At 42.1% G+C, this 72,089-nt stretch overlaps 1 protein-coding gene across 5 annotated transcripts; it reads left to right on the top strand.

The window, feature by feature from the left end:
- The first annotated feature begins 23,970 nt into the window (after positions 1-23,970).
- LOC130599179 (core histone macro-H2A.1) lies at positions 23,971-59,106 on the top strand. Of its 5 annotated transcripts, none has more exons than XM_057409430.1 (8): positions 23,971-24,171; positions 35,333-35,439; positions 36,923-37,120; positions 39,639-39,746; positions 47,402-47,492; positions 51,348-51,437; positions 53,868-54,042; positions 58,358-59,106. In XM_057409430.1, the coding sequence occupies exons 1-8, from the start codon at positions 24,000-24,002 to the stop codon at positions 58,521-58,523; spliced, it is 1,107 nt and encodes a 368-aa protein (XP_057265413.1). In that variant the 5' UTR covers positions 23,971-23,999; the 3' UTR covers positions 58,524-59,106. The 5 variants fall into 5 exon arrangements, with proteins under 5 accessions (XP_057265413.1, XP_057265411.1, XP_057265412.1 ...); XM_057409428.1 differs by lacking the exon at positions 47,402-47,492 and adding an exon at positions 45,834-45,933; XM_057409429.1 differs by having other exon boundaries at positions 39,636-39,746.
- Positions 59,107-72,089: the final 12,983 nt, after the last annotated feature.

Raw genomic sequence — 72,089 nt, 5'->3', positions numbered from 1 at the left:
TGTCTCTGCAGGGCCCAACTCCTCGGGTCAACTAACTCCTTGGGGCTTTGCTCAAGTGAAGCCATAGAAAGACCTGTCAAACTCGAAGGGCAGCATTTCAAATCCACTTGGTCCCCATTACTCAAACCAAACCTTCACAATATGACAGGTCAAGATATGCTCTAGTGTTGAAGGGGAGAAGAGCTGCAGTAAAGAACATATTCTACAGACCACTTTCCATCCTATGACATGCCAATTTCCCAGGCAGAGCATGCTTTTCACTGATACATGTACACGTGGATGACCACATCCTGCAAACAGACTCTCTGAAATGAGTCATAGGTTGAACAAGGACTGCACCAGGAATAGCAAACACAGTCATATGAAATAATTAGCACTCTTTCTCAGGGGAGAAGATCTCTCTTCCCATCTTCAAGCTTTTCTATATATTCCTCCCTTTTAATTAGCTTGGGCAGGTTTTTAATTCCTAAGCTAGATTCTGTAGGTGGGATTTTCCAGCCTCCTGCCTGTTTATAGCAGCGGGATTGCCTCTGTAGTGATAGCATGGCTATTTAGAAATGTTTGCCACTCACTACTTTAACCAAATTTCAAAGCAGATCTGTGTTGCCCAGCAACAGAAAAAAGCTGCTGCTGTTTCCTGGACTGAAAATTAGGAGTGTAATCACCTCATGTCATCCTGTTCACTGATAATTAAGCAAATTATGTTCAAGGAAAAGCCTTACATTAAGGTTACAGCAGTGATTTTTTGCTTCCGCCGGCAGGATCAGACCTTGGCTCCTCCTCTGTGGTTTTGCTGAGGTTTTCATGCTTGATGAAACGTGTTTCTCCTAAGCCCTAGTCACCCAGGAGAGCCTCAGAGCTGTAACTCCAACTGGATCATGAGAGAGAGGGAGGAATCACACCCAGATCTCTTGAAATTCATCCCAGGGTCCTGCATACACCCACAGCTCCATGACACACCAGCAACGCCCCTTGAGGTCTGCCCTTCCCAATGGTCCTCTTGGCATTAATTCAAGTGGCTTCACTCTTACGTGGCACTGGATGCAGTGTACTCCAATGACAGTCTTGTTGATCCCAATGGAGCCTGGTCCTGTTGTGCAAAAGCTCTCCAGTGCTCTTCTCAGTGCCCAGGAGAGGAAGCCACGGGAATCCTGAACAGTTTAGAGTCTTCATAAAATGAGAGCAATTAATTTTAATCCCCACTAGATGGTGCAGGAAGTCAATAAACGTCAATCGTCCTCTGACACTGGACTTGTCTTTCAAGCCCTTCCATATTCCACTGCAAATACCTTGTCAGATGGTTTCTTTCACGAAGCCCTAAGCAGGGCTTGAATTGGAATCTGAACAGCACCTGAACTCCCTGCTGTGCACTAGAAAGAGTTTTGAAACAGCTTTCAGGCATATTGATGTGTGTTTGTACAGTACATTATTATTTTGAAGAAGAATAAAACCAATACTAACAATAATCCCCATAGAAGAATTACTTGTAAGACTTAACAGAAATCTAGTTCTGCTGACATTCAGAACTCCTCTATGAGATTTAATAAGCAGCTGCATCCTTCTTCTATAATAGGATGGTTTAATGTACCAAAAGACAAGATCTGTTGTCTTACAATTAGATTGCAAGCGATTTGAGAGTACAGACTGTACAGCTTCTAGTACAAATGGTCTAATTCATGGTTAAAGAAAGATCTCCAAGATGCTGGAACAATATATAAGGATTTACATAAAGATAATGAAATCCTCATGGATTTTATAATTATTGCTCTTGCAAGATTATAATAGCTTCATACCCCCACTCCAGTATTCTGAATCTCAGGCCATAAACCAGAGGGGTCTAGCAGGATCAATATGCAAGTTATTTAGACGAGTGTTTGATGCACATATGAGTCTCTGTAACACTGACACATGGCAGCATGTAGATCTAAAACCAACAACAAAACATGCACACGCTTGGGTAAGGATGAAAGAGAGAATGAGCATGGCAGATGTTAGCTGGATCGCATAATGCTTAGCTGGAAGGCACTCAGATACTCTCCGGTGATGAAGGTGGAATAACATCCTGTATAAATGAGTGCAATTTACCCAAGGAACTTGCAAGCAAATAATAAAAATACAGTCCCATAGCCATGAAATGAGCCCTCTGTCTTCAGTCCTAAATTTTGCCATGAGGCAGCGATCTCAGACATCCAAATCTATATGGGTCAGATGAGTTTCTGGCTCTGAACACAAATCAAATCCAAAGAGATAATGAGCCAAACAGAGACGTTAATTATTTTTTATGTTGTCATTTCTTTTGAGACATTTAATTAATGTCATAAAAGTCTATAATATACATTTTCAATAAGGAATTCCAAGTACCACAATCAAAGATCACATGACCTTCATTTCATTATGGAAAGTACCTGGATTCAATAAAAGGAGGACATGGCTTTATCCTAGACATAAATTTGGTTCAGGCAGCAATATTGAGAAAGGTTAAATGGTAAAGAAAACTAATCTCTTAAGGCAATATGAATCATAGGAAAAGAGGTTGTGGTAAAGTGATAATAAAAGTCACAGCTGTAATTTTCTTCTCACAGAACTGATGCCTACCAGGCAATGCACAGCACTGCTGGTGCCTCCATACCGTGATGGACTCATAAATGTGACCAACAGCAACCAAATCTGCAGCGTTTGTAGGTCACGCATAGGTAGGAATAGATGCAGTCTGCACCATATAAAGCATAGAATATCTCTTTAACATGGCTGGCTTACAAGCTTCAAAGTGACACCAGGTTAAAATACTATAGGCATGTTGTCTTAGAATCATAGAATGGTTTGGGTTAGAAGGGACATTCAAAGCTCACCCAGTCCAACCCCCTGCAGTGAGCAGGGTCACCTTCAAGCTAGACCAGGTTGTTCAGAATCACACCCAGCCTGGCCTTGAATGTCTCCGTGGGTGGTGCATCCACTACCTCTCTGGGCAGCCTGTGCCAGGATTTTACTATCCTCATTGTAAAAACTTTCTTCCTCACATCCACCCTGAATCTCCCCTCTTTAGTTTAAAACCATCACCCCTCGTCCTATTACAACAGGCCCTGCTAAAAAGTCTTTCCCCATCTTTCCCACAGACCCCTTTTAAGTACTGAAAGGCTACAATAAGGTCGCCCTGGAATCTTCTCTTCTCCATGCTTCTGGTGTCATCATTTTGGTGGAGCTGCGCCAGTATATGCCAAATAGACAACTCGGTGCCATAAATTCCAAGTAGTGTAATTGCTTGCTTATATTGTTGAAGCCAGTTTAGATTAATCAAAGACAGTTTAAAACTTGTCCTTTACTCTTCACTGTATATTTTCCCCACCATCAGCTTGAAAATAAGACCACACCAAAGTAAGTAGGTTTTATTGCCATTTGTACAACAGCTTTAGGCTTTGACATGTTCCAAATCTGGAATCCAACTGCAGAGATCCACCTCTTTGACAGCACGTCTGGCCAGTCGTTGGGATTCAGGACATTTACAGACATGTAGAGGAAACCTTCGCGTTGTTCTGCTTTGCATTTCAGTTGTTGCCATTGTTTATCATAAATCTTGGCATGTTTCACGTTTAACTTTTTTAATAGTCTCTGCGGGGGGTCAAATTTGATCTGAAGAAATACAACACGAAGTAATTCTTCTGCGAAAGCTCGGATGCTCTTCAGAGGCATCTAACTGCTGCGTATGAGTGCTTGGCACAGCAGCTCAGGCTTGCCACAAAAAGGTCTTTAATTGTTTGAAGTTGAAGGCACACTACTCTCTGCTGCAACTCGCTATTGCTACAGAACGTGATAAATGCCTCTAGGAAGGAATGAGCCGAAAAGGAAAAAGGAAAAACAATGTCTTTGTTCTCCAGATTTATTTTGCTTTATTTTAGTCTTCCGGAGTCCAAATTGGAAAAAGACAATAATGTGTAGCAAGGCTGTCAACCTGCAGTGAAAAAAGGGCCGTGCCTTGAAGCCATTGCTTCCTAAAGGGTGGAACTGCAATGTGTCTTCACAGATTCACAAAGGAGATGACTCTCTTATTAGGAAATGCAGCTTGGTTCCCCTTCTGGCATCAAAGAAAGACTTGCGTTAGACTATCATTCTGAATGACAGCACTGCTGAGAGGTTTACGACAAGAAGACTTGGATTAAATCTCCTTTAACAAATCAGTTTGTCCCTGTATTTTCCTGATATCTATATGAAAATCTTATTAAATCTCTCCTTTAAATTTGTTAAATTTGTTAAATCTCCTTTAACAAATCAGTTTGTCCCTGTATTTTCCTGATACCTATGTGAAAATCGTTGCTGCACATGCATTATCCTGCTATCAGCTGCCTAAAACCATGATGAGTGTCTCTGGGATGTCAAAGGCACTCACTTCGGCTCGTCTCTGAACCTCTTTGATGAAAACATTAGGTGCAGAGGCTGGAATTGAGTTGGCTCATAAGGAAAGGCTGGTACTTCCCAGAAACAAAAATCCCATCTCTGTTACTCACCAGCTGGATGTGGACAGCATCAGCTCATATTGCTAATAATTTTCATACATGGGCATCAACCAGACTATGAAATGGATGGAACTCAAAACCTCCACCAGTGAGGCCTCTTTGGATTTGGTGCTCATGCAGAAAAAGAGAATGAGCTGAGCAGTACTTAAACTGTTTTAAGCTCTTGAGCAAATCAGGGACCCCTGTCATGCTGGCTGCGCATGGGACATGACTTCCGTCACGCCACTCTCCCCCTCTCATACCCTTAAACTTGCAGAAAATACTGGACTTATTAGTAATTTCACCAACCCTCTTACTATATTTATTGCCAGAACTGCAGAAACTGTTCCAGCATCCCTTCATTCCCATTTTCCTGGCAGCTCTGCAGCTACATTCAGGATTTATTTCTTCTTGAAAGTACAGATCAAGTCCTAGACACACTCATAGTACATCACCTTCTTGGGCAGAGGCTGTCTTCCCATTCTGCTCCATCCCCTGTGAGTTTCTATATAATTTTTGAGACTGAATTTTTGTTTAATTGCATTAACTCTGCTTTTATCACAGTTAGCTTGTCTGACAACCAAAATACAGTCATTGGGGTTCTACATTTCACTGTTTTAATATAGTACCATGTCTCCTATATGCCTTCTGAAGGAATAGATAGAGCCTAGTTAATGCTGTGTGGATAAGGGGAGTTCAGGAGACAGGGAGAACGTGGTACTCTAGAATGTTTTACACAACCCAGAGCACTGACAAATAACAATATAAAGCAAAATAACCAGTACCTCATGCAATACACTGCAAGTGCTGCCTAACGAGATAATACACATCTTCAGGATGTATATCTGACAAGGGTCTTTATTTGATAAAATCATCAAACTCTCTTTTGATGAATCCTTTTGCAGCCTCAACAGCTTAAACCTGCTCATGCCAGCCGCGATGTTGTATCTGCTTCTCACGCTACCATCCTAAACAGTCAATGGCAATTCTTACACAGCGTGAACTGATCACAATCTCATCATTTTAACTTCAGCAGTTAGTCAGATAGAAAACCTGGGGGGTTCCCCTTACCTTTTCAACAACTGCTTTTCGTGGCTGTTGGGTGATTTCCTGGCTTTAAAGAAAGGAGCATTGCAAAGCAGAGCTGCGTTTGTATCACAGCAACCTCTAGCGCAGCCATCTGCAAAGGAGCTGCACTCACTCATGCTACGGTGACAGTGATAAACACTGCTCTCTGCAGTAGGAGGTGAACATTTCACAAACACACACTGAGCACAATAACCTAAAACAAGCAACAGCCTGTGGTACCGAGCTACCATAGCTCTCCTCCACACTTAAACCTATGTGATACATGAGCTCTTGCACAGAAAAAGGGGCCCTTTAACAAAAAAACATGACTTTCCTGGAAACCAAAGGTGATGATCTTCCATAACCCTCTCCCACAGCCAATTCCCCATTTTACATTCCTCTCCCTCCTCATTCCCTCTGACTGGCAGAAGCTGGCAAAGACGTGATAATAATAAAACACCCACTGTCTGCTTTGTCTTTGGGTTGAGGATCTCTGCAGAAAACAAAACCTGCTGCTGCTGAAGTAATTTTAAAAGCATCTGTTGTAATTTAGTGACTAATGAAGTGAAGGCCTGGTCTCTCCAGCCATTTGCCATCTTTTCAGCACACACAGAAAATGCCACTAGCCTCTTCTCTGGTGTTACCTCACCATCCCTTCTTTCATCTTCTGCAGCAAATCACCGTCCTTGACTTTGAATTCCTTCCCTCTTCTCTTTCTTTTAATGCCTGTTCATTTCTTTTGATGTCTGAAATAAAAATCAGTGTGCTGGAAATATTGCAGTTAATATGTGGGAATCCAAGCAGCACATTACGAGTGGGATCCCATCTGATTTCAGGGGCATCCCATTGACCTCATGCTCCACACTCTGGCAGCAAGATTTTGTTCAGAAGCAGAAGAAAAAGAATAGGAGAAAAGTTTATTTAATTAAAAAAAAAAAAAAGAAATAGCCTGATCTTGGCAGAATTTCCCACTTATAGTTTAGATGAGTTTTACAGTTTGCCAGTAGTTGCAGCCTTCATCCTTTGCACATTTTTCTTCCTTTATGTCTTCAACTCCTTTACATACTGGCAGGTTTAATAATGGTGGGACCGTAAGCACCAAAGTACGCAAGTATGCTGACATCAGGCATGAAGCATTGCACCAGGAGACTGGAAAGGCAGTTTATAGCACATCGTTTCAAGAGTGGAACACCATATATTTTCTTTGCTTTTTGTAGCTTTCCATAAGAATTCTTCGTGGAGTGAGCTGCTGATTCAGCATTGCACCACTGCGAACTATGAGAAAGTGATGATGTGAAAGTGAAACACTAGACCCAGGACTGGAACAGATCCTTAGATCTGTTGTGCTAGGGCAAAAGGCACATCATCCAGGCCTTTACATCACTGAGGTTTGCTGAGGTGGCAAGCAAAACGCTGCTAATGTTAGCAGCCAGCGAGATTGCAGGAACAATCCAGGGCTGGCTGGCTGAGACCACCCAGGCAGGGATGCCCTGCCTCCTGAAACGCTTCCCGGTGTTATTCATGCCAGCCTCCGTGGCCACAGCGGCTCTCCTTCTCCAGCATCAGCTGCCAACTTCCCTCTTTTTGGCACTTAATACAGAGGAAATTCTCCTTTTTGCCAGATGAAATTCACAGAACCGAGGGTATTTGCTAGTAAAATCTTGCTAGAGCTTTGTTCAGTGTTACTCGGGTCTGGTGCAGTTTGTCCATCTGGTCCCTAAGCTGCTGCATCCCTTATGGGTGCTGAGATGCTCATGTTATAGCTCCTGTTATTTCATTCTCTCTTCAAAGACATTCTGCTGAGCAGGTGCCTTCTGATCTGAGTTTACAAGTGTGTTTTCATCTGCAAGGACCTGAAAAGCATTTCAATGCCTCCAGACACGGGGGCATTTTTCAGCAGTATTTCTGCAGCCTGTATCATCTGCTTTGAGCATGCTTTTTGTGGTGCTTTGCATCAGTCCTTTGAGTGCTTTGTCACAGGTTTAGTATCACCAGTTCAGGAACAGACCTGGTTTTGACTAAAGCAGCAGTTTTCTATAGCCTCTACAACTGAAATTTCAGCCTGTGTATTTTTCTTCAGTGTTTTGCCTGTAATTCACATTGTCTCTGCAGCAGCTGGGTTGTGTCATCATGTGCTTTTAATGGCTGCCAATTCCCTTTCTTCTCCTGCATAGCTTAGAGGAAGGCAGGGTAACCTGGCAGGCTCTGATCTGCCCGTCTGGTTCCCTTTCCTCTTTGCACACTCCTGCCTGTTTTTGTGTGCAGTATGACTTTAGATTTTATAGGCTGCATCTCTGTGAGGTTCTGCAAGCCATTCCTATCAGAAAGGTGCAAAATTTCACCCTTCAAACCACCACAGAAGAGGGTAATGTTTTCTTCCCCCCCCCCCCCCCAAACTGTTACATACAGACTTCCCTGGATGTCAGCTGCTTACATCTCTATTAGCCAAAGCAAATCCCATCACTGTTTTATTTCACACCCTTATACACTTCTTACACTGATTTCTGGAGAACAGCAGGAACTACCTCCAGAACAGAATAACTTATCATAGCAGCATCTATAAATTAGGTCTTGCCTTTAAGCCAGAGCTCATAGTGTAAGATAAAGTGGTGCCAGACCGCACAGTTCATCTCTAAGAAGGAGGTATAAGCCTCGGAGCCTGGCTTCATTCCTGGACAGATGCCAGCCATAGCCATCTCCTGATCAGAACGGCCGGCCAGCTCTAGCTGCTCTTGTTTTGGCTGTTGTTCAGCACTAGATTCACAATAAAGCTTAGTGACAGATGCAATAAACCCTTCTCTCATCTACCTCCCACCGTTACCAATGCAGCATTATGATTTTTGTCAGATATTTCTTGACCCTCTCATCTCTTTCAATGCTTAATGGAGCTTCTAGTGATGCACTGTCATAAAATCCTGCCCTAATCCAATCCTAATCCTATTTTTTGACATCAAGGCACAAAATACAAAAGCCTAAATTGGGAATTGAGTTCATCTGAGTGCTCTTCTCCTGTCATGTGTGTTCAGGTACATATAAAATTGAAAGCTGACTTTTTAAAGCTTAATTTACACACAGTGACAATTATTTAGCACGGCTCATCACTCCAAAGGCAAAACGAGTGAGTTCATAAACTGTACATGCCACTTCGCTGTAGTGATGTGGCCTATATGTAAATGGTCTGCCAGCTGATGGAAGCTTTAATCACCCAATGCTCTTCCAGAGCTGTCAGTAAGAGGCATTTCCAGCAGCACAGTTCCAGCTAAACCTTAATCAAAAGCCCTGTTGTCTAAATGCAATTTAAACTCCACCTGCTGGCTGAGCTCCTTAATGGCATCACGGCTTCACACGCTGATGCGAAAGGTGCTTCAGATGCTCCCCTTTCAGTGGAAAGGGGCTTAAGAAAGAGCTCATTATTAGGCAAGACTTTCTAAAGCGATTAATGAACCATAGCTCTGTTTAACGGAAACACGTCTAAAATATCTGATTTGCAAAATCACCTTTAAAAATTATGGCCACAGCAGCCCAGAATATTCTGGAACACAAATGGGTCTAAGGAGAAGCAATAAATGTCCTCTCAGTTAAAAAAATAAGGGCTGTAATTCAGGAATAAGGCTTGAAATAGTGGTTTGAGTGACCAGATGTTGCTTTGTTTGCCAAATCCAGTTTCCAGAGAGATATTTCAAGTAATTGTATAATAATGGACTTCACTCATCGTACATACACATGCAGAACACGACACACGCACACAATAATGAGGGTGACGGGATTGGTGCAGAAAGTGGACATTTACTTTTGTAGGAATTCCTATTCCTATGTTTTTACAAAACCAGACATGGTAAGAGAATTAAGATTTTGCTTTCTCTTCTTTATTTTAGTACCTAAAAAGCATCGTCAGTGGGAAAACAATCTCTAGAGCAGTTTAAAAGCAGGAGGATTGCATTCAGGAGCAATGATGTGCACTAGTAAATGTTTCCATGTGTGATAAAGGTAATTTAGCATAAAACTACACATCTCTTATTTTCTCAAAGCTGGCCAGACCATAGAGAAATGGTATGATATTAATGAGAGAGAAACCTCTGAGAATTCAGTGCACAGCACAGAGGGAAATCAAAAATCAATTTAAGAGGCATATTCCCAAGCTATGGGGGTTTATTCACAATAATCAGTACATTCAGGAAGTCACCAAACAATGTTTTCCTCTCAAAATAGTACATGGGAAGATTCAGATTTTCATTTTGTTTCATATTCATATTTCCTATTCGTTTATTATGCAATAAGTAGTTTATGTGACCATATTTCTATCATATGAATTGTTTGGAAAGCGTTTACTACAACTAGCACCCAGAGAATACTATATGTTCCCTAATGCAATCTGTAGGACAGGTCAACTGATTCTTGGGACTAATTCTGCTTGCCTGGTTGATCCACAAGCTTCAGAATGACCCTCTAAGCACTTCCAAACAAATATCCTGGAATATTTCTCACTGATATTCAGCCCAGTGCTTTCCATAAGCCATTTTTAATGAGCAAAAATGTCATCAGATGAATTAGCAAGAAGCAAGTAGAAGGAAGTAAGATACCCCAAAAATAATTGTAGGGCTTTATGTAAATAAAGCAACAAGGACTATTTGCCCACAGAAAAAATATATATACATACACAGGCACCTGCCTATTGTTATCTCCAGACTTTTCCTTGGGTTCAGCACAGTGAATTTTCCTCCCTCTGTAATGGGTAAAATAATGTGGTTCCTTCTTCCAGGGGCTACGCAGAAGGGCTGGGTTGTCAAAGCACAGCAGGATGGACGTGTTTGTCCATACAGTTAGCAGCACACTCTCCAAAGCAGCACATGTAAGCACAGACATATTGCAAAACCCTTTAGGAAAGGTAAAACCCAGCAACAATCATTGGGTTTCTCCTTAACGCGTGTAAACTCTTTAAAGGCACAAGTTCTGAGTAGTCGTCAAGAAACAAAGACTTTAGTTAGAAATAGCTGAGTTCATATCCTCAGCATCGGCTCACTGTCAGCTCACAGAGCCGACCTCCAGCTCTGGAATTCGCAGGAGCCGTTGCCGGGGCTTGGCGCAGCGGACAGGTAGTCAGCACGGCAGGAGAGTGCCAGGAGCCTGGGGTGCAATTCAGGTGACTCCCGTAGAGGGAGATGTTGCTTTGCTTCTGCCTCGCTTTCCAGTTTTCCTCTGTCCGTGCCATGGGAAACACTTTGTGTGCTGCCGTCATCTCGTCGCACTGACGCTGCCCAACATGCAGGGGTTTAAGATGAGTAAAGCTTGCACTAGAACTTGTGATTCGTGTCTATTTGTCCTGACACAGAGCTTATCTTTAGAGTTCTACTCCACAAAGAGCTAAAGATGCACAGTAGTGACTTGTCAAGTGTAACTTGACAGCGTTACTAAATTTGCAATTCGTGACTGTTTCCTTAACCCATCCTTATTACATTTCCCAAAGAGGGACAGAGATAGAAACTGTTCTTACGAAGCAATTCCCAGCACCCCGCTGGTCCTTCAGCAAAGCCCAGGGTGACCATGTCACCTGGCAGTCCTTTTGACACACACACACGGGTGCAATTCATACTTCTGTGTCCAACACAAACATCCATCAACATCATTTCTTCCTGCTGTACCTCTCCCTCCACACAGAGAAAGTGCCTCAAAATAAAAGAAATAATGGTCTCTCTGACGGAATTTATGAAGTTCAGTTTAAACCGAGGACATCAGCCTCAGGTAAGCTTTTGTTTGCTATGACAGTTCATGATTTTTGTATCTGCTAAAGAAGTTTTGTTTAACTTAAAGAGTTGGGCTTGTCTCATGAGATGGATATGAAAGCCCCCAATTTCATTGCTGCCTGGTATTATGGTAGACTCTAATTCTCTTGACTCCTTCAAGAACTATATTCTATATAATGTCTGTTGTCCAGCATAGGAGGTTTTTTAATTAATATTCCTCAGAGAGGTGATCTGATTTTGCTTTTGAAGGCAAAGAAATGGGCCTGCTTTAAAAATAACCTCCTATTTGAAATGATGTATCATAGCACTCTCACGCTGAACAGCAGTTAGTAAAGTATGCCATAGCAACAGCCACATCTTAATAGCAGATCATCTCCTGGACATCTCCCTCTGTATTTCTGCAATTACCAAGTATGTCTGCTACCATCTGCAATTACATAAAATCCCTCTGGCAACTATAGCTATTGCTTACATGGAAAATTAATGTTGGGGAAGCAGTGGGATTTAATAACTAAATATAAGAAATGTGAGTTATTACTACATGACTATCCACCAAGCTTTTCACCAGCTACAAGGAGCCATTGAGCAGATCATCATGGGATGTAATTTTGAATCCTCTGACTTAGTAATATAAATCATAGCTCTTAGATTTAATACTTGCTTTGCACAATAACGCAGAACTTTCCCCAGCCACTCAACATTAAAAATGCAGACATGCAAGAGGCTGCTATGAATACCAGAAGAGAATGAGCTGCTTTGCTTAATGCGCAGCCCAGCATCAGGTTGTGCTCAGGGCAGAAGGTTGACTACAGGAGAAGAAAACATGTTCGCCTGTTCCCTGTGTGCTCCAGGGTACGTCAGTCTGATTTTAGAGCACACTTCTTCCCCATTGATGGAAAACAATCATTTACGTTTCCTGTCATTGTGTCGCACTGCTGTCGGGCTGCTGATTTTGTAACTCCAAACAGCATTTAGTTGTTATTTGAAAGAAGCAGGTGTTAGAGGTTAATATTATTCCTAGTCTATGATTAATTATGATTTTACAGACTTCAGTGTTATTTTCAGTCCCAGCCTCCGTTAGCCGTGCTTCAAAGCTGGGTTAAAAAGTACAGTTATCACAGTGGCTCTCCTTTTCTAGATTAAAAATGGGAAAAGTTTGCCTTCTTTTTTTAAAAGTGGCATTTTGTTTATTACATTTTCAAAGCAATTGATCATGTTTTTTGATAGGGATGTCAAATAGATTAAAATGTCCATAGTTGATACTTGTCTAGAAGAAAGCAACTACTAAAATGGCATAAATGTATTTGAAAAAGTTGGTTGGCACAAATTTACTTTTTGGAAAAAAAGAGGTAGCTGCCTACAAAAATTTGGAACAAAAGAAATAAATTGCTAACTTATCTCTGCCTCCCAGAGCAGGAAATGAATCTCAGACCTCCACTCTTCTGCCCTGGAAGTATTAATCTCACCACAACACGTTAGTACCAATTGGCCTTTCTCCTACAGAACAACAAGCCTGCAATTAGTATGGAGTCAACAGTGGCTTGAGAACACTGAGGCAGGTACAAATTATTGTTTTCCATGTTCAGAAGAGGAGGAATATCCTCCTAATTGTCATGACTTGGATGTCAAAGGAGAGAGTGACTATTTGAAAATGGAACTAATTCTGTTCAACCTGCAGTAGATAAAGGGTGAGTGTGAAGCAGCTGCTCACTTTGTCAAAGTCAGCTGTCAGCTTTGGAAGCGTGCTGGAAGCCAAACTGCAGATCTCCATTTGTCTAGATGATGAAGGTAAAAAGGGATCATTAAGATCAGTGTCTCTGACCCTGAACAAAGCAGGTATCAAAACACACCATGGTTCCACCATCAGTTTATGGTCAATCTCACCTCCAGAAGCTCCTGATCTTGATGGGCTAATTTGGAATAACAGGGAACCTGCATATCTTTATGGTGGCTAGAAACCAGAGAGAAGGGAAAGAAAAGACCTGTCCCATGCACATTTAAGTACTACAGTGCACAGTGTCTCAATACAGTTAACAACCATGGTGGATTACAGCAGTCTGCTGGAAGGCCAGTGTCAGCCCTCTGGAAATCACAGTTAATACTCCTCTGGGACAGTCTGTGGGTTGCATTAAGAGCATGATGAGCACTGGCTGGATTTGGGACAAGGTCACTGTGCCCATCTGACAGAGAATGCAAGAATGTCAATAGCATTATGCGCATTACAGGTACATATGTGTGAAGAACCTAGTTAACTGAAGCATGGATTAGTCAGACAGTCTGCAAAAAGAGAGGACACTAAGCAGCTGCAGGAGGCTCAGAGAGCCCCTTCAGAGAAGTAGGTCGTGCCTGAGGAATCTGTACTTTCTTTTGATCATGCGAAAGTGGAGGGAAAACAGCAGGGACCTGCTGGCTGAGCACACTACATCCTCCAGAGATACTTCAGCAAGCTGAAGTAACCTAGGAGAGGCATTCTTAATATCCAATAAACCCACAGTGACAAATAAACACCAGTGAGAAATGAGGAGATGCATTCAGAATTAAGACAGCTATCCTGAAGTGAAAACACTTATCTAAGTTTAAGAGGATTACCATCAGCCACAACTCTTCCCACACTGCTCTGCCCCCTCCCAAGTACTAATTCCTTCTCCACCACCTATGCTGCATAAACAAGTTAGGTGTTAATATTCTCAATCACTCAGAACTATCATCTGCAAATAGTCCTTTGAGACTGCTAAAATTGATTAGAGAGCCAGGATGTCAAAGTGAAGTAAGAATACCAGGATGTAAGAATAGGAACCATTCATATTAATCATAAAGACAAAGGAGTTCTGGAAAGGTACTTTTTATCATTCTATATATAAATAAATACATCACTAAACTGGCAAAGGGAATAAAATGTAAGCCAAGGTTTGATTTAGTGAGGTAGTTTATGGACTGCAGTTTCACAGACTTTTGTAGCATTGCTCCCTTCTAGACATTCGTGACACACTGTGTGCTTTCAAACTAGGTGCTCCTTGCAGACCCAGTAGATGTTCAGTATGATAAATGTGTGCTCTGGTAGGAGGTGAGCCAGTCACTGTTGACATCAAAATGACCAACAGTGATCTGCATGCTGGCATCCTATCCCATGGACAAATTGTCCAGGCCCTCTGCAAACTGAGGCAGCTCTCACTCCAGGAAGTCTCACCAAGTGTGTTTTGAAAGCTTTCTTCTAAATCACAAAATCCAGAGACTCCCCTTAAGAAGCGGACACAATGATGATAGCAGAAGAGCACAGAAACCGACCTTATCCTGGTTTCCCAGGTGACTCCTACCTGCCCTTGAAGGTCAGCTCCCTTTACCATGTAGCCTTGTATCATTACACAACATTGGGGGTTCTTTAAATTCCACATGGCCCTGTGCAGCTCATCATGTCAGCAGGGGTACCTGGGGTTTGTTGGGGCTTTTTGTTTTAAATAAAACTTGTGTGGGTGACAGCAAAACGGAGTGGGAAGAGCCAAGCACTGACGAACCAGCTCTGTTTGGCGCTCTGCACAGTGTGTAGGAAGGGCCACTGTGTGGGTAGCAGTACCAGCAAGGAAAAAGGAGCTTTGCTTCGCTGTGCTATGAACACGGAGGAGGAGGTGGGAGGGAGATGGTGTGTGTGGATGGGAACACCGGGAAAGCAGTGTGTCCTCAGCTGTGTAAGACAAGCCATGGCAGATGGTACTGTATCCGTAACCTTGGCTTAAGGGCAATCAGGGACTATAGGGTACTTTCCTTAGCAGGGAGGCTTTGTTAGGCAAAACTGCGTGCGTGAATAGTATTCAGGTTACAATTAGCATTGGGGAGCACAGTCAGGCCAAGGCTGCGCGGCACAGAACGGTAATCAGAGATGGCTCTGGCAACGGAGTTTAACTGTGTTATAAAAACAGGCCAAGCCCGGCCATTTCTATGGACGAGAACACTGTAATTATAACGCTTGAGCTTGGCTTGTGGAGTTGCACATTGCTTTTACAGGCTCCACACACGCAGCCTTGTGTGTACCGCGTCTTCTCACCCTTTACTTCACGTACCCTTTCTGAAGAGATGCTTCTCAGACCAGCCCCAGGGCAGTGAGGGTCACCCGGCTGGAGGAGCAGCAGCACCCCAGCACTCCCAGCTCCAGGACATCCGCATCACCCGTCTGGAAACTCCTCAGAAAGCTTCATCTGGGGCCTTTGTGAAATGGCAGCACTTTTGTACAGGGGAGAGCAGCCCGAGCGCGTTCGCCTCGCCCCAGCAGCAAACCATACAGTCACTCTGCTCTCCCCCCCGACCAAGAAGCTCCATTTCGGAAGGGATGCAGCATTAACCCCCGCTTTGTCCTCCCCGAGGAAGGTTTAGGAGCGAACACACACAATGGCCAGGCGCCGCTGTGGAGCCCTTCACGGAGGGACGAGGCTTACTCCACAGACAAGCAAGACTCCCACACGGCAGCCAGCCGCCGCGGGGGCTGGGGAGCCTTATCCGCCGGGCTGCGGGGAGCCGAGGAGGCATTGTGGCAAAGCGGGGGACCCCGCACCGCTGCCGGTACCGAGCCGAGGACCCCCCCTCACAAAGCGGGTCCGTGAGGGGAGGAGCCCCGCGAGGAGGAGGGCGCGCGTGGAGCGGCCGTTGGACGCGAGGGGGGGAGTGGGATGTGACGCGCGGGCGCGCAAGGCATTGTGGGAGCTTGGCCGCCAGCCCGTTGAGCCGTTCCCGTTGGCCCCGCAGGCGGAGCGGAGGCAGCGGTGGAGGCAGCGGGAGCGGGGCCGCCGCCGGCCCACGGGAGACATCTTTGCCGCCGGAGGCCGTGCTGTAAGTCACTGCCGCGGGAGGAGCGCCCGCGTTAGCCTTGGCTGTGTGGGGAAGGAGGAGGAGGTGGGGGTGCCGGGATGGGTTGTGAAGGAGGTGGGGTCCTGCTCCCCTTCCCCCCGCCTCAGTCCTTCCCTGAGGCAAACCGGGGCCCGCACCGTGCGCTCTGTCGGTTCCGCCGCTTCTCGTTGCGCCTCGGGTGAAGCCGGGAGATCCGCCCCGCTCCCCGCGAAATGGTGGCAGCGGGGTTCTGCCGGTGTGGAGTCCGCCGCGGGGCCGTGGTGGCGGGTGTGGAAGGAGCGCAGCGGGCTCCGGGCAGGGCTGGGGGTGCTGAGCCGCGGCCCCTCGCCTCTCGCCGCCTTTGCACGGGCGCGTCTTGAGTCTTTCCCACCGCGGGCCGTCGGGCAGGAGACCGTGATGGGGAGAGACCGCGAGTGAGAAGCAGCAGGACGTGTTTTCAGTGTGCTTCACTTTGGGATGAAGACGCTGTGGCGTGAAAGTTACCTGCCAGATGTGAATGACTTCGTGACAAAACAGCCAAATCCCGCTTATTAAAACCGCAAGCAAAGGCTTCAGAGATTGGTGGAAGTAAATATTCAGCTAGAAACAGGGTCTCTTATTTTTTTAAGACTGTCACTTCTTGTATAGCCCGCAATATGTCTGCCTGCAGGATCTGAGCAACCTATACGGACTGTCTGGGTGTGGGTGTTCCTCATAGGGGACTGCAAGTACTGCAGGGCGCAGGTGGATGCAGGTTCCTAAGGCTCTGCACAAGGCATAATGCAGGAGCGCCTGGATTTAGACCAGACACTGGTGTGTTTCTGCGTGTAAAAGACACGGAGGGGAACAAATTGTTCCTGTAACTTGTATCTTTCTATAATCCTTTTGTTTCCTCTGTAATCTTTAAAAGTAAGTTGCAGAAGGGGCATGAAGGCTGCTGAAGCCAGCTCGTATGTGAGTAGGGGTGATGTAAAGCTGAGGTTGCTTCGTTGTTGTTGATGGAAGGAGACCGGCTGTTGAAATATAGTTGGATGATGCTGGTTATTTATCTCTTGACCATACAAACGAACAACCATTTTTTTCCCCCAGGATTGTGTGTGGCTGTCACTTAGCAACAGGTCTGTAGGGAACTTTGCAGATCCTCTGCCTCCCCCTTTCTGAAGAGCAGAAGAAACAAATAAGCTCAGGAGCAAGAGAGCAATTAGTAAAACCAGAACCTGGGTTCTTAGGTATAGCCCAGAGTTACAAGATTTAATTGGGAACAAGAAAGTTACAGTTGCTTTGAAAAGTGTTTCTTACTGCAGTTGGTATGGGATACTTTGTATCTACTGGTCCATCGAAAACTACCCAATGTGTTTGGGGTTTTGGTGGAGTTTTTAAGTGTTCTGAAAGAACGGAATTACAAGTTGTTTACTTAGTAACGGTGCGTTATTTTGCTATGTATCATAACCTTTCACACTGAAATCATCTAGATCTTCTGACTTCCTAAAGAGTAACTTTGTTTTGCTGTGTGTAAAGCATACCCTTCTGATTACCAGTAAAGCCAAATGTTGACAGTGTAGATTAAGCCATAAGTGGTCTAAAAACTAGCAATAAGACTGGAATTTCGCTAATGACATTAACATAGAGTACAAGCTTAAACACTGCTTATTTTATAGATCAACATTAGCAAAAAAACAAGTCTACCACTGCAAACTTAGCCTTAAAAGAAATCAGCATGTTGAAATTTGTCCTTAGGAGCTGTTTTGTTCTGCAGGTAAAATCCCAGTGCACAGCAATGGTATTCCCTTGATAAGATAGGTGATTTAGTCACAGTCCGGAAGAATGGTCCAAATCTTGTGCTTTCAAAGAAGTTCACAAGTATTTTTGTACAAAATCCTTTTCATACATCCTTGATCCTGTCAACCAGGATCAAAGCCTGCTGTCTCTTCTGCATAAAAGGTAGTCCTGCCCCAGTGAGATTATGAAGTAGGGATAAAGGAACAGGAATGGGGAACTTATGCCCCAAGAGATAAAAAGAGGCTTCAGAGAGAGCCTCTCTTGGGAGGGGGAATATTGACCCAGTGGGCAGCACAGTGAGCATTAGGTTTTGTCAGTTCAGTGCTTCCTAGTGGTAAAATCAGAAGAGAAACATGTAGCGTTTGTGGAAAACTTGCTTGCTTCTTGGGGAAAGATGCTATAAACACATCAAGAAGCTCCAGTTTCTTACCCAGGCCCTTTCCGAAGAGAGGATGATATGATTCAGATCATGGTCCTTGCTCCAAAAGGAATGATGTTAGAATCATGCCATTAATGGTCTCCTCAGCAGATTGAATTTTTGCATTCCCTGCCTCAGCAGTATAGCATCTAAGTTTCACTCTGCATCTGGATTTTTCCTTGGGAAGCATGCACATGAATTCTTTATTGTATTTTGTTTTCTTCCAAAAATGTCGAGGGGCAAAGAAGTTTTCAAAACATTCTTTAAAACACTTTTTCTGAACATCAAATTCATGAATGGTCCAATCATTTAAGGTCCTGCATCAAATTTTATGCTTCCTACCTAGCAAACAAAATGCTGTAGTGTACAAGTGGGCTGGATTTCATGCAGTGCTCCCAGCAGTGGTCAGTGAAGACAATTGTATTTACATTTTCCTGACTATTGGTGGCAAGATGCCCAGCTAAAATGCTTGTCATACTCCCAGTACTGTTGTCAGTGGAGGTTTGCACCTTGAGGGGATATTTGTTTGGGGCTTCAGACCCATTGTGGAAGATGGGGACTTTTGCCAATTTAATGCAATTGTGCAGCAGTATTTTGTTTTGCACACAGATTTGGGGAAAACGTTGTTCTTTTCCCCATCATTTACATTATGCTATGGGAATTCTAGTTTGTAACAGAAAGTACAAGTATGCCTATTGGGCATTCCTATATGAGGAATGTTCTCTCAGTTTTCCAAGTGAAAATAAATCTACGTAAGGTGCTACCTTTTCAGGTGAGAAATTAACGTAATGCTGGAAGGGCTGTTTCACAACCAGTTTTGCTCCTCTGTCTGTTTCAAACCACAAAGAGTTACTGCTTTGATAAAACACTTAAGCTAGAATTTGAGATCCCATCAGATCAAATGATAAGGGAGTGATTAGCTCTTCATTTATTACCATCCTACCTATAAACCACAGTCACAGGCTGAGATGCTGTTGTGCTAGGCAGATGTTATTAGAGACCATTTAATACCAATTCCATAAGCAGTGCACTTTGTAAATATGCCAGACTAGCTTCTGATTAGCCAAGGACAGAGCAAGTTAGTTGTCAAAGCAAATTCAAATGCACCTTTTCCAAAAGTGTTTAGTGAGCAGCTCTTATTATTGAACATAAATAAAAGGAAGAGAGAATGGCAGCATTTACTTGTTAATCTTTTGAAACAGTGTAAAGAAAATAGCATTGCAGTTAATCTCTTGTGATATAAAAATGAACTTTCCATCACAGTTTTTGTCCTGGAAAGAAGAGAAGAATAATCACTATATCTTAGTAATTTTTGTACTATAGTAATGTTCTCCTGGATTTCACTACACTTACTGATGTGATGATGTAGATATAAATTAGATCATCTGTTTGCTGAGTGTGGATAATACACCAGTGTAAGCCCATGAGGCCAGGAGCAGCATTCATAGTAATTCGTTAAGTCATTAAGAACCACTACCTGAAAGCCATTAATAGCAGGAGGTTTATTACTGCTTCTTTGATGAAGGTGTCAGGTTGACTGAGCTAATGAAGTACTGGTATTTGGAAATCAGGTACCACTTTACCAGGATGTACAGACTGTACTTTGATAGGGTTTTAAACCTTTCAGAAAAACAGATGCCTGTGTGCATTTTAGGAAGATGGTATTTGAAAGTGTGATTTAGCAGAGTATCTATCTTCACACAGGAACAGCCAGCCAATCAGAGTTACTACAGAAAGAAAATGTTAATCCTGCAGCTTTCATCACTACACCTTAATATTACTTTGTTTCTTAGAAAATGCGTTTCTGGCTTGCAGAGATGTGGCTGCAGAGCAGCTTTGTAGCTTGAAACTTTGCTGTGAGCCAAATTAATATATCTTCAAATTCTCATTTCTGTGAAGCTCGCTGCAATCTTGACAGGGTTTTCCAGAGGCTATGACTCAGGTGTTCAATTCTGCAACTAGGGCAAGCTGTGCCCAAGCGTGACAGAGCCATTGAAGAGCACAGGGTTAAATTTGATTGAAAGTCGCAAGCTGACTCCTCAGTGATAACCCCTCCTTATCACAGTGATAATTTAGTGAACTGTCCCATTAAAACAAAATCATTTTAGTGTCAAATCTTTGAAGACTTTGCAATGTATTTGATAAAGTTTCTCAGAAATTCCATGGCAAGGGCAGGAAGGAAAGGACTGGTGCATTGACTGTCCCTGACAGTGATTTGTTTAATTTTTTTGTCCTAATTACCCTGCTCAAATCTTGTCTGAACCATGGCACGTGTGATAAGGTTCCCTTTGGTTGCCTCCTTCATCTGCTGGCTAGCAGTGACTCAGCACACAGCTCTGGTTCACTAACGTTGGCAGCATTCCAGAGTTTCTGGCGTTACAAAGATAAACCTTTTGAGAACATGTAAGGCACATGATTTTCTTTGGTTTTTGAACTCTTGCCATGCTCCTCACCTTGAACTTTAATACATTTTTTTGGTAACAGTTGCAAGTGAAATCTTTTCCCTTTCCCTTCTCTTCTGCTATGGAGAGCCAGGAGTAGAGAAGAGACTGGAAGATTGTTGGGTCATCCCTCAGCTCGAAGGTAGAACAGAAAGGTTCTCCAAAGTAATGATCTTGAATCCATAATTAAGCCCCAAAAGGGTCTTCCATGAAAGGCCCTCTGTTTCTCCCCCTTCTGAAGTACATGGTTGGCAAAATTAAAAGTGGTACTTAAAACTTAATCGGAATTTCCCTCCCTCCATCCCCAACATCTAGCAACACAATGATTGACTACATGTAGGAGTGGGATCCATGAGACAGGAAGCTCTGAAGCTCATCTTTATCACATTTTACAAATAAACTTTCAGCTAGAAAGCTCTTTAATGTACAGTGTAAGAGGATCAGGTTAATTGTCAAGATAGGTCCAGGGTTATCCTGAATATTAATGAGAGGAATGTGACCAGGAGTATAAAATAGAGAGGGAAATAAACCTCTAGAATTTGCAGAAGTGATAAATAAGCTTATTATGAAAGAAGAAAATATGCCATTTTATATATGGGGAGGTGTTAGATAGCTGCAGATGACAGAAGACTTGAAGGTACTGAGTAGAAATAGTATGTTAAAGGGAAGAACCTCTGGACATCAGGTGAAAGAGGTTGGAAATCAACAGCAAAGTGTTTTGCTCAAGGGTGATATAAGGGAGGTCAGTTTAGTGTGACTGATGATGACAGTATGTTAACAACAAACTTAGCATTGCTCTGGATAGGTGATATGTATCCGGAGACAGTGATATACAGTACCCATTTATCTCAGTGTGTGAAGGAACCACTTCCTTCTCTATGAATAGTCGTTTTCTTGGAACTAAAAATGAAGGGGCAGTGCTCTTTCATCTCTTCCTGTCTCCAGCTACAGCACAGCTGTGTGTGTCCCAATTGGATTTTTAGATTGGGTGAGTTGTACTTCCTCCAGCTCCCTCAAAGCCTCTTTGGCAGTAATTTGGTGTTGCTACATCATCCTTTGATCCAAATATTACAGCAGCTGGTGGCTAGATCACACTCTCCTAAAGGGGAAAAAAAACCCACAACATTAGGAAGTAGTAATTTACATGTACTCTTCCAGTTATTCTGACTATCCCATAAACTCATAAGCCACATGGTTCATAGAAGCTTCCTGCTTGCAGGTTTTATCTAGAAAAATCAGGGGTTTCATCGTTTGTGTATCAGTTCCAAAGCAAAGGAATTATGGGGGAAGCTAGAAGCACAGTATTTCTAATGCCTGCTTTCCCTCACTCAACATTTGTGAGGTTAGACATGCCTGATATTGATGGAAATGGAATATGAACTGTGAAAATAATTTCTGGCAGAAAGTCCATAGCCAACTCAAAACCACACCCAGCTTCGTGCTAACAAAGAACTAACTAGAGGAGAACACACTATTAAATGGAAGGGGTTTTGAAGCCAGTTGTGCTTTCCAGTTAGTTTCTCAAGGCAAGAAAATGGGCTTTTGTCCTCTTCATCATAGAATAATAGTTATTACAAAGCTGAGCTCACAGCAGAGCGAAGGAGAAGGAGCCCTTTTGATGGCTTCCCCCTTCTGCAGTTTCCTGTCTGTTTTCTGACATATTTCATAAATGTAGCGTGACTTTCATCTGAGCTACTAAGATGGGATTGTTTTCTTTACCTCTATCAAGCAGTAAACCCATTGCATTTATTTTAATTAATGCGCTATGCAAGTACAGACTCTTTCATAAGTGGAACATGGAAGCAGAAAGCAAAGTGATGTTTGATACATTTCTTTAGTTATCCTGAGTGGTCCTCGTTGACAGTTATGTAGTCTGAATGCTAGTGACTCACTGAGATGTAAAAGACTGGAGGACATGTCAGCACAGAACAGAAGTTGCAAAACTGAGAAGTGGGGTTGGTGAACCTGTTCTGCTTGCCCCATTGTGGATTCAGATGTATGGCAAATACAGTTAGGTTCATAAGGAGAGAATGCAGAATAAAACAGGAAACCAGAAAGGCAAAGCAGGCTTACAAGGGCTCCATTGTGGAGTCTGCAAACACACCTGCAGATTTGCATTTGTATTAGGTAGGATTTGTGCAGCAAGGAATGAACAAAGATGCACAGAGGTACGTGCATCACTGATACATGCCTCTGGTTTCCTTAGAGTTCAGCCTCAAGGGAGGGAAAGGTGGGGACTGTCTCCTTTCCTCTGAGTTAATTTCAAAACCTAGCACAATGCCTAAACCTTTAAAGATACTTTGAGAGTTTGTAAACCCTCCACCTCTTTGGATTTGTCAGCTTCTATTTACAGTCTGAGCAGAAATGAAGGAGAGAAAAAGAATATGCTTGACAGCTGTATCAGCAGTAGGACATCTCCACTGAGATGAACTGAGATACAGTTGTCAGATGTGCTGGGTGCTTAAACCACCGTTATGTTAAGGAAAGGTGGCAGATGGAAGTTCATCAGCTTCCTAGAGGGCATGTTGAAGCAGTATGGTCATTGATGTGGAGGTAGTTGGCTCAAATCTAAAGGGATTCATTTCAGATCTATCTAAAAATAGAACATTTAGTGTATAGGAAATGTGTTTTGCTATGCATAGGCTTTGTTCTATGAATTCATACGTGCTTGAAAAAGATCTAGTTTTTTGAGGAAGGTGAATCCATTTTATGCAAGCCTTAGTGGGTACAATTTTTCCTAGTTAGGAACATAGTTATTCATGAGCATAACAGTCCTACCACAGCTGTTCAAATGCCCAGGCAGGAGTTTTTCCCAGAGAGCAAAGGGTTGTGTCCTTGCAGAAAGCATTCTCCACTTTAATGCGGAAGCTCTATTCTGCATTAGGTAGTTATCACACTGTGCTGCATTAATGGTACTGGCTTCTGTTAGGAATTTCAGAAAAGTAATTCCAAAGCAAATTTATACGAAATAATTTCTCTGGCCTATATATTTACTGTATAAATTTATGCTGGGATTGCAATGGCAAATAACTTTCCACAGGATGTTTATTTTAGGTTCTTACATATACTCTAAAAAGGCAACTTGTCTGTATGTTTTAAGCACCCCAATGCATTGCCTACCCCAAAATACTGCTCTATCTAGAAATTCAATATGTGATATTATAGCATCAGTCCTTATTGATAACCTTTTATTTCTATTTTGTTTCCTTCCTAATATGTAGAGTGCTGTTCCAGAGCCAACACAGACAAAATGTCCAGCAGGGGTGGAAAGAAGAAGTCAACCAAGACTTCCCGTTCCGCAAAGGCTGGGGTCATATTCCCTGTTGGAAGAATGCTACGTTACATTAAGAAAGGCCATCCCAAGTACAGAATTGGTGTTGGTGCTCCAGTGTATATGGCTGCTGTACTGGAATATCTGACTGGTAGGTTTTGCTGAACAATGTGAAAGTAATAATACAAACTTAATTCTGCACAAGGAAAATGAGAAAGAGCCTCTGATTTATCGGTGACTAAGAAGTTGTAGCTGAAGTGCATGCTTGGTGATCACACATCTAAGCCAAAATCAGGGTATCCCCTACCCTTGCCTCAGCTTGGAGGGCTTTTGTGCATTCCAGCACTGCATCTGCTTTGACATGTAAACACTCTTCTTCCACATAGGCAGGCAGAGGGATTTGTTAATATCAGTGAATAAGGGCTGGGCTTACAGCATTGCAGTGCTTCCTGCTTCAACTTTGTGCCTGGTGGCTTTGCTTGGGTTACAATTGTCTGTTAAGCATATACATTCCTTTTACATAGAGAGTTTCTCAGTGTTTATTTACCCAGGGCTGAGGTTGCTTACAGTGTTGTTTAATGTTGAATTTACAGATTATTTTTGAGACTGCATATGCTGCTTCCAGTTTGTTTGCTTGAGTCCGTGTATAAATGCGCACTGTTGTTCTGTCCTGCATCAACACAGCTTATTTGCTTGCATGTGTAGTCCTTTTATGTTCCTCTCATCACATGAGAATGAGAACACCTTAAGTCATTATCTTCTCCTCACAGTACCTTCTTGGAGGAGAATAGAACTGCTATTTTTCCTCCGTTTAGAAAGGAGTTTCAGAGGAAGAAAATGCTTTGCCAAAGGCGTACACAACTAGACATGAAAGTAAAGATCTTTACATAACAGTTCTCTAAAAACAAAACTTAAAATATTGGATTTACCCCACAAACAACAATACAAAAGTATTCTTTTAATGGAAAACTAACCCCAACTGCAATAGCAGCAACATATGGGCTTTTTGCAATATTGGCTTGTTTAAAAAAAAATAAATTCCAAAAAATGGATAAGAATAAATCACCAGTTCAGTCACATTCACATGGCCAGATTGACTTCTAAGTGTATACCTGTAGGCTAGAGATCTAGCAAAAAGCACAAGTGGTAGGTGGATTATTGTTTGGATAGAGATGCTGTTAGCATGATGAAGGAAAAGCTTGAATTGGATCTAATTTCTCATAGCAGTGTTTCTTTTTCCAGTGCATCTGCTTACATCAGTGTTTTGATTGTAGCAGGTTCAAGTGTTTCAAGGGAGAGTAGTCTATGAGCTGTTACAGAGTCTCTGAGAAAGCAATGCAGTTTATTCTTTCTTTGACTTAAGCACATTGTAGCAAGATGTGGTTTAACTTTGCTGGAAGGAGCATTTTAAACTGACGTGACCCTACTCTTAAGACAATTTTAGTTACATCTTATGGATATTGACATTGAAGAACAAAGTAGTCTATTTTATTATTTCTTTTTTTTTGCTGTGAAGTTTCTTCTTCCCTTAAAGATGAAGATTGGTAATATTAGAGAATAATAGAGAAGCTGTTTTCTGTAAGGTGTTCATATCACATTATTGAATTTTCTTAGCCATCAGATACCTTTCTTATTTCCTTCACTTGTCCATGCTCACAGTTTTCTTTATTTGGGCCTTTTATTTCAAAGAATTCTTTTAAACTTCCTAGATGGCCTTAAAAAAATTAACATTTCCTTCAGCTTGGTTCCTGCTTACAGCAATAACAACTCAAATAAAACGCTTCTTAGGGTGAAGGGTGCTTTGAATGCTGCCCTTTTAAAGAAGTAGAACAATACAGGTGAGCTTCAGCCACTGCTAATGAGCAGCACATGGTATTGCTTAACTCTTTGATTTAAAGCGTTTACTAAGTTACTGGTGGCTTGGCCAGCTGAGAATAGGCTGGGAAATGAAGGTGTTTCTGTAACTGCTGGGCATCTTGGGAAACTGTCTGAGGAGGTTAACAAGAAGCTGAAACCACTTGCTTCCTTAAGATAAAGGGGGAAGGAAAGCTAAGGGGAAAGGTAGCTTTTGTTTGTCTGTTTTTGTTTTCTTCCTTTAAATATGTTTAAGCTGGTTTTGTTGGTTGGGTTTTTTGCCTCCTCTGAAGGCAAGGTAGGTAGGCTTAGTATTTTGTGTCTCAGGGTTTTCTTTCATTCTTGTACATAAATGCATCTCAAAAGCACAGATGCTCTTTTCTTTCCTGAGTTAGCAATAGCTCTATGGTTTATGACTGTTTCAGTCTGGTGGTTTTAGTTTTTTTTTTTCCCCTTTCTCTTTCTGTAAGTTTTTCACACACTATGTAGTGTAATTGTTTTTGCCTTTAATGCTCAGTATGTTTTCTGAACTTCGGGTCATTTATTTTTTCCAGTATAATTCAGAAACACTCCCTTGAAATGGGATGCTTGGAGCTTTTTTGTTTGTGTTCTTTCTTACCTCTTGTTAGTTATTACTTCACAAACTCAGAGAAATCCTGACTTCTCTCCAGGAGAGCTTTTAAAGGTGATCATGCCAGCACATGATCTGAGACTAAATCAAAGCATTTCAACCATTTCAAAGTAAAAGCAGGAACGTGACATAATAGGAAGGAGACCATGTGAAGTGGCATGCTAATAAATTGGCTACATCAAAAACCTGATCCTGTGCATTCAGGAAGGAGAGAAGAAACATAAAATATCAAAAACAGTTGTAGGAAAGAAGAACTTCAGAAAAGACCATGAGGGGAAATGGCAGGGATGTGACCTAATAGAAAGGAACCTACCAAGGTTTGAAAACAGTCTTGTGTGTGTGCAGAATACAGTACTGATTTTAATCCTTTAGAAGATGAAGTGCTAAATTTTGCTGCCTTTGCTAAAGCAAATTTAACTCTGTAAATCTGAAATTAGCCCATAATGTGCTCAGATCTGAAGTTTTGGTTTGGTTCAGTTTGGGATTTGAACTTCTATAATGCTTCCAGCTCCTCAGACTTGGAGTTCTGTTTGGGATCCATCTGTAGTTGTGACTTTATCCACTTGGTACTTCGACATGGTACACTGTTACCATGTGTATACAGCCACTCATTAGAAGTGAAAATATATGGTCTCTAATTCCCTGTAGTGCATGGGCCCATTTGTAATGTAAGCTCTTCTTCAGTCTATGGCAATGAAATGCTTTTTCAAACTACATTTATGCTGTTCTTACTTTTGTGTTTGCCTGTTCGTACACAGTACAGCTCCACTAGCAGGAGCACACACTGTTTTAGCACGTAGGAATTAGTCTGGTTGCTTTAGTTGCTGTGAACTAAAAAATATGTGTCTTTGCTGTGCTGAATTTCAGTTGCTTAGCTTCTGACAGCTTCATCTACAGGGGCTGGCTGCAGTGCATCTTCCCTGTGTTGTCTGTTATAGTAACTTCAAAAGTAATCATAATAAAACTACTGTGTTATTAGATGTACAATTTGTCTTCTGGCCTTCAGCTAATAAAGTCGTTTTCTTTATCTTCCATTTAAGTATACTTGACATAAAGAGGCTGCACAGCAAGTATTCTCCTCCTATTACTTATTCACTAAAGGTTCTTCTTCCTTACAAGTAATATTACGGTGTAATTTTCTCATCAACATACTCAGTGTATGCAGTTTGGTTTCTTAAGCATACCACCTGCTTATTCTTTCCTGCTTTTCATCTAAGGAAATAAAGTGTAATGTCCACTGTAAACAGGATGCAAATGTCTATTCATGGGTGAATGTGCAGAAGGTACCTTTGAATTTTACCAGTATTGAAGCAAGTGTATGTACTTCCTTTCTTTAGTCTGGAGGAACAGTGTGGATGCTGATGAGCTAGAATGCAAAGTTCTTATTTCTTTGCAGTAGCACTTCATGCAGTGCTGCCTGTCTTGCAGGGATTAATCAGCATATTTGATTACTTTCTGCTTCTACTGCAGAACTAATCTTAAGCATTATCACCTGCTTTAAGATTGTTTGGTGTTAGTAATTGCTTTTGTCTTCTTCTGTTATTGTGGCACTTGTTTACAATGGTTCATCTCTTATTTATCTTCCATAATGTGTACCGCAGAAAACTGCAATCCACTCCTTATTTGCTCTGCAAAGTAGTGCATCAGTACCAGTTTATGGGAAGAGAAAAATACTAGGTCAGTCCAGAGGATGGCCACAGACTTCACACAGATGGAGTTGTGTGGCTTGTATTTGTCAGAACTGGTGAGCCATATGTGTAATCAGGTATGTTTCTTTCAGATGTATAGTTTGCACAAGTTACAACCTAGTCCAAACTTTCTTACTAACTGAAAAAGATAGTCCTTTGCCCTTAAAAAAGAGAAATCTCTAGAGCATATTTAAAGGCAGCAAGAACCAGGCCTGCAAGTGATTTCTGCTCTCCCTGGCCCCCATCGTCTTCTCTCCACTGTAAATAATCTTCAATTGCCAAAGTGTCATAGCAGATGAGGAGAGGGAGAAGTTTATAAAACAGCAGGAGAACAGGAATACAGAAGAAATGAGACTTTGATTTATATTTGTCCTGTACACAGTGAAGGAAGGTAGGAGAAAATGTTAAATGTCTGTTTTCTCCATTAGATTTTTCTTTCTCAACTGAATTTTTATTGCCCGTTGTGTACTATTGATCCTGTGTTTTGTTCAAGTGTAAAACAAGCACCTTTTGAATGCCACAGGTAGAATTGCATCTGAGGCATTCTGGTACTTTCCTGAGTGTTTGTTTCCAGGCTTTGTGATGACACCAGAAACCCTTAATGGAGGTTCATGTGCTGAAGTTCAGTTCGTTGCGTTTTCATCTTGATTAATTTTCGATGTGGAAAACTTTAAGCCAGCTGCTGATAGTCTGCAAAATGAAAGTCCTTCCTCAATGCAGGATACTCACTTTCCGATGTGCAAACTGATCAACTTGAACTGCTTTTCACCTTTCGTGTTCTGCTTGCTGCTGAAAACTTTTCCAGGGTCACAGAGGAAAACAATGCTTTGCCCTGTTTGTCAAAGCAAATCTACTGCTGAACTTCTGCTTGGAAGCAGAAGGGAGCTTAGAGGTCCACAGCAAAAAAGCATTAGGTTAAAAGCAGGTTCAAGTTCCAGGCACTCTGAGACTGACATAAATAATGGTCCTTAGGGAGTAATGAAATTTAAGGAGATAATTAATTGACAGTATCTTGGTGATACTGTTGAAACATGCATTCACCACCAAGATACATTTCTTCTGTTTAAATGGAAGCACTAGTCCCTGTTATGGTGTTGTGCTACAAACTGTGTCCCAAAAGAGGTTTAAAATAAATTGGGGACTTGTAGGACTTGTGCCTTACTTGAGCAAGCATGAAACTACCTCCTCAGATCCTGTGTGGCTTTAATATGGATCACTACTGCACCTAAAATACAGCAGGGCTGTTGATGGCAATAACCTCACAAGCAGAGACCTTTTGAGAATGTCAGCATAGCAAAGCTCCTTTGTAACATTCCTCTTCTAGATAAGACTTGTGTCATGAGAAGTGAGATTGTCATGATTGCTGTGCTTGTAAAAAGTGCCTCTTTAGATACAAAGCTTTGCACTGTTAGCAGTTGAATGACCAACATTCTGAACTTACAAATGCATGAATTGATCAGCTTCAAATGAATATAAATGAAGTTTTCTCTCGCTAATATGCCCTGCCTTGGCTCCAGCCCTGTAAACACGTATGCGCCTGTTTTATCTTGCAGTTCCATAAACTTCAGCTAATATCCGACTTAAAAAAGCTAAGCCAATAGAGAATTGCTTACTTGATTAGTTGTCCTAGTGTATTCACCAAGCTACACAGATCAGGATAGATGAAAACCAATAAAAGACAAAGCATTTTCTCATAATAAAAGCCCCATCATTGTATACTGATATGTCAGTATAGATACTTAGTTCAGAGGGATAAATATGTATCAGAATTTGCATTAATAGTAAACCAGGAAATTAAAAGACTTAGGAAGTTAAATAATATTGGATCTCTTACCAAAAAAAATAAAACATGGATGGTATTAAAGTGTAGAAAAGAGCTGAAGTGTGAGGCGCATCAGAAGGCTCTAAGTGGAAGTGGCTTTTGTGGCCTGAACTTGAGTTTTATGTAAACAGCAGTCTGTCATCTGCCTCACAGAAATGCAAAGCTTACAATAACTTGGCACAGTTACAGGTTCTCCTCTACAGGGCCTAGTTTTGATAGAGCTCAGACACTAAAGACTTGGTTTGGGGTTTTTACTGTATCCAATGAGAATGATTGTCCTGTTGAGAGTTAAGGTTTCATCGAGGCTTGTTCAAAGCAGTAAAAGAATTGATTTTTCACTGCATCAGATTTCCATGACTTTGAACCAAGGCTGAGAACTGTTTTATTGGAATGTGTAAGAGGGAAAGTGTTGTTAAATGATTCTACTTTCACTCTTGCAACTGCAGATTCCAGGGGGAGTGGGTGGAATACACAGAGAGAAGAATGCAGGAAACTCTGAACAGTTGTGGTTGATTGGGGTTGATTGGGTTAAAACCTTCCGGAATCATGGAAAATAATTCTGAAGTCAATAAAATCCTGATGGAAGGATGATTAATTTAAAGTACAATAACCAGACTCCTTGTCATGTAGTTGGCTTTGTAGCGAATATGTATTTTCTCAGTGGAATTGTATCAACATCCATTTTTTTTTCATTTCTGGACATTGTTTTCAATTTGGTCCTGAGGAGAGGGAGGCTTCACATGCTTTTTAGAAACCCCTGACTTGTTCCTGTTGGAACTTGTGTGTTCAGGAATTGGCTTGGTGTCAGCACATCACCTGTTAGTTGTTAAGAGTTTACTTTCAAAGCTATGATTTCATCTCCCTGAAGAGAAGATGGACAGAAGGATTCAATGCAACAGCAGGGTTTTAGCCGGAGATGTAAACCAAAAACAGAACAAAAGCATTTTGGGGATGAACTCAGACCAGGTTCAGTTGAGTATTTACATTTATAAAGTGTTACAGCCTGGAATGCATGATAAGCTAAAGGCCTTGTCATTGAGGCTTTAAGGGAGTTATCTTCAGTAATGACCAGTAATATATTGTTTGAAAATGAGGATAAATGAACTAGAGTGGGAGAAGAATGCATTTGCCTTTGTTTCCATCCAGGTCTGTGGTTGCTACTGTGCCTGCTTTGTTTTGGTCTAATAGTAATCTGTTTCATTTTAACCTTGTATGGAGTTCTTGTTCCAAACTGCACCAAGTGTTATGAAATACCAAAGCAATGGTATTCAAGGCAGAGTCATACCACTGCAAAACAGGGAAGTGCAAATAGTGAGGTTGGGAGCTTGGGAGGATGTCCAAGACATGACCAGGGTCTCTGCAAGTAAAGAATGAGGAACTTGCCCTCAAAACTTGCTTCAGGATGAGGTTTCTGTGGAGGCTTTTGGTTGTGTTTGAGTAGGAAATGCCTTGAATAGCTTTTCCTGTGGTCTTATCTCAGGCTGAAGTACAAAGATTCACAACCTGGTTTAAAAACTTTAACTGAACTTTAAGAAACTCAGCACAAGAAAAGCAGTTCTAATTCAAGTGCAGAGACCAGGCTTAGAACAGCTTTCACTACCCATAGCCATCTGCCTAGTTCTGTATGTTACAGAGGGTTTTTTCAAGTGATACAAGAAGTGCCTTTAAGTTAAATTTTAAGAGAAAATTTCGTAACTTTTAAGCCTTTCTCTTCCCACTTTAGTCTTCCACTTAATGATGACTGAAAAGGAAAAGATTAATCATAGCTATGTCTTTTAAATCACGTTGATGTGTTCATCTTAGAGTCAGATTTCGAAAGCTACGCAAGAGCTGTCTATACATGAATATATCCCATGCTGGCATGGCATTCCTAATCAATTTTTTCCTTTCCTAATCATGTACTTCTCCCAGCTTTTTCACTGGATGGTTTCATACCTGCAGTTAAAGCTATACATGTTCTGCTTTTTTTTTGTTCAAATCATTGAAAAGCACGGGAAAAGTCACTTGTGGAAATATAAAGAGTATCTCTTCATATTGACCTAAGATTTTGGTATGTATTAAACTTAAAATATTGAGTAACTTTTATATTTTCCTCATTTAAAACAAAAATAGGGATTTTGATGTTCAATCCTTCTGTAAAGCGTGTCTCAGAGTTGCCTTTCGCCTGAGTGGTGGTGCTGTAATTATTCTCTAGGGGGGAAATGCCTTGAGTCAATATATGAAAGGAATGGAATAGACATTATGCAACTTCCATCCTTTTTGTGAGGCCTCATTTTTGTAAACTGTTCTTGTTTTGGTCTTCTGGCTGAATAAATACAGGCTGAGTCTGGCCGGGTAGATACAAGCTGAGTGAATCCTGATGTCATGGAAGCTCTTAAAACTTGCTTTTGCCTCAGCTCTCACAAGCAAAGCTTTTTCTCTTGATCCTGTTCAGTTGCAGGAGTTGATACTTTCGTGTTTGTTATTTTGCCACTGTTGGAAAGATTACCCTTAAGGAAATAGAACTCCTCAATGACTCAACCTTTGCACCTGGTAGAATGGCACTTCCAAAGATAGGTCTGACCTAAGAATCGAGATCCAATCTCAATTTTTAAATACCTTTTCCCACCTACTACTCTTTCCAGCTCCACACCTAAATCGAGAATGATTATTCTGGCAATTTGAATCGGCTCCCTTGCAGAGAGAGATTTGACTCTAATTTAAAAGTGGTTCAAAACATGGATGAGAAACCATTTAAATCTTCAGAATTCAAGGAGCGTAAGAATAAAGCTGGCTGCAAGCAAAATACAGGCAAGTAGTCCAGCCCCCATCCAGACCCAGAAAGTGTCCATTTCTAGCATCTGTAAGTGCTCGGATCTGTTGGGTTTGGATGAGGCTTGTCTCTGTCAATGCCAAATCAAAAATTGTTACCTATGTTGGCTTCAGCTCAAACACTTCCCCATCCTTTGCTTTTAAAGAGGGGAGAGCCCCCCTTGGACCAGCCTTGTGTGCACAGCTGAGTTCTGCTGGATCCCTCTGTGTACACAAGCAGTACTTTATTATTGGAGAGCCGAGGAGAAGGCCAGCAGAAAAATTCCACCCTCCATGCCCTCCTCCTGTCTCCCTCTCCCCAAGCTCCACTTTTGCAGTCCTCAACACCAGTGCAAAGGGTTCTGTTCCTGAAAGGGAAGTGGGGTACCTCAACTTCCCTAAAGGACCATTAGAAAACTGTAATTTCAAAATGAGTTTCCTGTCCAAGGAAGAGGGCTTAGCACTTACAAGAACAGTTCTCCACTGTACAAGGCAGACATTTCAGTTTTATGAGGAACAAATAAAACATTCCTCTGTGCTTTACAGGCATAACACTTTCTTAGGCTCTTTAGTTACAAAATGACCTGTCTGCATAGTTATGCTGATCACTCGCAGGGAATAACACGGCCCAACTGTTTTAGCAATGCCTGATGAAGAGAAGGAGTGGAGGTGGGGGAAGCAGAGGCAAACCCAAACCAAAAAGTAGTCTGCTGCTTGCAACAAATCCATCCCATGCTTTTTAGCCATTAATAATGTCTGAGGTACAAACAGAACAACTCCTGATGTAGAGAGGTGAAGATACAGAATCCTTCTGAGGTCAGTAGGGATGCACAGGATGTACTCAGCTTGTCCATTGGAAGGTGAATCAGGTCTTGTGTCACAAGTGGCTGTACGCAGTGCTGAATGCAAACTAAACCACGCATATGCAAGCTGTGGCTTCTGAGAGTATGTGAAAAGGATTATGCCAGCTTAATGCAGTTCTTTGGAGGTGTGGAAAGCATGGTCAGGTTGACCTTACCCTGCTAATCCTGCTTTAAAAAGAAATTAGAGCAATAGTCAGCATGAAATGTTGAGTTTGGGAGGGCTTGGACTTAATATTCTGTCTCATCCTGTAATAAAGTTAATTGTGCTCTTTGAAGAACATAAAACTAGTGAAAGCCTACCAAAATCCTTGATCAAGTTTAAGTGTAGAACCTCCAGAAGCAGCTGTCATAACTAGCTTATTATGGGACTTAGGATGAAAAGTAATTGGAGAATTATGTTAAACTTGGGCTAATGAGAAGCCATCGTCTGTGCTATATAGTATTACTTAAGATTTACTATGTGTTATGGTAAAGGTATGTGGTCATGTGGGCTTTGATTTTAGTCTTTTTCATTTCCAGTTAATGTCTTAATTCAGTTCTATTTGCCTCTACAGCAAGCTTATGGGAGAGTTTTCATGGTATAGTCAGTTGTTAAATGTAAAATCAATATCATAGCCTATTTTAATGTGAAATTTTATTATATTAGCATGTAATAGATGTAAAAAAGAAGGTTTGGGTTTTTTTTTGCTTCCTTTTTCTTCAAACGCCACCGGTTTGCAAGAGGAAATGCACCAAAAGCAATAGTGAAGCACAGTCTGTACAGGAGATGAAAGGTTGGGTATAATGGAGACAGCAGTGGCACATAATTGCAGTTAGATAAACATGTTATGTCACTTCTTGAACTGTTCCCCTGACTTTCTTGTAATAAATAGCATTCTTTGCCTAAGGCTTGTTGAGTAGAAGACAGATAGGAGGTAATGCTGCAGCCTTTTGCTTCATAGATCCTTGCAGGGGAACAAGTTAATCGTTCCTAATTCTAATAAAAGCCGTCATCTGCCCAGCTGTTAAATGTGTTTTGTCAGGACTGGAGATTTCTTCTAAGGGATAATTTACTAGCAGCAAACAAACATGATTCATCAATTACTTCTTCTGGACAGAAAGTTCTTCTCAGAGGAAAAAACAAAATCATTGTAGTGCAGCAGCAGAGTTTATATTTTTAGTGTCCCAACTTGGATGTGTGCTTGTATACTTCCATAGTGTTAAATGAGAAACTCGGAATAGCATCTTTCCCAGTGATAAAAGTAGAAGCAGTGCAAGCCAGAACTCATGTTTATGACGGGTTTGAGGTGAAAAAACCTATGGCATTTGTCCATCTAAAACTTTGTCACCTGGCAGGAGAGGGATCCTGGGGATGAGCACACAGTAGCCTTGAGAAGAACATTGTAAAGTCAAGAATTTAGGGGAGCTGCTTTAAAAGGACAAAAAAGTGAATACAGTTTAGACCACAGGACCTGAAGTGTGTATTGCATTCACCCTTCAGGGAGTAAACCTACAAAAAGAAAACTACACTTTTAGAAGTAGGTACCTACTGATGGTATTCTACAGCACGCAGGAATAACATGATGTAAATAAGATATCTATTTGCATGGTTGCTAATAAATAACACATTGATTTCTCTTGATGATCACAGTGTGATTAAAAAGGGGCTTGTTTTTTTTTCCCAGCGGAAATTCTGGAATTGGCTGGAAATGCAGCAAGGGACAACAAGAAGGGTCGAGTCACTCCTAGACACATCCTGTTGGCTGTAGCAAATGATGAAGAATTAAATCAGGTGAGAAAGAACTCCACCGTGTGAGGGCCAGGATCTCCTTTAGGGCTTTTTAAATTGTCTTTCCATATAGCTGACTTGTAACTCAAGATCTCTGGTTATTGAGTCACCCACCAGGAATCAGCTCCTTCCCTCACTAGCACACTGCCTGTGTAACTAACAGCAGCACTCAGCTTAATTACGCATTTCAGGACTCTTAAAATGTGCAGAATGCAATGGGGTTGTAATATGACATTTGCTTGCACTATTACAACCACTTATGTTAGAGTTGGACATTGTCATAAACTCTACAAAGACACAGAGAAGATCTTGTAGATGAGGTTTCCTGGGTTTTTTTGTTTTCCCCATTACGCAGCTTAGGGCTCGTTAAGACCTATCATGTTCCCATTGAAGTCCCTCACTGTGACCACAGAATTAAGAGCTCTGGAACTCTTGCAAGTCTGTGACCTTTGTAGATTTCAAGATGCTTTTAACTTGGCCACACAGAAAACTTGGACTTTGTTTTTATTACAGTGCTATGGTGTCAGCCAGAGGCACTGGCAAAGATTAAAGCACCTTTGTGTGAGGTGCTGTAAAAAGGTACTTTTTCCAAACCTTTATATCATGATGGGGAGAATAATATCCCCAAACCACCCTCCTTCTGGCTTTGTTGATAACACTTTCCACTCATCATCCCTTTGTAAGCCTGGAGCCTCACTGAGTTGTGGTTGGAGAGCAGTAAGCACAAATCAGAAGGTGGGAGTACCTGAGGGACTCTGTCACTATTTGTATTTTCCTGGATTGTGAATTAGTCCCCGTTAGATGTATAAGAAATAGGTTAAAATGCTTTTAAATACAGAACATGATCTATTTCACCTCTGCTTTCAAAGGCTTGAATGAGCTGTACACTTTTGATACTATTTTCTTCAACTACATAAAGATTTTTTTGAAGAAAGATTTCCAGGTATAGAGATTTGTACAAATGTGACCCTATAGCTGAGGCTTCTTTTTCTAAGGAAAAAAATAAAAATAGTCTGTTTTCAAAATGCACTTTTAAGAAAATTCATCAGTTGGAACACACATTGGGTTCTCCACAGTGTGGTACCCATTGAAGTCCTGTATGATGGACTTTGGGATCCCATCTCTTTCTCAGAAGCTGCCCTCACGTCTGTGCCTGGGGCTGTCCTATTTTCTCATAGCTGGATAACAGTTTTCATTTCATGGCTTCACAGAAACAGACCTTGTGTGAGCCCAAGAGGCACTGATAGTTACAGGCATGTGTGCAAGAAGAATACATAATCCTTTTGTAGTTAAAATCTGATATGGGATCAGGTTCATTTTGTACATTTCATGTTCCTTCTTTAAGGACAATGTGTTGAGAAACATGCAAGAACCAGTTAAATCTCAAGGGAACATACAGTGTTTGCAGTAAATGCCATTTGCTATTTATTGGTGAGTAAATGCTGGAATTTGTCCCCTACAACTTGCTCTTATATTTTCTCATTAGCTATTGAAAGGGGTCACCATAGCCAGTGGTGGAGTGTTACCCAATATTCACCCAGAGCTGCTGGCAAAGAAGCGGGGGTCAAAAGGAAAACTGGAAGCCATCATCACACCACCTCCAGCAAAGAAGGCAAAGTCTCCATCACAGAAAAAAACTGTATCAAAGAAAACGGGCGGCAAGAAAGGGGCAAGGAAATCCAAGGTAGAGTAATCTGTTCATTTTAAACCCAAACAAGCTTACTAGTAGTAGCTGCAGGGAGTAGCATGGTCTGTTCCATGTGTTGATAGTAGTGATGACAGTACAGTGTAAGCAAATCCTGAAGGGAGTTCTGCCCTCTCCGTAGCAGAGCTGGAACCCTGACAGCCATCAGAAGTGGCATAGGTCTGCAGGACAGAGTGCAGACAAGCTGTAAATACACTGTATGAAACAGTCTTTAGGTGGGCACAGGCTGAAGCCACCAGGAAACAGAAGAAGGGTTTGGGGAGGGTAAGTCATGCCTTACTCATGACCAAAAAGATCATATGAAGTGACTACAGGGGCAGGTCTGCTGTGACTGTGCAAGTGCCTGCATTGGGCTGGGCAGAGTGCACTGGCTTGGACTTTGTTCAGGTATTGCTATGGGCCTGCAAAAAAACAAAGAATCTGGGGTTGGGGTGGTTTTTGAACAGGTAAAGTCAAACTAAAGCAGCGTTTTGCAATTTTAAATGATGAATGAAAACAACAGCCTAAGTCACTTGTAACAATGCCCTCAGCCGTTAGCATGTCAGAGTCCTGTTTTCAAGTTTTGTGGTTTTCTGTTGCTTATTGGGTTTTTTAATGCATTTTGGTTTGGTCTAGTTTAGCGTAAGGTTCCTCATAGCTGATTTGATGAAATCCAAGGAGCGAGAAATACCCCTGAAGTAGGATGCAATACTGCTACCATCAGATAGCTGCATCAAAGAAACTGTATTGTTGGCTATACAGGATGTCTTTGGCTGAGCTGAAGTCCCACAAATGTCCTTCTCTGCTGTTAGTATTAGAGCTGAGACTAATCCATGTTTATTTGGGGGGGGTATTTCCTAGTAAACAATGTAAGTCATTCAAAATGAAATATGGAGGTGAGGGCAAGAAGAAGAGGAGCAAAATACGATTTTTCTTATGACAAAAGACACCTAAGAATAACATCTTATTTTTAAGCTGAGGAGAACATTCCTTCATTCCTTTTTCTTTGTTTGTAGGAATAGGGAATCTTTCTAATGTCTGTGTGTGACAAAGGATCTTTAGTTTGTTTTGCAAAGCAACTACTGCCAAGGCATAGGTTATGAAAATGGGAGGAAAAGTACACGATTTTCATATGAAATGAACAGTGCATGTGAAAAGTTGCTTCCAGGTCAAACAGAACCATGTGTCTCTGTTACTAATTACTTGGTCACTCAAATGATTGTTTCACTCTTGTTTTGAACTGTTGAATTTAGTTTTCTCTCTTAGAACACGGACTAGCTGACATTTCAAGTGCAGTGCTTCTAATAACCATGCACTAATAAGTTCCCTAAATCTGGAATTTTTTTCCCCTTACTTGATTACAAAAGCAGGAAGTCTGTTATAGGGTTCTGTTTTTCTTCCACACAATAAACTGTATTGTCTGCTTACTATATTGGTATTTGGCTAACAGTAAACTCCTGGGGAACTGAAATAGGGCCCATGAAAATCTAATTTCCAAAACATTTGTGTAAAGCAAAGCATGGTTACAGCTTCTAAAGCACCAATACCTTTGCATCAAAGTCATTTTAGTTGCTCAGCCACTGATTTAGTTTATATACTTTGGAAAGGGCCAATAGGAGAACAAAAAGGAGCTTAATATTCCAGGTGTGCTTTTTAGCTTCAGCACAGGTACTGCTGAGGCACCAAGTATTTATATGAAATCATAAGTAGTAATTTTAATTGAAAATATGAAATTATTTTTGGCACAAACTGACTTTATAACCACAGCAGTCAACTCACTATCTCCATGAAACATCCCTTTCAAAATGTTCCTAATTCTCGTTTCTATTCAGTAAATCATTTCATTCCTGAAACCTGTTATTTTACCTCAGGAATACAGTTGAAAAAAGGAATGGTGGCGGAGGAGAACACCTTCTCCACCTACAGCTTTACTGGAGAGAATGGAAGGTGACAGTATTAAACAAGACAGAGAAAATGATTCAGTTCATTTCCTACTGCTAGGCAGGTAGAAAGTAGATGTGTTCTTTTAACCCTGCCACTAAGGGCGGCCAGATTACAAAGCAGTATTTCTGAAACAGAACTTTGTGACACCTGGGAGCTCCTCTCTTTACAGAGAGAGAGAGAATTTGCACTCTGGCAAGTCAGGTTTTACCTTAAAATGAATGTCTATTCATACATATGACCAAATACATTATCTTTTTCCATATAAACCATTAAGAATCTGTTAAAAGTTTCAGGTTGTTTGTTTTCTTATTTAAGACAACTGTCTTCTGAAGTGTGCACTGTGGTAGGCAAGAAAAGACTAATGTGGATATATGGACACTGAGGTCGCTTTTGCTATTGATTCCTTCAGCTGTAATCAGTCACTTCAGTTAGACTAAAGGATAAAATCCAAATGCTGGTGTTTGTACTGGTACTTTATTGCCCATGAGCATTTATGGCATGTCATATATCGTAGTGTTATCAAACTGTTTTTCTCAGCCTTGAGTTAACTAATTAACTATATTTTTGGAAGAAGAAGCAGGGAGAAGTGAGCAAATCAGCCAGTGCTGACAGCACAACAGAGGGAACTCCTGCAGATGGTTTCACAGTCCTGTCCACCAAAAGTCTGTTTCTTGGCCAGAAGGTATGCTCTGTATTATTCTAAATGAATACCTATTTCTCAGTGCCGCTTAGGGAATACCCCTTTGCACCCCTCCCTGTTCCCCAAACCACCTAGGTACAATGGACATTTCCCCACTGAGCACTTGAGGAGATGTACGTTAATTTTTTGAACAAAGCAATTCTCTGAAACAACTTTTAAAACACTTAAAAAATATACAAGAGAGTCTTCAGATGGCTTCATATATACTCCAAGAGAAGGCAAGCCTGTGTGCTTGTATCTCTTACCTTATTCATAACAGCAGAATTGTTCCAGCTAACCTTCTGCCAAAGCTAATCCTAAAAATGAACTGTCTTTTTTCCAATGGGCAGCCCACTTCATTGCTGATGGAAATGATTTCCAGGTTTTTATCAAAACCTCTTTTAAACATTGGTTCATAATAGTGGTTTTGTGTTTTGTTCTGCTTTGTTATTTACAAAAGTTAATGCTGTGTAATAATGAATGATGCTTTTTATGAAAAGCTAGACATCAACAATCCTTTCTTCCCTGTGAATATGCTTTGGGACATGGGGTGGTCTAATAGAAATACCTGCTTAAAGAGAGGATCCAGTTAAAGAGACAATTCATTAAATTAATTTGGTCTTTTGTCTTGAAATCTGCCTTTAGTTTGTGATAGAAAATTTTGTGAAGTAAAACTGCATCTTTCTTCTATCATTCAGTAATCAGCTCATTGTGTTGCAAGTCATAAACGATGAGCCATTGTCCATTGTGGAATGCATCTCCTCTGACTCATTTTTATTTCATGCTGAGGTTGTTCTCCATTTACCCTTCCACAGTTTGTTTGCTCAGTTTAACATGCATGAGAGTACTGTTATTTTTTGCAAGAGTTTTGATTTTTCCACAATGAATTTTACAGCTAGAGCCGAATTGCTGCTTTGGTAGGGGGTGGTTTTTTGACTACCGCTAAGGGGCTGGTTTTGAACATACTTTGACTAAATCAGAACCCCAAACTTGTAAAACCCATTAGTGTTTCAAGAAAGCAAGTAGCGTCAGAGTCTTGGATCTGGTTTTGAACAGCTTTTAGTTACCATAGGAATCCTGTAGTAATGCCTAGTGTTGTGTTCCAGCAAGAGTGACCCATCAAATCGGTGTGGCTTTGCTGTCAGCCACAGTGGAAGTCAGGAGCGCTGGGACTGCTTTAAGCTATGATGAGCAAAGCCAGTGCCTATTGTAGAACTCTCCAGTGAGTACCTTGCACTGGGAAGTGGACTTTTTGCCTTTCTCCTTCACTTGGAGGGCAGCCCCCTATTAAAAATCAATGGTATGACATGTCCATCCCTGTACTCGTTTGCTGTCAGCCCTGCATGTGAGAGTGGGACAGGTTTTATTTGTAACAAAAATTAAACCCCCTCCATTAGGAGCAAACACTCTAAATGCAATGGATTGTTTTCTGAGGGATAGAGCATGCATAGGTGCTGTGGAGATGAGCGTAGCACATTTGTCTAGCACAGATTATAGTTCGCTTCTGGTTCCCTAGCAGAAACTGTCTTCAGAGGCAGTGAATGGTTAGCATACAAATCTAAAGATAGGCTATGTCTAACAAATATAAGAATTTTCTGTATTCTGAGTTAAAAATGAAATTCTTGCCTTGCTTGAGCTGCTAAATAATGCATTCATGTCTCTGTTCCGATTTTTATCCCCAAAATAGCATGTTGAGACCAACCTAAATTCTTTTAAGACTGAAAATGTGAAAAGCTTAAAATACAAAAACCCCCTTACACTGTAGTGATCAAAGAGATTTTATTTAGCATTAAAATAACCAAAAAAACCCCATGCTGGCCTATTCCCAGGAATATTTTCAGACCATTCCCCAGAAATTGATTTCAAAACATGCCTTTTCAAAACTACCCAGAAAAACTTTGATTTTCTTGTGATAAAAAAGACAAAGATGAAACTGTCAGTCATGGAACTGGGGAGAGTTGAATGCTCCTAAACATGAGGTGTGTTTTGCATGGGCCAGGAGATCCTGAGTGTGACAGGATATCTGCTGCTATTTGCAGGTTTAGCAGCCTGCTAATGTAGTTGTTAGTGAACTGACACATGGCAGTCCCAAGTAAGTGCCCTTTGTTTGGCAAATCTACAAATTAAATGTAACAATTCTCTATAAAAACTCAAGTGGCTTCTAATCAGGTAAATGCTTCTGCTTAGTCATTTCTACATGCAATTGCTGTTTAAAAAGGTACTATTTGGTTCTTAAACTAGTTGTCTAAATTTAAGTCTGCTTAACAGCAGAAAATCACATTTGTTAGGGTTGTTTTAAATGAATGCCACAAGGTATTCATCAACATAATGAACTAAGAATTTTGTCAGTAGTGACCGCAGACAGAGTTGCAGTTTGATTCCTTAGATGTGTGTGTGTTGCTTGTTTGGAAAGCATGAGGGCAGAAGAGGAGGACCTTCCTTCTGTTCAGCAGAGCCTGCACTCCTTTAAACGGCATTTTGAGGGAAGGAGAAATACACTGGTTTCTTGGGTAGGGAGGATAGTGGGTTCATGTTCAGCTGGAGGCCTGGAAACCATGACTCTGTCTTCTGGTTTTGGCCAAGTCAGAGGTACTGTAAATCATCTCCTCTCCCGCTGTTGCCTTCCACATTTGTGTAATGGAGACACACTTGGAGATACTCTTCACAGTGATGGTAGGAAAGCTTAGTCTGATAAAACACTTTGAGCTTTTCCATTTGAAAAGCAAACCCACTCATATTAGTCATAGTTATTTGATTTTTCTCGAGTTTGTACATACAGTTTTTCGTGTTCTGTGTGTTCTTAATAAAGTGCAGTGCAAACACAGAAACCTGAGACTGAAAAACCCAGCCGGACAAATAATCTGTACCTTTTGGACCTCGTGTGACGTCTTTGGACACCTTTACGGCATGTCTCTTTGGTCTGCAAAACCACTACCTGCTAGATCAGGAAATGATGGACTTAAATGCAGAGAAGGGAGAAAGTAATCCTTAGGATCACGTCATTCAGAAGTGTTTAATGGGAAAAATCTTGGCTCCAAGCTTGCAGAAGGGAAGGGTTTTATTTGCAAGAGTAGTTCTTCATGCTTCTAATATCTGCAGATTTAATTACTGAAAACACAAATGAGAATGCTGCAAACCTGGGTATTACGCAGTTTTTAGAATGTAGTTACTGCATTAAATCTTGACATGAAATCATTAAATCTTGCTGACATTCAGCTAGAAACTCTTAGAGGTCGGGAAAGGGCAACAAACCCTTCAGCTACACCTTTAGAAGTATATTAGTGCCACACTAAGCGTTAAAATCTAGCTAATAGGTAAATGATTGCACATCTACAAGTGATGTCCCAATGGAAACATGATGTTCTGTGCATCAACTAGCTTGTTTTTCCTGAGACAATTACAGAGTAGAGGCAGAGTTGTAAGGCCTCAAGCCTGAGCATTAGGGTTTGGAATTTCCAAGCTCCTCAGCTTGTTGACTTCAACAGGCGTCTTCAGTTTTCTGTATGAAACTCATACCAGAAACACTCCCCAGACTTTGAAGGTAATTTTGTCTGAAATAAGAAATGGAAGGCTTGCCCCAGAGAATACACATGGATGTGCCAAGTACCACCTGCATTTTATCTAACATTAGATTTAAATGCTACCTAAAGTTACATCCACTCTTTGCTGCACATGTATGTGCAAGTCATGCCTATTTATATGGTTTTAAGTGGCTCTTTAGGGATCACTTCGGTCTTAATGCATGCTTCATACTATTGGGTAGTAAAATTGAGCAACAACCCACTGGAGGATTTAATTCTATAGGAAAACTTCTGGGGTGTTTTGTTTTGGACAATTGCTAACACTGCATTGAGCAGTGAATGCAAAGTTTAGCTGCCCACAGAGGCTGTCAGGGATGGGCATCTTTTAAAGCATTTTGATGTTACTGTTAAACTGAAACTTTAGTTACCATCTAGTTACTATGTAAATCCCATATATGAGGCGCAGAGGTAGGGTAGAGATCTGAAACCAAAATACTCTGCAGCCAGTATTCTGGAGCATAAACTTGTAGAACACAGGAATCAGAGCATCACCTAAATGAACAAAATATGCTTAGGAACATATTAAAATCCCCACAAACCAGTCTTTTGGTGTGTGCATGTGTTTTGTCATTGGGTTTTTTTTTCTTTTTGTGATTTCAAAATTCACCTTTTTTTTTTTTAACATTTTGTTTTGATTTGATTTGACTTTATTTTTTAAACAGCAGTTGCTTGTAGTCAAACTCAAGACTCAAACTCCAGTATGAATAAGTCACCATGTGTGAAATATTAAAGGATTCTGAGCTATTTGGAAAGCAAGTCTGCTTAGATTTTATTACAAATTCCTCAGCAGACCCATACTTAAAGCAGAGCTGAATTACATTCATTTTTAGCCAAAATAACCCTATTTTGAGGGACCGTAGTTTAGTCAAGCACCATCTGCAAATTACATGAAATTGCAGGCTTTTAAGAAGAGAAAGAAGGTCAATTCATATAATCACATGAATGAAATGGAAACAATTTATTCATAAAACTTAAATACATGGATGTTGGCCTCCTTAAATGACCCATTCACTTGTACTGGTTTCATGAATTAGTTCATATTCCCTATTAATAAGCTAAGGGACACAAGGAGGAGATTTGAAGAGTTCATTTTTATAGAGCATGGAATACACACCAAGAGACAAAATTATTATTGATGAGATAAATTGCTGTGCCTGAATGTTATGCTTCAGAGGTTGAACCTGGTGGGTTTGGAATTGGATGGAGAACCTGGCTTTAGCTACAGTTGGCTTCAAGGCTTGCATAAATGAATGAGAACTTTCTCTACTATCAGTAGGAAGCAAGCTGTGCTGTCACTTTAGACCTCTACCTACTTCCAAATAAGCATTCTTACTAGAAGGACATGGCAGGATCAGTTTGTTACCATTGCTGGTCTGACTTTTTCACTGACTTCTTATTTTATAGAATATTTTGTTAAGTCTTGCTCAGAATGTGTTGTTAGAAGTTGAAATCTGCACTTCCTCATATTTCATTAATTCTTTTTATTCTTTTAAGAACAGGTAGTACAGATGTGAGGTATCATAGAATGGTTTGGGTGGAAGGGACCTCAAAACTCATCCAGTTCCAACCCCCTGCCACAGGCAGGGACAGCTTCCACTAGAGCAGCTTGCTCCAAGCCCCTGTGTCCAACCTGGCCTTGAACACTGCCAGGGATGGGGCAGCCACAGCTGCTCTGGGCAAACTGTGCCAGTGCCTCAGTGCCCTCACAGGGAAGAATATTTTCCTAATACATTATCTGTGCTGACTTTCTCAATTTACTGTGTGCCCATGAGAAATCCTTCCAATTTTGTAGCAGTTCAGACAGAAATTGAAAGGCATGCTTGAAATACATGGTGTTAGTGGGAGAAGCTCATGAGCATTAATGGATGGGGGCAAAATCTCTATTTTCGTAACTGACAAAAAGAAATAAACCAAATAAAACCTAGCAGCAGTAAGCACATAATAGTGCCTCCTTATGGGACATCCCCAGCCCTTCCCAAAGGCTGCAGAGCAGTGCAAATGAAAACTGAAATGCAATACAGAATGTGTTGACCACTCATAAGGGAACACGTCCCCTTGTTAGGCTGGAGGGATTGCTGGAGACACATGTGCTTTCTCAAGTTTACTGGCTTAAAGGAGGAGGAGCAGCATCTTTTATCCAAGTTTCAGTGCCCGAGGGTCATGGCACATTCCTGTAATTGGTACTTAAAGAAATGGTCAGGGTGTCCTTCATCTATACTTAGAGGAGAAACAGATACCCTCTTATAACAATCCCAGATAGTGGTCAGCATAAAGCCAAACCAGACCTTGTTAGTAGGTACCTTTATGTCCCCCCCTAGTGTGAACAATGTTTGAGTCTTGTGTTTGAATTTTATTTGGGTAATAACCCTCCTTTATGACCTGCCTTTTATTTTGCATATTTGTTTGCAGTGATGCTATCTCCATCTGTGTTGCAAAGCTCACTTTTCTGCAGCTTCTCTGTGATTTCCCAGCTGTCCTGTTATTTCCCACCTCATGCTTTTCTTTTCAGCTGAACCTTATTCACAGTGAAATCAGTAATTTAGCCGGCTTCGAGGTGGAGGCCATTATCAATCCTACCAATGCTGACATTGACCTTAAAGATGACCTAGGTAAATGGGGCATGGGTTGACACAACTAATGGTCACATGAAAATTATGGAACTCAGAATTTATTCTCTAGGGCTTCCTATATTTAAAAAGAGCAGAAATTCAAATCCTGCAGGTTCTGTTTTGTTGAAGAACTACATTCAAATTCCTTTTTCACCAAATCTGATTACTCACAGCAATTGCTAGTCTTGATTTCTGTTAAAGCAAAACTCATAAATTCTTTTCCATAATGATCATATGTGACTGTTAGCTATCTTGGGGGGTTTCTTATTTGGATACTTTGAGGACTAAAATACTTCTTTGTCAGGTTGTTTTCAAAATAAGCAGTTTCTCCATTCTCACTGCAATCTGGGTTTTTTTCTGATACTCAGAGTAGGCATAAATATTTCTAAAGAGGATTGATTAAATAATTAACTATTCCCAAATCTTTCCTACCTCAATTTCATGTTTAATTCAGTCAAATAGTTTTATTTCCATTACACTTCAATTACTCCTTGGCACTTTCATTCAGCTGAAAACAAATACTGATATTATACCAACACTGAACTTGTAGATACTATTGTAGATGATGTATCGCTTCTAAAGCTTCTGTCTTATTCTATATTGAAAAATAAGTAAATCCTCCTTCAACAGAAGTCTGTTCTTCAGCAAAAGTTAAAGAAAGATTAACTGCCATGCATGAAGTACTGTGTTCCTCTCTTATTTGAGTACACCTGCTGCTGTCTTGGTTTTAAACTTCCTTAATGGAATATACCCCATAATTCTTCTACTACTGTATTTCCTATGGGAATGTGCGCAGTAATTTAACAAGGAAAAGATTTAAATCAGCCTTTCCCAGAAATATGTACATTTTTACAAGTGTCTCAGCCATTCAACACATAACTAGAAAATGTGTCTTAACCTTTAAAATATAAGAACAATCGTTTCTATTTTTTAAAGCCCATTCAGTCCAACCCTGTCTGCAGGTACAGTTTCCTCCATCTGAAGGAGGCTGTCCTTTATAGAAACAAAGCAATGCATCCTATCCATATGAAGCTTAGCGCCTGTCAGCTTATTGATGCTGACAAAATGGAGAAACTAGTTATTTTGTTTGGCTTGATGATCCTGAATTTCTTTTTTTAAACAGATTCCATATTTTAGTGTCATGATCTGTGGGGAACTGGTTGTTCTAGGTTACTGCCAAGTGAAATGGGGTATTAGCTGATTTTAAAGCTTTGGAAATGATCTCATGTGATTGCTCTGACTTGTCATTTTAACATTTATTTGATCATGTCATACTCAATATTCCTCCTCCTGTTCCCTACACCCCTTTCTCTACACACACCTGCACACACAACTCAGCATACTCCTTTGGCGCAAGGTTTGGAGATGTAAAGGTAGGAAAATATGGACGTTGGTACATGTGTAAATGTAGAGCCTGTGCTGGGTCTCTGTCCAACGTGGTTGATATACATCTGTTTACCTGTTGTAGTTGCAAGTTGTACAGGCTGACATTGCCACGATCGACAGTGATGCTGTCGTTCACCCGACAAACTCTGACTTCTACACCGGTGGTGAAGTAGGTAATGGCAAGTTCAGTGCTGCGGAGTTTGTATGTGTGTGCATGGTCAATCAGCAGCCACAAGCTTGTTGTAGCTATGCAGATTTGCATTCATTTCTCACTTCCAGCAGTCCTGACTGATATGAAAAGAAATGAAGAATTACAAAGTCAGTAGGCATTTTTGGGTTTTATCACCAAATCAGGCTTTTCAGAAGTAACAATAGATTGTACCGCCAAAATTTGAAGTGCAGGAACAGTCTGTTCAGTGCAGGCATGTGACCAAGGAAAATGAATTACCGCATTGTTTGTTTGACATGTTAAGTGCCTGTTTTGAATGTGGTTTGAGTCTTGATCTGTAGACTTCTAACCAGTTCCAGTACACCCTCTCCATGCCAAGTTTCAGATGTTCACATCTGACATGCTGGATCTAACCCATCCATATATTCTGAACTCTTAAGGTTAGTTTTCTTGTGTTTTATGGACTGATTATATCCATAGCCCAGTCAACAGTCCTCACACACACAAGCACGCAGGTAGTGATGCTACATATGTTTTTCAGGCAGTCAGTCCCATAAGCTACACCGATGAGAGAAGGCATGATAGAAAACATGACATCTCAATTCAGTATCTCCAGTGTCCCCGAGTAACTCCTCCCTTAGTAACACCCCGCTCTATGTACGGTATTTGGAAGGACTTTCTAAAAGGGTAGCAGTAATTTAACTGAACTGCCTTGGTAATTTGAGAAGGCAAATCAGCATTTGGGCTGAATGTGGAATTACTGGTAAAGGTGATGACCCACCATGCTTAAGCTGCCAGGCTCTGCTCTACATCTCACCTTAACCTTATCATCGCTATGCGAATGGTCTGCTTCCACGCCTGCAGCCCTGTTCCGGTGCCTGGTTAGAGGGACACATGTCCTGCTGCAGAGCTGGCATGGCCCACAACTCCTGCTTTTTCCAAAGGGGCTACTTTCCAAGTAACATGTAGACTAATGTAGCTCTGTATGGCCTGTTGGGCAGGAACAGCTGTGACTTGGCTGGCTAAACATCATGCAAAGACATTGAAATAAGTGTCATAACACTTTGTATCTGAAGCATTCACTGCTAAAGTCTAGAACTGTCTAAAGTTCTAACTTTCTAAAGTCAGACCCATTTAGCTCATGTGCCTCCTACTCTTTGACAAAGAAATGCTTTGCTACCCTACAGAGAAAATTGTCTCTCGAAGCTGTACTGCTCATTCCTTAGCGTAGGTTCCTGTTACCTCTGACTGCTGTAAGAAAGAATAGAAGTGCACAAATGCTTAGCTTCCAATGATTAACTTTTCCCCATCTAAATTTTTTTTTTAATTATTTTTAAGTTCTGTTGGTTTTTTTTCCCTAACAATTTAAATGTACCGGGGTTTTATCCTGAGAATTTTAGAGCCTAAATTTCTGCTAACACTGTTTTCAACACTGATACCAATGCCTGCTTGGAAAGCATGAGATAATGATCTTATTCTCATGGGAGTGACACATATTTATGCCTGTGAGCAAATAAGCTACTAACCTTGAAGCTGTGAAGCAAGACTTCCATCAAGAAACTTGCTAATGTAGTGGAAAATGCTTAACTACAGTCTGTCCTTTCCCAGATGAAGCTAATTTACAACCTAGTTCTGAAATATAATTTCAGTATAAACCCTTGCTATTAATCAGAAAGAGAACATAATTGAGGAGTAAATGCAGAAAACCTTACTGAGTCATACCAAACGCTGCTTTTGCTCTTCTGTAGACCAGCTCTGCAAGCAGAGAGCTCAGTGAAATAGACTGACAGTGTTGCTCATTGCTTTTAATTATGAATTAATTCCCAGTAGAAGGGAAAAAGCTGATCCTTCTGGATTGAATTAAACCAAACTAGGCTAAATTCCATTAAATGTACAACAGCTTTGCAATGGCAAAGAAATGACCTACTTAATAGATCTTTTCTGTTCCTGGGTTCTGTGCAAGGCTTAATTATGTTTCCCCTTGAAACAAGAGAAATTAAGGATTATGCATGTCATGGGGTTTTGGACTGATCTGAGTTCATGGACTTAAGGGGAATATAACTGGAATATAAGCAAATATAAATAGGAATGGTATGGAAATACATACAACAGGGATATAACTAGAATGGAAGACTGCTGCTTTCCCTCCCCATCCCCTCTCTGTCAGAGTGATTGTGTAAGATTGCTGCATCAGGCTGGTTCAGCAAAGGTCTTCGTGCTGCCTGGCACGTCCCTGCCTTGGAAGGGCAGCACATATCCAGGCACCTCCGTGCTGATGTGGATCTGTTTCCTTAGCACTCTCCTAAGACACTTTGCTGCTACAGAAAGAGCAGTTACTGCCTTTCCCAAGAGATTTGTGAGATCCGAGCTGCACAGGGATGGGTAACTTGGAGTTTCAGAAACTTCTTAGGATTATGAATAAGGTTAGACTGAAGTATTTCTATAAGAAAGCTTAAATGAGCACAAAAAGAAAATCACACTCTGACCTCCACAGTCTGACCTCACAATCCAGCTTTTGGCAAGCACCCAGTATGAAATGGCTATGAAAAAAGGCAAAAGGAAAGAAGGACAGACACTTTATAATCGTCCTCAGCTTTTGTACCTCAAAAAGCAAGAACTTCCCAATAGCAAAATAGAGGCAGGGCCGCAGGGTCAGTTTTTGAATGCATTGTCTCCAATATTTAATCTCCAGTTTGGAAGAAATTTAGCAATGGTGTCAAAACAAAAGCATCTTTCAGTCCTCTTAGTACTTAGAGCTATAACCCTATTTAGGAAACGGACTCTTGGAGGAAGGGCTCTGCTTCCTTGAGCATATAGTATGTGCACTTCCATCAGAAAATGCATTTGTTTTCTTTCTTTATCAATGAAAGTAAGGGGTTTCACAAAATGAATGTCTAGCTCTTTATAGATCCTAGCTCTGAATTGATGGAAATCAGTTTTCAAAGTAATAAATCAGAGACTTCATGAAACATCACTGCTTTTTGTGTTATCTACCTCTATAATTAATATGCACAGTACAAAATTATGTGGGATGCTTATGTAGTTAGGAAAATGCTTTCTTTTTTATACATTAATATTTACAACTAGAGCTGCAAAATAAGATCTAAACCATTTAGTGATGGACTGCCTTTGTAAACAGCATACATTTTGGTTGCCCCGAAACACTGCACAGCTCTTCTCCTCCCAGAATGGCGTTGTCCAGCTCCTTAGCTGTAGTTAGAGAAGTTCATGGGAGGAATATGTTCCTTAGAGATTCTCCTTATTTCTGAGGCTCTTCCTCTTGGTTAAAGGTGGCTCAACAAGCTGGGCAGTTACCAAGTAAAGCAGCCCGCTGCACTCACGAGACTGTTTCATTCCTGGTGCCACCTGTTGGGGTCAGGGACCAAGAACAGGTGAGTTTCAAATTCTTATTGTGGCAAATGGCTCTTTAAAGCAATTTGTAAGAGAGAGGGGAAAATGAATCTTAGGGGAAGGAATTATGAACCTTCGACCACTCTTGAGCTAGCACATCCTGCTCGAACATTGCACCCTAACAGATGCTCGTGGTAAGGAAGGAGGTAGGGATGTCATGTCAGCTGTTTTGACATTGAAATCGGAGAATGTTAGCAAGGGATAAACCAATGTGAGGTTTTTTGGGTTGTTAGGGTTGTCTCTTTTGGTTTTACTTTCTGTTCTTGTTGTTGTTGTTTTTAATGAGTAGCTAATTCTCAAGTCCCAAAAGGTTTAGATCTTACTTTGCAGTCCCCAAAAAAAAATGTTTGGGTAGAAAACTCTAGAGGAATGTCATAAAATAATGATGAGTCACATGTTTGCTGTGGAAACTGGGATCAGATGAGTAAAATAACCATTCTCTGTTCAGGGAGCACTTTGGAAAAGAAAGGCGGCAAGGAGTTTGTGGAAGCTGTCATTGAGCTTCGCAAAAAGAACGGGCCATTGGACATAGCTGGAGGTGAGGATCTGCACTCGGGAGCATGCAGCCAAAACACACAGGCACTGGCTTCACTGTCTGCAGCATTCAGACAGCAGAGCTCCTACTAGTGCCCTAATACAATGCTTGGGATCCTACTGTCTGCATGCAGCTTTTATGGCTTACATGATACTTCTGTTCTCCAAAGTTAATGTACACATGTTGCATCGTAAGTCACCATTACCAGGAAAGTGGTGTGATACTCCTAGTAAGAGCAATCTCTTAACAGGTATACACATACACAGTGAGCACTGATTATTAAGAAAAGCAGTTCATGAGACTCTTATTTTTCAGAAGAGTTGAGTCCAACTCTGTTAAACATCTGCTTTGCTGAAATGCTGCCCACTTTCACTGAACTTCAGCACATGCTTAAAGTTCAGCATCTGCTTGGGCACTTGGTTTAGTCAGTGCCAAAATCATCACTATAAAAGCTTATGACTTTTTGATGCCTAGTTATCAAAATTTATGTAATATCTGAGAAAAATCTACTATATGCGTAATAAAGTGTGGTAATGGCGAGATATAATTTTACACCATCTGTGAAATTGCTGATACATGTTGTTCATATAGGAGGCTGATTCTGCCATCTGTGTTTATGCTATAAAAATAAATACAGTGTGCGCAGTTTTGTAAACGAATTCTAACTAAAGCTGAAGGGGAGATGTAAGGCTTCAGCTCTGACAGGAAAAATTACAACTGTTTACTTCTGGTGCTTAATACATCGAGTTGGGGTTATTTTTCCCCTGGCTTATTAAAATTTTTAATACATTTTGCTTGGAATTCTTGTCCTGCAGAAGTTTGTAGAATCAGTTATTTATGTTTTTCTTCTGTACAGCATTCCTTATCAGCCCAGATCCAGCTGCTTACAAATAGGTTGCAAGTTGGAGAGGAAAGTTCCCCCAGATGTGAGAGCTGCTTGGCAATCTTACCCCATGGGGAGCTCTACACTGCACCGTGAGAAACTGGGTGGCAGGGACTTGTAGGGGGACTAGAGAAGAGTTGATACACGTCAGTTTCTCAGTCATATGGATACCCAGTTTTCAGACTTCTCAATTATATAGATATCCCTTTAATCTACCAATAATCAGGATCCTTAGCGGGAATGTAACTGTACCCAGCACAGAATGCTTGCATGCTTGTCTCTTTCTACAGCAGAAGCATAACTTCCCCTTTCAGAGCATTTGAATTTGCATTTGTATTAAGGGACAACTGCTCTTGGTAATGAACAGTTCAACAGCATCCTAATGAGTTAATTAATGACAACCCCAGAAAACAGTCCCTGAGAAATAGTGAAGTTGGTGATGTGTGTGAGTACAGTGTTTTATTATCGCAGGATGAAGTTATTATCCACATTTCACATCTGACTAGAGATGCATCAGCTGCTTTTAATAGATTTTTTTTTTCCTGGGATTTATGATGTATTCTGAATCTGCCAACATTTTAGTTGCACATTATGACAAATTAACATTGCCTAACAGTGAGGCTGTTCAACATGTTGGGGATCTGCAAACCCATCAGAACAGAAATGCTCATGCTTCCATTGTCCTTAAGAACACAGTCTTCTGATTCACCTCCAGTCAGAATGCCATATGACAAAGTCTATTTTCTCTTTCCTGCAGCAGCTATAGGATAGTATCCATATGTGATGACTGTGCTCCAAGAGGTTTTTTCTACTACACTTAAATAACAAAATGCCTCATAAACATTCCAGAGTGGAGTGGAGGATTTCTGCTCTCTAAGCACCTTTACAAACCTTTTTATTTTTTATTATTTTTTTAAATTACTGGCATTTTTACTCTTGTTTTTGAAGGCATAAACTGCCATTTTATCCCTACGCTTTTGTGGCTTGTATAATTATATCCCAAAGTGTGTTAGGAGCCTGACTCTTTGTGAAGGTTCAGTTTATGCTCTTGTGAGTAGTGTGGTTTCTTTTTACATACAACCTAAACAAATTGTATTTAGCTGAAGGTCTCACAATCTCTTATGTGACTGTCCAGCACCCTGATTGATACTTACTGTAGCTCTGCAATAAACTGAACCAAAGCAAGATCATCCCTTGAACAGGTTTAGCTTCTAAAACATTCCTGCCTTTCTCCTTCCAAGTTGCACAGGTTTGCACAAACCCCAATTTAAATGTTTCCTTTGATGTCAGCCATGAATTCTTGCTCTCTTGAAAATAAGCTCGATTATAGCTATGATTTATAAATTACCACAGCAAAGTGCAGCTGGAAATGGAAAATACAAAGTCTCTGTAATCATGTTGTTATATTTTAAGGCTGTGTGATTTGTAATCTAAAACATTCACTGGGGCTAAAGGAATGTCTGTCAGTTGTTTGCGATTTTAATCACATTTGCACTCTTTTAATCCTAAGGAGAGGAAAGTAATTATGTTTCACTTTCGGTTTTTACTAGCTGTTGTCAGTGCTGGCCATGGATTGCCTGCAAAATTTGTGATCCACTGTAATAGCCCAGGCTGGGGCTCAGACAAATGCGAGGAGCTGCTGGAAAAGACGGTGAAGAACTGCTTGGCTCTGGCTGATGAAAAGAAGCTGAAATCAATTGCGTTTCCTTCAATTGGCAGTGGCAGGTAAGGCTGTTACACAAACCCAGTGCCAAATAGGTCACGTTTTCTAAGTGCCATCTCATATGTTGCAGTCCCTTCTCGTGTACGAACCCATTGGTACAATGCTGACTTTATTCTTTGTTTAAATCCATTCCCTAAATGAAATGCTTCTTCTGGGTTGGTTCAAGCTGTGTGTGGAGCCTGCAGTATGAACGCTAGTTCAGGCAGGTCTCATAGTAATCCCTGCAGAATCTTAAAGCATGCAAATAGGTTGAATAGCATAAAATAAACTTCTAAAGAAGATACTAAAAGAGAGATATTTTTTTTTCAGACAAATAGTTCATATAAACTGGGATGTAGAGGAGGACATGAAGGGGTCCGTTTTGCCTAGTTTTAGTGCATTATTAAACTTACTGCAATGTATGTCCTAGGATAGCCAGAAGATGTGACTTAGTGTTCATTTATGCAGCAAACCTGAAATGCCTTGATTCTCAAGACGTGGTCTTTGAAAGCCAAAGTTTAAAGTTAAGGTCCTCTAGCTTTGTACAAGATGCTCAGTGCCTGTGGAGTATGGGCTATGATGTTAATCTGAGGCTCTTGGGTTTGGGGTGGGGAGGGAACACTTGGACCTTAATGATGGTTCTGTGTGAGGCCAACTCTAGGCTGAACAGCATGGTTGTGTATTTAACCCTGCACAACTGCCCCCTTTGAATTTGCCATGAAAGAAGTTGGCTGAGGTACAGGAAGAATATTCTTCCCATTGCTCTGTGTTGCAGCCCTGGATTAATTCCTGCCTGTTCTGTGGGTTAGAACAGAAAGCGATATTTGAGCTTTTGGGTGAATGGCAATAAAGAGGTAGAAGTTTCATATAATAAATAAGGATAATGAATTTAAACAACTTGTGTGAGTCAAAGCTCCAAATAAGGTTAATTTGCATGAGAGTCTTTTTAAGAGGATAACAGGAGCAAACCTTGTGCAACAGTAGAGGAGTATAGCAAAGGGTTTGTACTAACCTGTTGAATTAGCTGTGAGGCTCATGGGCTAGTCACTACAAAGAGAAGCTTTGAATTGCTTTTGGGAGAAACTCTATTCCTCCACAGCCTGTAGAGCAACTATGGAATTGGTTATCTAAAAGCAAGACTATGTGTATCTTCCCTGTCTTTCCTGGAGAGCTCCCAGGGAAGAATCATTCCCAACCCTCACTGTGAAGTAGTTGATTGGTATTGGAAGATGATAAAACCCCAAACAATCATTAGATTCACATTCTGTTATGAAACCTGATTACTGACAGGCAAGATCTGAGGCGAAGTCCTCCACTTGGCATGTGCACATCATTCTCACTCAAGCCAGTTGAAGTGGTGCTTTTAAACGATGGAGAGGAATCAAAAGGCCTTGAGAAATAGATGAGGTTGTGTATTTTCTTTTTCCTCTTAATTAGAGATACTTAAGCATAAATTAAATTTGGAGAGAACATAATATGTTCTGACAATGCTCTTGACTTGTCTTTATGAAGTCAGACGCATTAAAAGAAAAATAAAAGTCAAGCTTTTAAAGACAGCAAATGCCAGAGACACCACATGTATGCAGCTGCTCCAGTACAGACATCTGTCAAGCAGACATCACCCAATAAACCCACATAAACAGTTTCATTCTCTTTTATAGTTGAGGAATGGGATTACATGAGGGCAGTTCAAATAAATCACGGGGGGAAATAAAATCACATACTTGTAGCATTCAGCGGGCCAGATGCTCAGCTACGGCCAACTTGTGGAAAGCACAAGTTGGATGCGGTGCAGAGGTAGCCTGGAGTTCAGTCTGGTAGGGCCAGCAGGAGAAAAGGGAGAGTTAGGGATTGAACGTAAAACCATCGTTGGAGTAGGGATTTCATCCTGAGGCTCTGACTTTGATCTGAATTGACACTGGCTTGGTAAAGCCTCACACTGCCTTTTCGCAGTAGTATAACTCAGACCACTAGATCAGTGCAAGAGGCTTCTGTTCCTTGCAGCCCATGGCCACATGGTTAGCACCTTCCTTCTCCTTTTTCTACTCTCTCCTTTCTTTTGGGAGTGTGGTCCTAAACGATTTACATTGTTGGCTTCCCCATGTGCATGCCTCCTTCTGACCAGGCTGCTGCTCTTTCACTTGCCCTGTGGTGACCATGCTGCTGAAGTGGCAGTTGGATGACTTGTGTCCTCTGTGAGCGATTCAATAGCAGTGCATACCCTGGTTTTGATACTGGCCTGCATGACAATTCCGGCTCAGGAGCAAAATTCCTTGAAGATCTGTTCAGTATTTGCCGGGATGCAGCATTCATAAGTAACTAGCAAGTGATCAGCTGTGGAGGCATGCTGAGTCTGTGTCTTGTTCTCTAGGTAAGCTGACAGTGGGAAGCAGCTCCTGTGTCAAAACTATGCTCTCAGTTGATTAACTTGTCACCCAGCTGATTCTCCCTGACCAGCTCATTTGGCTTTGGAAGAATACAAAGGTTTTTCACAACACCTTTTGCCTTTCCCCCCACCTTCTTCAATAAAAGACAAATTGTCATTTTCAGAAAAGAAATAGCATGAGCTATTTCATGACACCATTTTTGAAATATAACAAGCATTATCTTCGGGCAGCAGGTATAATATCACATTACAGGCAGCACTACTACAGCATTGCTCTCGGAGTATATCTTATGGTAAGGTAATGTGCAGTAAGCAGGCCATGACACAGCCGGTTGCCTTTCTCATTTTGTGTCTTGCAGCATGTAATGAGAAGGAGAGTACAACAGCATGTATGATCAGTGTGGTGCTTCAGTGAGCAAATGCTAAGCGATGTGGTGCCTGTTAGTGCCAGAGGTGGATTTAGCCCAGCTTCTTGGAATTGCTGAGGAAACTCTGACAAACTCAGTCACTTGTGTAATCTGTGACTCAGTATTAATACTACACGCTTTATAATGGGGAGTATTGACCACTGTGGGTCTCTAAGTGCATGGGGAGCCAGGTGATGTTCAGTGGGCTCATTCCCATTGTTTGGGTCCCACTTGTAACAGTGATTGTGTCCCATCTCCTTTGGGCTGGTTACTGCAGCATGCTTCACTGTGGTTTGGGGAGCGCTTAAGACTTGGGCTGCAGTGAAACCCCACTCGGGGGGCAGCAGTACTTCATGGGTAATGCAGCAGCAGAGCTTTTGACCTCATTCAGTGTAGTTACCAGGAGTTTGCCATGACCTATAAAACTTGAGAGTTCAAGTCATGGCTTTGTTCAGACCGTTCTACTTGTGCTTGACCTGTTCTAAGATTAGATACAACTTTTGGACAAGGGCTGCTGGATAAAAATGTGAGAAAGCTTGTGAGAAGTGGTCCCAGAGTGGGCAGTGAGCTTTGAAATACAGTCATGCAGAGTTTTGTCCTCTAGGAAAGCAGTGAGGGTTATTCTGTGTGGCTGTGGCTTCTCCAGGAGGAGGCAGGAGCTGGAGGAGTAGAAAGGCCTCTGGTTTTCAGATCTCTGCAGCTAATATGAAGCAGATGGCTTTTCAAGATCTTTTCTTCAGGACTGCACTTACATTGAACCAGCCTGTAATTAAAAAGGATGTAAGGAGTGTTGGAAGTGATGCTGAGGCTGGCTTATAGAAAAGCCACCAGGTCCCTTAGGTCAGACCTGACACAGGTACTTCTGCTTCCCAGCCCCAGTAAAGTTAGACTGATCCATCCAGACAAGGCTTGATGTGACCCAGGAGGCTCTCCGCATCACTCGGGCTGCTTTACTTGTGTTACCACATGTGAAGTGATTCAGGGTGCTGCCAGAGTTGTTTCTTGCTACCAAACTACTAGAACTCACTCTCTTTTCCTTTCCAGCCTGCAGCAAGGCTGTACAAGTAACTTTTAAAATGTTGTGCTCTATTATTAACCATTAGTAGTGGTAAAACCATTTTGTACTCTATATTTTCATGCTCCATTTTCTTTATCAACTTCTCTGTCCCTTATTATTCTTCTTTAATGGTCTGTTTGCTTTCAGGGCAGGCTTGACTCTGCAGCCCTGATATATATAGCTGCTTCCTGACCCCTTCAGGCTGTTGGTTTACCTGTCTGTTAAATGAGAGTAATTGACCCATCAGATATTGTAAGGTTCAACCCATTAAAGTGTGTAGATTCTGTATCCATATTTTGGGAATTTTGAATATTATAAGTGTAAGAAAACAAGTTTGCAGCTTCTAAATCAGGCTGTAACCACTGAGCCTTGCAGTGGTATTTACCATGCAGCGGTAGAGAGAAGTTGGCACATTCCCTGCAAGGCTGCACCATCCAAAGCTGGGTCAGCAAGTCCTGATTTTCCTTTCTTCCTTTTGTCTCTCCTAGAAATGGTTTCCCAAAGCAAACGGCTGCTCAGCTCATCCTGAAAGCCATCTCCAGCTACTTCGTGTCAACAATGTCCTCTTCAATCAAGACTGTGTACTTTGTGCTCTTTGACAGCGAGAGTATAGGGATCTACGTGCAGGAAATGGCCAAACTAGATGCCAACTAAGCCTGGAAAGCTGCAGTACCAGCCCTCCCACCCCTTCTTCTACCCCTCATCCTCCCCAGATCCTTAACTCATTGTGGAGCAGAGCACCCCTTATTTTGAATTTTGCTCATCTAGGGGAATAAAGGTGGATTTTTGTTGGTTTTTATTTTGTTTGGGGTTTTCTTTTGTTTGTTTTTACTTTCTAAACTGTTTTCTGTTGGCACTGATAGTTGGCATTACTGCTGTTAATGCACTGTATACCAGGCATCGTCTGACCTTAGTGTAATCTAGGAGATTTTATAGTTTTATTTTAATGAAGTCTGGATTGAGGCAGGAAGCTGGTAGGAGTACGTAGTCTTTTACTTGTGACAGAAACAGGCCAACCCTATTTTGTAACTGTGTTGTGGTGCTTTATCGATACATTGAGTGGCGTTCCTTTCATTTTTTTTAAAGAACAGATGCTATAAACCTAATTTGTGTTTGTTTATTGTCTTAATGAGAAATCTGGAAGAGAAAAAACCCAGATACAGAAACCCTGTTGTCCTTAATTATATTTACAATTTTGAGATTGTGTGAATTGATTTAGTAAAATGTTTGAACTGGTGCTGGTGGTGTACTTGGATTAATTTTGACCTTAAGCCTTTGTTTTCTAAGTGGACAGTTAGTTGTGAGAGGGACAGATCAGAACTGGTGGCCTGGAACTGTGTGTGGTGATGCTGAGCCTTTTACTTGGGCTGGCTGAACCCATGGATGCTCAGGGATGCTCTGGTCAGGGCTTTCTCCACTTAGTGCTTTGGATCCTTCTGCTCAGCATCTGACTTCAGGGGTGGTTTAGTTTAGGATGTTGAAGCCTTTTAGCCCAAGCAAGGCCTAGGAATTTTTAACTAGTTCCAGCCATTTAATATTGGCCTGTTTGAAGCCATTCTGCATTTTTTTTTCCAAGCATTTATGAGCCCAGTTTGTATTGGTTGCTGTATCATTCACACAGCTGAAATCCATACCAACATAAACCCTTACAGAAGCCACTTAGTTTTGGGAGAAAGAAGAGGTTACATGTCCAAAAGCCATTGCCTGGGAATGCTCACTTAGAGGAGGAAGCTCTTCCTTTGAAGTGTTTAGGCTGCTTTCGAGGTAGGAGGCACACATTTTCCATCTCTGTGGAAAACTTCATTTCTGAAAGAGATTTCACAGCCACTCGGGAATGAGTGGACCAAAGCCAACTGACTGTTCACTCAGCTCAGGAATACCAAATACTAAAGATGCGTAGTTTAAGGACTTCAGTTTGATTTTGAAGTGTGTTATTGCTGTGGCATGGGTTCTTGTGAGGAAAACTAAAACGTGCACTTCCCACAGGTCGCACTAGGTGTCACTAAAAGGATTGGAAAATAAAGCACAACTGAGCAGGTACCTCAGGGAACACCTGGTGTGAGAAGGACCCTGATGTTTTCAGCACAGAAGGGGATTTTTAACACAGAAAGAACATGCACATCAAAATGTGTGTACAGGTTGCAGCTCTCAGTCTCTTTTCACTGTAGAGTTTATAGCTAGTATATAACCCTGTGCAACAAAAAATCACCTAGCAAGGACACTTTACAACATCTTCAACAAGGAAGATGTTTCATTGCCATCCCATGGTGGGCCAGGCCACAGCCCAGCCATTTCCAGGAAGCCTCTCTTCCCATCTTAACTGGTAACTGTGCCCTATGTTTTGCTCCTGTGTACAGTCTCTGTACACAGAGGGTGAGCCAGTCTGGCCCTGCCTCTGCATCAGTATTCACCTGCCTTCCCCACAGCCTGAAGAAGCCTCTTCTGTTCCAGGATCCAGCAGCCAGAGATCCTAGAACACACTCGAACTCAGCCACACAGGACAGCCCAAGTAGGTTATGGTGTGTATTCAAGAGCCTGAAAAGTGTTGTTACATGCATAACAAGGGAAACAAGAGAAGGAATTCCTCCTAACATGCACTGCAGCCAGAACAACATTGCTTTGAGAATCTCTCTTGCATTTTGCTTGTCACAGATAAATGTGCAAGCTCCAGTTGCAAAGGAAATACACTAATTGCACTTTGGGATTGCCACATCCACCAAAACCCCAGTTAAAATGCCTTTACAGCTTGTTTTCTTACTGGTGGTAAGTTCTTTATGGATCTTACCTGAAAACAGTAGTTAAAATATACATTCTTTAAGTGTTTCAATACTTTAAAAGATGAAAAGCATTTTATGGCCAACAGCATTTTCAACTTGCAGTTTCAAATCCTGCTCTCACCACTTCCCTGCTTCCAGTCAACTGTACAAAAATTCATTGTAATGCTGTCCTTAGGGTGCACCAAATTGGGTAACTTTAGAAGCTCCCTCTGATTTTACAGCCATCATCCTCCTGAAGCTCCCCTCACCCTGAGCTGTCATCTGTCTGAGATGTGTAATTACCCTGCCCTGTTCATGGCCTGGTTGCCAGGCTGGGTGTAGCTGCAATTAGCTCCCAGCAGAAGCCTGGCTGCGCCCTAGAGAGGAAGCAAGCAAAAACCCAAGTTTGGGGGTCATTTCCCCCCCTAAAGAAGAGAGCTAATAACCATGCTGTAGCTCTCCTTGCTCCCCTGAAGTCCTTCCTTTAATCCTGAAAATGGGAGCAATGAACAACATTTGTATAACCTTTCCTTGCCTGAAACGATTTGGGAAGGGTGGATTATTTGCTAGCAGTAATGCAGATGAGGCTGCTGGCTGGTTAGTGTGCTGATGGACAGGTGAGACTTTCAGCCTCGTGTTACATCCCACTGAAATCAGCCCTCCAGACTTCACAATTCATTTAAGATCCAGTAACAAACCCCACTGCTTTTCCTTCAGCTCCTTTGCTGGGTGTCACCCCTTTGGATGTTCAGTTTTGTTCTTAATCATCCTAGAAGTTTAAAGCTGATGACAATATGTACCATTGAAGACCTAAGACTCCAATGTGAAGAGTGCAGGCCAGTGCTGCTGGTTGCTGCCTGCTCACCTGAAAGCATGGGGAAATGGGAACCTCATGCCACAAACAGGGGTGGAACTGGGAAAAGTCTTAACCATACTTCCATAGTTTGGGGTTGGTCTTTGTTTTACCACCTACTTGTGCTGATGTGCCAAGCTTTGCCGTGGGCTGATGTAACCCTGAATTTACCAAAATGCTGAGTCTGAACATCTGGTGGCAGTGATGGGGTTCACAAAGCTCCATTTTGTTGGTGATTTCCAGGTGAGCTCAATTCCCATGCACACTTTCAACAAAATACCTGCAGCTCTAAACAGCATTTATAACCTCAAACGTAGCTACAAGGCACACAGGACATTTCTTTCCAAAGGAATTGCAGTTGCTCCTGCACCAGATTTCCCCAGGTATTGATCACTCTTCCTACAGATTAATTAGTGCTCTGATCATCTACTGCATGATCTCCCTGCTGCAGACTGCGAGGCCATCACACAGGCTGCCTCAACTACCACACTGCAGAAATACATCACACAGCACAGCAGTGATGGGACAGCATCACAACATCTGTTCTCCAGAGATTCATCATGAACAAATGCTTCCATGTACAAGATTTCATGATAATTAAAGTGTCATTCAAGGGCTTATTAGGAGCAGCATCAACTTAATACCCATATTCATATTATGCTTATTAAGAGCTAGAGGTAAGAGGGCCTGTAACACTTCAGCCTCCAAATGTACTAAGGAAGAGTCAGTAAAACAGCTGTGTTTTTGTACAAGTGTGAGAAAGAGAATCAGACTCATTAGGTGTAAGCAAAACAGTCTTAGAAATGCCTTTTCCAGTAAAAAGGGGAATTGGGAACCTTTCTATTTGTAAATGCTCCAAATAATGCACTGAATAACCCAACAAATTAAGAAATCAAAGTATCCCAAAAGGCAGAAGCATCAGTACCATACCAGCCTGAAACAGCATTAAACCAAACAGAAGTCTGCAGAACAACAAGGCTCTGATTTCCCAGCACTCATTAACACCATGTTCTTGCGAGCTCCTTTCCCCTTGATCCTAGCTAAAATCAGGTTTTCTAGCCTGAAAAAAATTCCCACTGACAGGAGCTGCAGGTGCCCAAGTACTTGAGGATCGGATCAGGTCTGTAACCGGTGGCAACCAGTCACATACACTGCTCTGCGATGGTTTTACAGAGGACAGTAATGCCTCAAGTTGTAACAGCAGCTCGGAAGGAGCAGCATAATTGATAGGCCTGAAGAGTACAGGTAAGTAGAGGATTGTTTCCCTATCCCTGACATGAAACCCAAGGGGAGCCAGGCTATTGCACACTGGCTAAAGCGCTTGAAAATTGCCACCGACTCCTTCTCGTGTCAAGTTCTTCAGAGATTTAGTTCATTCCTCCATAGAATCCTACTTAATGCCTCCACAACTCATGTTTAACCATTATCACTAGCAACCTGCTCATAAATGCTTCTTCCCCATCAGACTCCACGAACGGGAATCAAGGGGACAGGATGCCGCTGGTTCCGAACACGGAGGAAGGAGCAGCAACGGTTCCCAGCGTAGCCTATGAAATCCCAACTCTTCCACCAGCCTGGGTAACAGCAGAAACGTGATATTCTTGTACCTTGAAACAACGAGAGCCTTCTTGGGCTTAGGAGAATAAATTAAAGTTGAACCAAAGTATGCCTCAGCTGCAGCGATGGGCAGATTGATTTGCTTTCCATCTGGGAGATTAAATTCCACTGCCAAAAAAAAAATGGCACCAGCATAATTAACTGTCAGTCAAGTTGCAAGGAGACAGACTATGTGGGATAATTGAAAGCCCTGCAGCTTCTCATTACATACTACAGTAGCCCTATTTGCAAGTTTCCACCTTGAGGAGGTTCTCCGAACGCGGCCAGGAGCGTACGAATTCCTCCTGGCGCATTCCTCTGAAGTGAAACAGGAGTCTTGTGCAGGGATGGATTAATTCTAAGTAACTTTCACTTAACCGAAGTTGCTTATAATATATTTGTCAACAGCCCCTGACAGCTCTGCTAGGCTTTAATTGCCAGCAAATCCAAACAGCTGGAAGGAAACGGTAGGTCTTCAACTCCAGTTATACCCGGGAGACACCTTTACAGACATAAAATCACCTCCCTCTTCTTCTTCCTTCTCTCTCCAGGCACTGTCCCTCCCTTGTGAGCTCTCTTATTCAGCAAATTGCAATTCATAATGAAGCTATCAGTGTGCAGTATTAAACATGTATGTTTCATGAAATAAGCTGCTCTGTTTCCTTCCCCATTTCACAGGCCTGAGCCAGCTTCAGTGATTGCCAAGCATATAGGAGAGTTTAGGAGAAACAAGTGGCTCTGACGATGGGCCTAAGCCTGGCAATGGGGCAAAAGGCAAAATACGTTACAGCTTTCACCCTGAAACCATAGAGAACATCATAGACTGGTTTGGGTTGAAGGGACCTTAAAGCTCATCCAGTTCCAACCCCTGCCACAGGCAGGGACGACTTCCACTAGAGCAGGCTGATCTAAGCCCCGTCCAACCTGGCCTTGGGGCAGCCACAGCATCTCTGAGCACCCTGTGCCAGCGCCTCAGCACCCTCACAGGGAGGATGCTCTTCCTCATAAACCAGTAAAACCAGACTTTTCTCCCAAGTCACTTTCTCACCAACAAACCAGGCAGAATCAGGTCCATCCACTCACCAGTTCCTTAGTTTTTGAACAGAAATCAATTACTGACAGCCTCAGCCATCCTCTGCTCCCCCGGGGAGGATGCAACTGGACCACTCGCCCTCCAGCTGTGCTATGTGAGCACATCTGCACTGATGCGCTTTGTACTGGTGACCCGAAGTGGGAAGGGATGGGGGAGACTGTGCTTGGCCTGTGCTGACAGCTTCCTCCTCCAAGGCAGGGAAGTTACCGCTTCCCACAGAAGAGGGAGCCAGTGTCACACCTCCCACATGGCTCCGAGCCCTCCGAGCCAATAAAGCCCAGCCTGATACACTAATAACGCTTCTTAAACCGGAGCTTTCGTTATCAAGAGTAATTTATGTTCACCTTTAAGAGCACCACAACCCTGAGCCCTCTTCCAGGCACAGATTTGCCTCTTGCCTCCCTGCAGCACTTCCTGAAAGCTGGGAGTGTTTCCGGACCCGACAGGACTCACTGGTGTGAACTGGGAAGCCAAACTGGGAACAGAACAAGTGGTTCATAAGATGACTAAAGCCGGAGTAACCAGCTCGCTGCTGTGATGTGGTAGGAGATGGGCTTGGCACGAAAGAGGCAGCAGCAGTGTGAAACTCTTGCTGGTTATTCAGGCCCCATCAGAAACACAAACAGGCCAACCTACTCTATCTAAAGCCAGGATTTAGTGCACAGCCAGGTCTCACACTGGCTATCCTCATGTATGTCAGGAATGGGAAAATTGCCCCTCTTGTCCATGCACAATGCCCCTTTCTGATTTATTAGACAGTCCCCCTTTTTTGCCTCAATCACTCACTTCAAAAGGGGGGTGGAAATGGGACATTCCTCACCCTAATACTAAATGCATGTAGTCAATAAAAGAGAAAAAACACTGAAAAACGTTTAAAGGGAGGATGCTTAAGTTATTGCAGCCCTTGGGAGCATTAATGTATGTGCCAACAAGTTCCTGTACGTGGCTTTAACATGCTTATTTATTCTGCCCTGCCATAAAACCCTGTCTTAAATAGTGCCAAGACCTGTTTGCCATGGCAACCCCTCATCCCACATGTGTTCCAGTAGTACTTACAAGCACCTTCTTAAAGAGAAATACACAGCAGGATGGATGGCTTGTGACCTGCAGGGCATTTCACAGACTTTTAAGCACCCAAGCAAATATTACCTTGGACTGAAACATTTCTTCCAGGTATTTTTCCCCTTCTGGAGCAGCTGTTTAAGCAATGAAGCAAAGCTTGTTCCTTGCTTTCTGCTCCCCAAGTGGGGCTATAATGACTTGGACACAGAGCCTGGTTTTTACCTGGCAGGTCTCAGGTGGTGCCTGTTGGCTGGGAAGCACGGCAGGAATCAGCTGGGCTCCCATGGTTTCAAGTGCACTGCAGCTGTTCCTGGTATCATTCATCATCCTTTGTACTGACACAGGAAAAGAGATGCTTCCCCTTCTCCCCTTCCCACCATCCAACCACTGGCCTTTAAATCCAAGTGGATACATGTCCATAATAAAGCCACATAATGCTAATGTTGTACTTAACATTATACTTTCATAACTTAATGTTATACTTAACATGTTCTTCAAGAGCCCAGCTCAAGAAAGGGTTTCATTCTGCCTTCTTTTTCTACTGCTCAATTCACTCTTGTGCCTTAAACCTGGGGAGATACATCCATGGATCCCCGCAGCAAGCTGTACTAAGATACATCCATGGATCCCTGCAGCAAGCTGTATTAAGATATATCCATGGATCCCAGAAGTAAGCTGTATTAAGTGGAATAGATGTGGGTTAGCCTGCTGACATCCTTCAATGTCAGGGCTCTGCATTGTGGGAATCCCTGGAGGGAGCCAGGTTCCTTGGACTGGTCCCCTCTTGTCTGTCTGACCACATCTCGGCTGGACACAGCAATAAATGCAGGACCAGTTCCTCTCCAGGTACAAACTCCCAGTGGCTCAACAAGCAAAGCCTGATTGATGGTGGCCATTTCTTTGCATTACCCTTGCTTGTGCCAATGCATCTGGTGTGCACAAGTGGCACCAGTGGAAGGAGCAGCCAGGCAGGTTCTGGGGGGACTGGGGTTGCCTCCAGGAAGCTTTAACCACCAGGAATCACCCATCCGTCCTTCCCTCCTGCCTGCGTTCTCCCTTCTTTCCCTTTGTAGTGTTCACACTCCTTCCCTTCCCTTTTCATTGCAAGGAACACCCCATTTCCCAAACCTATCACAGCTCTGCACACAATGATGCTGCACCTTTACTCACTGGGTTTGGAGAGGGCAGGGCTGGGTCAGCACAGCCCGAAAAGCCCTTTTAGTCCCCAAGGAGCATTCCCAGAGAACCCCACCACCACTGGAGGCACTGCCTAGGTGCGAGTCCATGCTTGGAACATCCCTGAGGACATGGCCATGGACTCTACTAAGATTGCCGAGGGGAAATTGGAGGTATTTTAGTCCTCTGGCATCATGTAGAATCATAGAGTCATGTAGGTTGGAAAAGACCTTTAAGATCAAGTCCAGCCATTAACCTGCCAAATCCACCACTAACCATCATCCATTTCTCCACAAGGAAGCTCAGTTTGATCCTTACCAAAACCAATCTCTGAACATCATCAATCTCTCCTGGCCCATGCACTTTGCCTAGAGCCAACATACCCCCCCTCACTACATCACCCACCTAAATCCCTGTCCCAGGCCCTGCCGTGGGCTGCACTGGGAAGCGGGATGCTGCTGACAAGGCACAGGGAACATGACCAGAGGTGATTGTAGAACCATTCCTTCTTGTAGCCAGGTCCAGGGAGAAGACCTCTGCAGCACCTTAGAAAGCAACCCTAGAAAGCACCAAAACTGTTGTTTTAAAAGTAAATAGATGTATATGAAGAAAGAAAATCAATGGATTCTTAATGCTCCATTATTAACGGTGCTCAGAAAGGGATTTTCTGCTTTGCTGGAGCATGGAACAGGCTTAAATAAAAATCCCTATCAGAATACAGCTTCATAATTATGCAGATAACATTTTGTTCTTGTAATGACATCAGAAGTGCCCACAAACTGCATTGCTTACTCATGTCTATGAGGTATGTCTCAGCCTGCACTTCAATAAAGACCACAAGCATGTCACCTTGACAAGCTACCAACCATTTAAGACTCCAGGCATTTAGCAGTGTCATCCTGTTGTTTTTAGGGAGGCTTTCAGCTACTGGCTCCTGGCAGCATTCCTGCAGCAGTTGTGCCAGGGATGGAGGCCTATTTCCTAACAGCCCTGTGCTATCAGTTAACCACTTCAGCACCAGCTCAGGTGCTTCCTATTGATGCTCAGTGAAGCCTGTAGAAAGCACTGTGCTGGGGGCTGTGTTCAAACACTTCAGTTTTGCTCTTGATCCCCCCCCCAAATCAATACCACCCCTAGAAAGACACGGAGAGAAATGAGCCTGCTTGTTCTCCTTCATTTCCCAGTGCTGATCATGTTTGGGATCTCAGCAACCAGCACAGAACGCAAATGCAGCACTCGCACGCCTGCAGTAAGTGACGACAACAAGTGTGCAGAACTAAGGCACACTAAGGCAGCTCTGTGCAGTAAGCGATTCCTTCTGGGAAGCTGTGACCTGCTTCTGTGCTATTGCAGCAAATGTGTGTTTTACTGCTCTGGCAGTGGGATCGATCCCTTCCCCGGGAAGCGCTGTAAACAGATCCATTCCTCACTGCAGAGCTGACTGCCGATAACTCCGTGGGAGTTCAAGTTGGTGCTGAAACCTCCTATTAGGAACGCTTCTGTCGCGTCTTGCAGCTTCCCAAATCCCAACTGGAAAGCATCTTGATTTTCTACCGGTGTCATCAGTTTAGGAGAACTTATAAAGTGGAGTTTATTGAGCTGCAATTGTGCTGTGCATTTGCAAAATGCAGAAAATATGTTAATGTCTTACTCCTCCTAAAAGCAGGCATCGAAAACACACTGATCCACTTGTGCACGTGTTTACAATTAGGTCTGTGCATTACTGTGTCCAAAGAGCTGTTGGAAACACTTCCAAGCTCGTGTGTGCATGGTTAGTTTTACTCAAGTTCCCATAAATGCATAAGAAATCTCTGCTGCCCAGAGACTTCTGCAAACAGAGTTTTAACTGGACTCAAGTATCACAAGTGATAGCTATTACTGCATCCTCCTCACCTATTCCATCATAACTTGGAGGCATCACTGTATTCGGTGTCATTACATAGCGCTGGAGGCATGAAGACTCACCAGGCTGATTAGCATCCTAGAGTTTCTCACACTGCAGCACCTAATCCATTGGGAAGGGCTGTTAGGCCTCGGCTGATCATGCATTTGTCTCATTGAAACCCTATGACTCCATTTTAAGAGCTTTTTTATAGACTCGTATAAAGGAGAAAGTGAACTTTTTAACATGTTTGCACTCCACTAAGTCAATACACATAAAAAGAGCTACAACTGGGGTTCCTGCATGGATATATGCCCCAGAAGTGCTAAGCCGGTAAAGAGATACAGCTACTAGTTAGGGAAGAGATTAACTTCTTGATTTCCTTTTATTCCCTTTGCTAACTTCTTCCTGGAGAAGTGAGAGGCATGCAGGAATGTGGCAATAGGATGAGCCACATCCAGAAAGTCATTTTACCCACTCAATTTGTATGTGAATGTGTTTTCCCCTATATAATTCTCTTTGAATACTCCACGTTTCTCTGGTTATTTTGCTGTTGCTTATCTGTCCAAACCCAACAGCATCTATGAGGATTCCCACCACAGTCATTACTGTCTCTGTAGGACCTTATATGCAACTTAAGCCAGAAGCCTCCAGCCCAACACATTTATATATTGGAGCACTTTGCCCTGTTACTGGCAGGTTGGTCATGGAACAGATAAGGATGAAGGGCGCATTGCTCCTACACAAAGGCCTGGTGGACTTGGCCATCCTGCTGCCTGTGTACCCCACAATAGTTTGTGAAGCACAGTGGAGTGTTTGACCATCCCATTTACTGTGTGCATTACAGAGCATCCTCTTCTCCCCAGCACCCTGGTACCTGTCCAGATCCTTCCCACATCAATACAAAGAGTCATGGAAGAGACTAAAATGAAGTCCTCTCTACTGGTGATGTTGGAGGCATTTCCCCCCCTTCTCCCTAATGCCTACCAGATGGTAAAAGATACTTAGATGAAGCAAGACCAAGAACTTCAGCAGCTGCAAGTGCAGCGAACAGAAGGGATGTGGTTTTACCTAGAAGCCACCAGTCCAGCTACCAACTGTGCTTTGCCCCAAAAGCAAGTTCTTATTAAGATCCAAAATAGCTTCTAAATCTGAAACTTTAGAAGCATTTTTCTGCTTAAAATGAAAGTTTTAGATGGCCGAGCTTTATTGAAAGCCCATGTTAAAGCAAGAGCTTTGCCAAGAGAATCACTGAGATGAAGACCGTTATTAATTACCATTTAAACATCTACATCTTCATTCTAAAGCTGCCTGAAGTTGTACAAGCCAGGATCTCCCAGCCAGATGGCCAAAGAACTAGCTATCAGTCAGCCTTTCCCACAGATGATTATTACCTCCTTCAGAGCCTGTAACTTCCAAAGTGTCCACATCCCTGAGAACGTTAAAGAGAAAAGTCTGGATGCAATGTTAATGCCATTGGTACATTAATACACTGTCCCATTGATTGCTCACTTTGCAGGAGCCCAAGTGGCATTTGGGAAGTAATGGAATATGGAAAAACTCACAGGACAGACAGAGGCCACGTAAATCAATGCAGTTCACTGCCTTTAGGTCTGAAGAGCATTTTGCTCCCTGAAATCCAGAGCTGATCTGCACAGCTGGGAAGTGGGAGCTGCGGGGAGGTGACAGCACACTCAAGCAGTGGATTTGTCAAGTAGCGTAATTTGGGCAGAAAAGGGGAAATCTGAGGACCTGAAGTCATCCTCCACAACGGTTAATCCCACATCGCTACAGGCTCTTCCTGGTGGTTGCCATCCACTGGCACTGCAGGGCCAGGCTTTGCAGGGTGTCCAGCAGGAGGGAGAGAAGGGATCAAAGAGGATCTGGCACAAGGAAGAAACCTCCTTGCTTCCAGCTTCCTCAGAGCACTGACCTCATCCACAGGCCAGTGGGAATCAGCCAAAAACCTTTGGATGCTCCATGGTAAGGAGCTCTCTGGTTCTGCTTTCCTAGGCCCAGTCACTTTCCCATCCCCACCTATGTTTTAATAAAGCTCTATAATAAAACCCAGGCCTTGAGTTTGTGCATACAGCTTCCCACAGACCCAGAGCACCCGGACCCATCTTCTGCCTCCAGAAGATCCGAGACACTGAGCTGTGTTCTCTGCTCTCATTCACGCCTCATCATCCTCCCTCAGCTGTTGATAGCCCTGTGGAAACAAGCTTGAAGTGAAGCAGGGACATCCCATGGCACACTCCTCCGAGCTTCCCTGCACTCATCTCCAGCATTTCTATAGTGTTGTCCCTTTCGATGTAGGCACATTTGGGATGAGATGCGATCTCCACGTTAGACCAAGAGCATAATTTGGCCTTGACAAGGAACAGTTCTAGACAAGGTAATTTTGAACTGCAGGAGAACTGGGAAGAGAAACAGCAAAGTAGAAACAGCGAGAGGAGCACAGAGACATGAAAGAATGGATGAGCAACAAGGAAGCAAGACGGAGGAAAGTACAAAAGAATAAGGTAAAACCTTGGGTAAGTGTACACAGACTGAGAGGGCCCAGTTATATTCAGAATAAGGAGAAACCCTCCCATCAGCTCCCCCAGTCGAAGGGGAGGTTGTGAACAGTCTTAAATGATGTTTCAGCTAAAACTTTCCCAAGTTGTTCTCCCCGTTTCCTTGAAGAGCACACACATAAGCCCAAGCCTTCTAAAGGGTGGCGAAAGCCACAGAAACCCCAGGCATCACCCAGCATCATCTGTTCCTAGAAGCGCTGTTCTAGGCTGTTATTTATCTGACCAAGAAGTTGAGAGCATTGAAACCAGAGGGAACCACAGGCAAGAGAAAACCCTTATTAAAAAACAGCCTCAAATTATAGGGATAATTTGATCCTGTGTTTTTAAAGCTATACAGCAATAATTCAACTCTCTCAATAGAGCCAGGTTATGCTGTTTGGCAAAACAGCCCAGACAAAGGCAGTGTTTCCATAGGGGAGGTTTTCCGATCTTGTTCTTCCCAGGCTCTAACAGCACACCATATGCTTCCTTTGGATCACCCTCCACCTTACAGCAGAAGACACAGCAAGAATTGTCACATCCAATGCACACACCTGCAAGAACACAAGGAAATCTATTTCAAGGAGGGGTTGGTTTTACTCTCCAAGCAATAGCTTACGTCTACCCATTGACTGCCTGGAGAAGGCTGCTGCCATGGGCTTACCTGAAAGGCTTTGCATTCAAAACAAGGGTGCACAACACACCACTCATGATGATCTTCCTGGAAATGAGGGCAGAAATCTATGCTTCCCTCTTCTTTCTGATGCTGCTATGAGAAATAACCTGGAAATACCTGGTTTGTTACCAGTGAGAGTCCAAGGGAGGAGGTGTATCAGGACAAACAGACCTTCAGCTTCTGGATGAACATATACACAGCAAGAGGAAACACACATTCATTGGAAAGCCTAAAATCTGAGGGAAGCCAACTGCACTATCCTGCTCTAGAGGTTTTATGCATTTAATATATTAATAACAAGATTAAGAACATAACTACCGATTAAGAGAACCCAGAGAACAAGGTACTTGCACAGTTTGATAAACTGGGCCCTTAACCTCACGATGGCAACATTCCCATGTCATAAAATAGGGATACAAACACAACTCACAGGGAAAACAAACCAAACCAACCACATGGCTCATTCCCCTCTGCATGGAGGGGAGACCTGGGAGCCACCAAACCTACTTCTGAGCTAGGTCAGCCAACAGAAGCTCTTCCCTGTGAGGGTGCTGAGGCGCTGGCACAGGGT

The sequence above is a fragment of the Pezoporus wallicus genome, unplaced genomic scaffold, assembly GCF_028554395.1.
Source record: "Pezoporus wallicus isolate ANWC-B61680 ecotype Strahan unplaced genomic scaffold, APGP_CSIRO_Pwel_v1 contig_8166, whole genome shotgun sequence".
Lineage (NCBI taxonomy): Eukaryota > Metazoa > Chordata > Aves > Psittaciformes > Psittacidae > Pezoporus > Pezoporus wallicus.
Note: the sequence above shows the minus strand (reverse complement) of the source record. Positions and strands in the feature narration are given on the sequence as shown.

Excerpts from the sequence above, each read along its gene's own strand:
- LOC130599179 (XM_057409427.1), top strand. The coding sequence starts at position 24,000 with ATGTCCAGCAGGGGTGGAAAGAAGAAGTCAACCAAGACTTCCCGTTCC. Across the intron at positions 45,934-51,347 it reads TGACCTTAAAGATGACCTAG|GGAGCACTTTGGAAAAGAAA; the intron begins GTAAATGGGGCA and ends TTCTCTGTTCAG. Across the intron at positions 54,043-58,357 it reads CCTTCAATTGGCAGTGGCAG|AAATGGTTTCCCAAAGCAAA; the intron begins GTAAGGCTGTTA and ends TGTCTCTCCTAG.